At 44.4% G+C, this 72,089-nt stretch overlaps 2 protein-coding genes across 2 annotated transcripts in view; one reads left to right on the top strand and one right to left on the bottom strand.

The window, feature by feature from the left end:
• The window catches only part of LOC119162019 (uncharacterized), a 2,219-nt gene extending 1,894 nt beyond the window's left edge, over nucleotides 1-325 (bottom strand). Inside the window, exon 1 of the mRNA XM_037414504.2 lies at nucleotides 245-325. Coding sequence (XP_037270401.2) covers nucleotides 245-256 — 12 coding nt within the window. The 5' untranslated portion in view covers nucleotides 257-325. The remainder of the gene's footprint in view (nucleotides 1-244) is intronic.
• Nucleotides 326-49,783: 49,458 nt separating this feature from the next.
• Nucleotides 49,784-71,858, top strand: LOC142775432 (serine/threonine-protein kinase VRK1-like). Its single transcript, XM_075876825.1, has 3 exons — nucleotides 49,784-49,881; nucleotides 71,225-71,392; nucleotides 71,510-71,858. The coding sequence occupies exons 1-3, from the start codon at nucleotides 49,784-49,786 to the stop codon at nucleotides 71,856-71,858; spliced, it is 615 nt and encodes a 204-aa protein (XP_075732940.1).
• The last annotated feature ends 231 nt before the right edge of the window (nucleotides 71,859-72,089 follow it).

The raw sequence follows: 72,089 nt of genomic DNA, 5'->3' as shown, positions 1-72,089 counted from the left end.
TTGAGGCACGTCGAAAGAATGCCTTTTGGGATTCTTGCGTCGGCCCTCACGTTACATGGCCGAGGAGAGCTGGCCCCTCTAGACTTCAATAACGTTTTGACTCACTGACATTGTGCGAAACGTACGCAGGAGGAAGATACTTCCGGCTAGTATCGCCTAATCTGAGTGATACGAGACTTGTACTTTTATCGACAATAGCCAATAATCGTTTAAAACGATGCAAGCGCTGCACATGTGGACTCACCGTGGGCTTCATGTTTGGAGTTGCAGTGCTCCTGGTAACCGAAATGGAACTGTAGGCAAATGAGTGAACACAGAGCGTGTGTTGCACGAGCGTCGTTTTTATACATCCTGTAAGTTCCTGGGCGGGGCTTCCTGTCTTGGTGTCCGTAGTATGGCCCACGCAACGGGGTCGTTGGTGTTACGATTTCCAGCATTCCTTGGAAAGAGCAAACAGCTGCCTGCCTAATAACACTCCAGTTTTCCCGGAGTTTAGTGGGCTCAAGGAAGCGTGAAGGTTGCGCTTTTTTTTTTTCGAGGTTGACCCGTCGTTGAGGGAGGGGGGGGGGGAGCGAAAGTGATCGCTTTGTGGGCCCGGGTGCAAGCAGCCCGAAAGGCACTGGGGCCATGCGAGCCGTGTCTCTATTGCAGTGACAGCGCTTTTTTCTTTGTGCTCCTTGTGCGATTTCGCTTAATGGGCTGTAAGGCGAGTTTCCATTTGCGAAACAGAACACCCGTCATGGAGGGAGGTGACGACGTAACGGCAAGTTCGAGGTGGCTAAGTGAGGAATGCGGGCGCATATGCCATTGGGACGGTATGCGAGTTCTGTTCATGAATGCGAGCGAAAATGCGGCCCGATCGTTCATTTCGCGACCACTTTTCTTTAGATGTCACTTCCGTAGCCATCCGGACAACGTCCGTGTAGTACATTTATTGTATACAAGGAGCTTGTTGTGCGACAACAGCTACACCGTCTCAAACACTTTTCTATGTGTAACACAATTCATCTGAACAACCAAGCTTTTCTATATACTTAGAAATGCTCTTTGGTACTGCCAAGGTGACCTAGGGGTTGTTGTGCCCGACTGATGAACCAGAGGCTGCGGAATCAGATCCATACAGCGGTGGCTGCATTTCGATGGAGCTGAAATGCTATCGGTGCACTTTTAGGCGCACCTGATAGAACACCAGATGCTAAAAATTACTGGCACCTTCCACTACAGCTTCCCTCATCATATGGTGGTTTTGGAACGCAAAACGTTAGTCAATATTATAATACTAGAAGGGCTCTTTTTTAAATTCGATAATTTTGAAAATATCTTGACTCGTGCGTCATAAGGTCTTAGTAGGAAAACCATCGGTGTAACTTGTGACAAAATCAAGCACAACTTTATTCTTCTGACATTTCTACCTTCTTTTTTCGGCTCCATACTCGTACCGATTGTAGTCTGTGCGGAGGGATGGCATAAATAGCAATTGGTGGAATACGCAGCCGACAGTGACAAAAACTTGGACTGGGAGATGAGATGGAGAAATATACAAGCACTAAAAGAATTGAGTTCATGCAGGACTGCGTAAATTGGAGATCGTGGGGAGAAACCTTCGCCCTGCAGTGGACATGAAATAGGCTGATAATGATGAAGGAGACGTTCTCGGGGACGTGGACTGGCATGACATAGACCATTAAAAAAACAATGGTTTTGTTTTCTCCGTCCAGTCGCGCATTCTATATACAGTGAACACAATACCTACCTCGGCTTCGGCAACTATATTTCCGGGTTTATCCCGCAGGCAGGGGCACAACACGTACTGATTTTAGCCTCCTCGGCTGTTTATAGTCTTTTAGGTAGAAAAGCGATGTCATTTTTTTTTCCTTCACTACTAGCGAAATGCTACCTCCATGGGCAGGAATTCAACCCGTGCATTCGCGCTTAGTGACGTAATTGCATAGCTCGACTATACTGTATAAGTAGGGGAAATGCAAGGAATTTTTTCGAGGAATGTGTCTCCAGGTTATGTACGTTTCTTCGTGTGCTTGTACGTTCATATGCACATACATCCATGTAAACCATGAACGATTCGGGGGGGGGGGGGGGGGGGAGGAGCGGCGCAGGAGAAGGTGGGGGCGGGAGGAGGTGCAAGCTACGGGATTTTTCACTCGGTGTGGCACCTGCTTTTAGTTTCAAACTGCTCAGTTACGTTGTAACTAGCTTGTTTTCTCATTTAACACAATATATTCTGTTACATGCGCAACAACTCACAATGGTTAGGCACGTGCACAGAAGCTACTATGTTTATTGGTGCCAATAACAATTGGTGCTAGAAATTTCAAAAACAAAGCTCCATAAACAATGCGAACAATACCTTTAGAACTAGAAGCAAGAGTAGTGTACAAACGCATGTATCAGCCTTAACTCACGTTGCGTCTGAACAACCCTAATGTCACAATTTCTATAGAAAATTCTGCTGCAAACACTGCAAAAAGTGCGGCTAAAGCATACAATCTGTCTTGCTATTGTGAAAAGCACGAGAGGCCGTCTTTCATTTTGTTTTTGAAGGAAAGGAATTTTATTCGCATGATCGTCTTCACACAAAAAATAATCAATCCTAGTGAGAATGACCCCCAAATCTGAAATGCTCCATCCAGTCGACACTCCACCATGATTCAAGGATAGGGCTTCTAGCAACGCCGCTTGACATAAGAGATTGATCGCATTCACACTCCCCAGCTGTTATTTATAGAGGTTTATATTAATTTGGTCAGTTGAAAATGACTCAGAATCTGAATCGCTGAATTTTCGAAAGAGTATTAACTTTATTCAAGCTCTAAGAAATCGGCAAAGAAGCAGCGCTTCGTGGACACACATTGTTCGCCCGCCGATCGACACAGTGATGTCTCTCGTTGTACGACTCCGGCCTCGGAATCCACCTCTTAAAGTTTATGCCGTGCTTGTATAATGCCTGTGATGATCCCATCTCGCATTCTCGATAAGCGCATCACAGTGCACCTGTACCACAGACGGGAACGATGCAGCATGAGTTTGACTGCAAAGACACGAAAAAACCAAAAGAGCACATCGTCACGCTCTGCTGAATGGCTTCATAAAGCGAAGCGAGGGCAGCGTTCTGGGGGCCTTACCCTATCACGCATGACAGCAGTGTGTACGTACACTATTGTTCTGAGTACTTATCGGCGTACTAAGGACACACTTGGAGTGGGAGTAGGCCGTATAAACACACGCCTATCTGAAACACTCCACTTTAAGAAAAAACACATTGGGCGTCCTTGAATGAATTCCGCTTCCCTTTGCCAGGGTTATTCACGCTGGCTAGCTACATCCTTCGGGGCATGTATATGCGGTCTTCTCTTCTGCGTACTCGGGTCAGCGAGAAGTAAACAGCTGAAGATCTCGCCTTAGATGATTACTTTTAACAACAGAGTTCACAGTTTGCTATCAGGTGCAACGCTATAGAAGCTAATGCGATGCTTCTTACGGTAGAGGCGTTCACACTAAGAAATGTTTCGATACGTTTCTTACAGGCCTGATAAGATTTTGTTAGACTGGGTAATAAATTAACAGTTTGTGTGCCTTCCACAAAAGTAAGCCCCACTTCCACAGCATTTTACTTGATGTATGAGACAGTGTGCAAGGCACTCCTTCCCATTTAGAGCTGAGAATTGCTTCCATGAAGACAGTTTGCTCTTTGCATTTGAATAGCTGACAACACTCATTGCAATGACAGCGCTTGTGAAGACTCATTACAACACATCTGTGATTGTTCTATCTTCAAAGCACAAACATGATGACTCGCAATCACTCTAGCTCACCTTGATCACAGACCGATGTCGGCAGGGCCATCTTATATTGTCGTCCTAAGAATACATCACGGATGATGGCATGAATGCACAGTAAAAATTTTGAAGACAGACTTGCACTGGCAGTTTTAGATAAATAGTGGTATCGCAAAGCGCGCATGACTACTGGCGGACAGTGTCACTGTGTGTGTACTTCCTGTCTCTCTCTTTTTCTTCACACTTGAAACTTTCAAACACCTTCGTCTCTCTCCCCAGCGTTGGGTAGCAAGCCAGCTATTGTTAACTGATTGATAACCCCAACAGCGCTCTCCTGGTTTTTCCTTCCATCTACTTTCATGCACATAAGGCGGTGTGGCGAAGAAACTTTAGCATTGGCTAAATGCTAACTGGTTTGCCTGTAATTGCAGTGTTTCGAAGGGCGAAAAAGCACGCGCTGAAATATAAAGAGAAGCGTAGTGCCGTAATTAAATTCACTTTGCACAGACGTGTCCAAGACTTGTGACCAGCAACTATAGAGTGAAGCTATGGCCATATAGGCACTGAAATACAGTGACTTGTCTTGTGAAAAGACATTTTTTTATAATGTAAATGCAGTACGTATTTTATTGTGCACTGAGTTGACGAGTTTTCATTGAATATTTCAAATGGCATTGCAGATTTTATAAAGTAGGATAACTGCTGCTTCGTGAGACATATATCTTTATCCGACTGATCAATCAGCGGAGCTCATAATATACCGTTTACCGTAATCTCATTTCTCATTGATTAAATTTGAATGAAATGCTGGCGCACGTATGAGGCGCCGACTACTCTTTAAATTTTTATGATAAAACATATGACACAACAAATAAACAACCAATCGTAAAATATTTAAAACGATTACAAACACAAAATCGCATATGCCAAACGACACCTTCATAACGTGAAATAAAGTGCTGGAATTGCAACTAATAATGTTCCTAATAGTGTATCAGTTCGACATAAAGATCAATCTTCACACACGCGCATCCTGACTGTCAACTCGTCATAATAAGTAGGTTATATATATAGGGTCACCAATCATCCCAGAGTATGCGGGACTGTCCCGAATTTTCATTAACCGTCCCGAGTCCTGTGCCGTTCTTGACGAGATGGCTACATGTCCCAAATTCGTTCCAGACTATTCAGTGGGAAATTTTGTGATTCAAAGCGTGCCTAACAATGCACCTCACCCTAAGCCACACAATTTTTTTGTAAATCACACGCACAAAGCAATGTTGGGGCTAGCCGTGGCTACGAGAGGCTTTAGCCACTTCTGCGTGAAGAGCGACAACCTTTACGAGTACGTTATTCAGCAACAGGAAGTGCTGAAGGGCTTCATGATCCCGCACCTTTATGATTTTGGGCATAGTGGTACCACGAGGATGAAGACTTATCACCCGCTGTCCTTCTCCGTGCAGCTTGCTGTCGGCGCACTCCTTACCGGTGGGGGTGCATGAACTGTGCAGCTGCCGGAGATTATCAGCATTACGCATATGAACAGCACAGATTTCCACGCACCAGATGGTTTCCCCTATCTGCACTGGGACAACTGGCCACAAGGTGCAGCTACCGACACGTTCTGCTGGACGCTTGACAAGCATTGAGCGCCACCTATTCAACCGGCCATATATGGCGTTTCATCCCACCTCGGAAGAATGGTGGTACCACGAATAAGCAGATGTCTAACCCGCTGTCCTTCTTCGTGCAGATGAGAAGGCAACACGATAAGTGTTGTAGGTCTAGTAACCAATCCTTAACGGTGCTTCTATGCTCATGGCTTTTTGTGCCTATTGATGCTATTTTGTCTTTATGCAGGCTTCGTTAGGGGCTGATGGAGCAAAGAAAAATCCAGGCCCAGATTACAGCCAGATTGCTTAACAGCAAAAAGACATCATCACTGATAATAAAGAAATGAAAAAAAATGTCGGCTTCCTTAAATTGAAAAAAAAAAAGATAGACACCTTTTTAAAACGTGAAGAAAAAGCAGTCTGATGCGAAAATCACATATTGCGATTTATTAGGGACTTTAAGAGATTTGAAAATAGGGTTGAATATTTAGAAAATCACAGAAGATGGAGAAACCTTAATGTTTACAGATTTCTTGAGGTCGAGGGTGAAAATTACGAAACATCAAAACGTACCTTCAATCAAGCAATCATCAAGGATACACTTGGTTTAGACCCAGTTACGATAAAAAGAAGACATCGCCTAGGTAGGCCCACTAAGGAGAAAAAGGGGCCGGTCATACTAAAGCTACTGCACTCACGAAGCAAATCAGCAGTACAAAAAATGGCTACAGGCTAAAGAAAACTGACTACTCTGTAGGTGAAGATTTCAGTAGTACTATAGGGTGAGGGAAAAGAGAAGAAAACTATGAGAAAATGTGAGATCGAAACCGCGAAAAGGAAGAAAAAGGGTTATTGCTTTTTGACAAAGTACACATAAATGAGAGTATCTTTGTCTGGGACAACAAAAGAAATGAGAGAGCTGAACCCCCCCCCCCAAAAAAAAACAATACGGAAGCAAGTCGACCAGTAACTCGAAGCTACAGGAGTTCACAGAAGTGACATTATTAAACGTAAATGTGAGAAGTTCTGTAAATAAAGCATCGAAAAACGTGTTGCTCGAACATAGCCCGGATATAGTTGATATTCCTGAAATATAGCTTTCCGAACACGTATACAGCCAAGAAATAGCACCCCTTAACTACTCAATTATCCAAAAACATCGACCAACTAGAGGTAGTGAAGTAGCTCTGCTGATAAAGAAGCCTTCATGTTTTGTATTGATGCCTGACGTTCCAAATGCTGAAGCAATGTTCTGTAAGATTATTTATGGCGACATTTCAATACTTACCAACTGTTTCTACGGAAGCCATGTATGTGATCACGAAAGTGTTGTTGCTGCCTATGAATTTATGCAGAATCATGCTAGCAGTTATGTTATTCGTGTGCGAGACTTCAATTTGCCTGATAATGACTGGAATACAATTCATCACACTTCACAATCATCCATTGAAATCATTAATTGGATGCTGTATTTGAGGCTTCATCAAGTTGCAACTTCTCTCACGCGAACACAAGATTTATATGTGGGGATTAACGTCCCAAAACCATCATATAGTTCTGAGAGACGCCGTAGTGGAGGGCTCCAGCATGCGAACACAAATGACGAGTGCCAACGTTCTAGACCTGATACTCGTTAGTGACAACTTCCCCGTCGATGAAATAAACTTGCATATCGGGGATGGTATATTCGATGACAATATGCCAAAATGCCGGCCACCCCTCGGATGCACTGTTAACCGCAAATATAGTGAGGTTTCCATGCCCGATTTTCAGCCGTGCTAACCTTCTTGCAAAATGGAAAATAAATACGACGAATTTTTTAAAGGGACGACGATACTTCAGGGGCGCTATGCAGGATCACCTGAGTTTTGGCGAAACTCGGCATCTTCCCGAGCTCTGGTGACACCTCTTAAGAACGAGCCACCAGTACGAAAAAGTCCAATCCACCCCTCAGCACGCTGCGTTTCATTGGTTACGATAAAACCAGCCATCGCGTCAAGGACAGTCGACTAAGTTGGGCGGTGTTTTCAAGCCAGAGGCATCTTCTTTAATTTCTTAGTCGCTCCACTGACTGCACAAGTGCACCCATGCAATAAAAGTGTCAGACACAATTCAGGAGGATGTTTTCTTGAGGCACCGGGTGTTTAAATTGATTTTTGGAACTTTTAATTCCTGCAATAATTTTGTTTTTGAATAATTAGCACGGTGGCTCGTGAGATCAATACCGGCCGAGCATCTTATAACACCGCGACCACCGCTAAGTTCACAGTAAAAACTTTTACACCCAAAAGGGTGTAAAAAGGGTGCTTTTACGAGAAAGCACCATTTCCAACACCCTTTAGCACCCATAAATGGTCGATTGAAAAAAAAGCACCCATTTGTTTGGGTGCTTGCCTCGATAGCACCCTAAAATAGGCTCTAAGGGTGCTTTTGTGCCTGAGAAGGGTGTAGGTGACGATTCATCAGACGGAATATGCAGCATAAGAACAACACATAATTATAATATTTGGGATTTTACGTCTCTAAAACCTCGATATGATTATGAGGGTCGTCGTAGTGGAAAGCTCAAGAGATTTTGACCATTTGGTGTTTTTAATGGGCGCTGATGTAGCACAGTGCACAGGCTTCTACCTTTTCGCCTCCATCTGAATTCAACTGCCACGGCCGGCATCGAACCCGCGACCTTCGGATTGGCGGCCGAGCAGCGTAGCTACTGCACGAATATGTGGACCTTGCGTTAAATGACGGCCTAATTGACTTAGAATGTGTGAAGGTGCTCTCCAAATACAGCAGAATGCCAGCAGAAGCAAATCGCGTTTCATCTATAATGGCAATCAACTGCAATCCATGTTACGAAAGCTTTCCTTAGCGTTGGTTATAAGCTACATGTTTGCTATGGATTATATACACACACATAATGTTCGCGCGAGTATGGATGTGTGTGCGTGAGCCTGCGCATGTGCTCGTGTGTAAGCGCGGTTGTGTGTACACCCGTGCTTGTGTGCGTGCGCGTGTATGTGCGAGTCCGTGCTTGTGTTAAGCGTGCCTGTGCACATGTGTACGCCCATGCATGCATGCGTTTACGGTCGCGTATGTGTGTTGTCGTATGTGTGTATACGTGTATATGTGTGCGCCTGTGAATAAGTATGCGTGTGTATCATCAGCCCGTGCACCCTCAAATTTCGTGTGTGTGTGTGCGGGGGGGGGGGGCACTGCTTCTTAGTGTTTAAGGTCCCACACCCGTTCAGACTGGGAGTCTATATGGGAGGTGGCTTAAGAAATGGCGGTGGTCATCGCACTGTACACGGACTATTCAGTACATTGAAAACAGCTGCACTTTTTCGTACCTCATAATTGCTTACGAACTTGCTGTGGTAGCTGATTAGGTCCGCTGAGGCGCTTCTACGCTCGAAAACGTGGGTTATGACCAATTCACACGGGAAGCTGTCACTGCACTTATGCACAACCATCGTTTATATTAACAACGTTTAACAAGAACGTGCCCTGCCTTTGCTACAGGTGCTTAGCTAGCTCATTGGGCAACCATATGGAATTATGTGCTGATCATGTGGTCAGCAAAAAGTTTGTTATAACAACCTCGGCACGTTTTGTGGTGCGTGACAAGCCTTCTAAACATCCGCGACTGTGGATTAATTTGTTCCAGCTTCGACTACGCATTCAGTGTTTGCGGCACCATACGTGGAATTGCCAGACACAGACAATGCGAAAAGAAAGTCCTCTGGAAAAGGGTATAGCGATGCTCTCCCGCTAATGCCACCGAGGACGAAATAATTATTGTTTCTGGCCATTCCATGGTGCACTTTGTTTTCCGCAAGTTTTGCTTCACTATTTTTCGCCCACTGCAATCGCATTCCGTCAAAATACTCAAAGAACCCGAGGCTGGTAAATAACCTGCGTCGCTGTGCGACTGGCTGGAAGGAGAGTTGCCGTTTACAAGGAGTCATTCCGCGTCGTCGAACGGCCGTCCGCCGTATGCGCCATAGCGTTTGCCTTTCGGCGCCGTATCGGCGGGTTTCCAGCTCCCCCCCCCGTTCACCCCGGCCAGCGTTGCTCCCACAACGGCGGTGTAGATAAGCGAATAGTTGCGTCACCGAGCACCTGCGTCGACAGCTGCGGCGCCGGCCGCCGCCAGTGCCTCCTTTTTCTCTCTCTCAACGTTCCTCTCTCTGTCTCATCGTCTTTCAAATGCGTTGCGATGGTCTGGGGTCTTGGTCGCTGTGTGTGTTCTAGCGGACAGGCGCATATTCAATGGTGGTCACGCATGACACCGTGTTCGAAGTGACGCTCGGATTAAGGAATATTAGTGGAGTGGCGGACACGGACAACGTGGGCCTGTTAACGGTGAGTGTACTGTTTTCGTAGGTAGTAATCATACAGCGCTAGCTGGGCGCCTGCAGCAGCTCTGCCGAAGTAGGCTGCCAGCCATTTACAACAGCATGCGTTCGCGGGCCTGTTGCAGATGCCCGATTAAACGTGGGACTTAACGAGTTTACACAGCTATGCGCGATGTTGCGTAAGTGCCTGCATCACTCATACAGTGAGTGATGTGATCACTTAACAAGGGCGGGATGAGTTGCTGATCACACATTGTCTCTACACTGCACAAAGTGATTGATATTGTTTTAAGATGTGCTTTGGGCTACATCGTCATAACATTTCTATTAATACTAAAATGTGCAACGTGCTTCTGTAGGTGTAAGCGTAAAAAAAGAAAGAAAAAGAAAAAATTTTGTACAGAGGCGCACTGTACGAAATGGCTTTTTTTTTTTTGCTTAAAGACGGTATAGTTGGAGGTGCTGATATGCCGCGATGCTCCCAGCACGTGCGCCTCGGTCTTTTAAGCTATTTAGGACAAGTGTCACCAGCAACAGGGAAAGATCTAGCAGACTTCCAAAGGCGCGTTGTTGAGGCCATCGCCGTGCGTTGTTTTCCCTCCTTTCTGTTTGCTGTTTTCGTGCTTTGCCTTCATCTGCGATAACGTTCGGCGTTATAACAGAATCGAGATAGTATACGTGACTGTGGGAGCTATATGTGCGGTAGCTCTAGCATAAGCCATGGCTGCTACAACGTAGACGGCGTCCGCGCACGTTGGTGTCGTTCGAGCGCTCCTACTTACTTGATTTTGTTTAACTGAGTATTTAGGCACGGGTTACGTTTGTAAATCCCGTGGTCAATAATCGCTAATAGCGGGCCCCTGATTGCCATCAGACGATGGGCTTGGTTGTCGAAATATGCCAGACGCTTTTTCGGAAAGCAAGCTTTGAAAAAATCTTTTTAAAGAAATACTTTCATACGTGCTAGGCGGTGCCTATTGCAGGCCCGCAACTCTTTGAAAACTGGACGAGCTATCACATCTTTTATCAAATTACAATGAATTAAGATGATTGAATTATAGATGACGAATTTCTGTACTGAATTAGGTGCACGAAACACATGTTCGCAGCCCTACGACTAGAAAGCAGGCAAATAGAAAGCACAGCGTCAAATTTGGATTAGATTCCATTGACGGAGCGTCTTGTGAGGGTAGAAAGAACGAGAAAATTGTTCATTTTTGATGCCCTTATAGAGGCAGTCAGAATTGCACTGATTGGTGACTTGTATTAATTCCTCAGATTGTTAGAGGCGTGATTGAAGTCAGTAAATTTTTTACTTTTTTTTTTGCAGACCTCTTGGCTAGTGCCACGCCCAAAATCATTTGTTCTCATGTAAAAGAGAAAACAGAGATGTCTTCACTGTTTGTACATGAAGAGGTAAGTTTCTTGTGCGTTTTAATTATTGCTACATGTTCTGAACGTTGTACTTTAAGAATTGTTTTTCACACTGGCTCACTACCCAAGAAGGAATTTGATTCTTAAGTGAGTTCAGGCTCTCGTAAGTACCATTTTTGAGCTGTAGTCTTACACTTCACCTTATTTCGGGAATTTGCTGTATGCTGGAAAACTCTTATCTTTATCATACGAAATTATTGGAATGTATGGGTTGTATGCTTCGAGTTCAGTGGAATGTCAATTACACGCCGTTTCGAAGGATACACACTACACATTCTTTATATATGGTGCTGCTACAACAGCACGAACATCCTTTTATGAGAAGCCATATTCGCTCTTATTACAGGATGAGAGGGTGCCGCTGACGTCCTGCGTAGTCTACCCCGGCCTTAGCCTAGAGCAAGCCTACTTCCTCAACCTCCACATGGATAACCGAAAAATCTTCCGTGTCAGTAATGACGAAGAAGGAGTGGCAGCACTGATGAGTTGATTTTTTTTATTTTCAACATTGTCTACGGCCGCAAGGCCTTTAACAACCACCGTGATTGAGCGGCTTTTTCTCGGCGTGAGTTAGGAGTTTATCAGAGAAGTTGTTCAGGCAGTACGACGCTGAAAATTTTAGTGTCACAATGCCTGAACAACTTTTTCTAGTGTGGTCATGGTAGATGAACAAATATTGTTATTTGTGTAAGTTATTTTGCTTAAATATAGCTGGACCATTCCATGCCAAACGTCCCAGCCACTTTGGCGACCATCTGAATTGTATTTGAAAAAAAAAACTGTGCTGACTTACTGGGTTGAAAACAGTGAACTGCTAGAATATTTCAGCAAGAAAAAAAGTTTTGTTCATGTGGCTGGCTTATAACTTCCTGGCATAATGCCGTCTGTGTGCTGTTTGTGGAAAATTTCGTTTTAAAACTACCGCCTATTTTTTCTAAAGCAAATTCGGTCTACCTGTTAAGTAAATGTGCTTCTGTAAGGTATTTGAAGCTCAATAATAATAGTGCAATTTTTTTGCCACATTCGCTTTCAAGAATAAAGCCAAAATGTGTTATGTTTGCATTTTTATTGCATTATTGCACTTTTTATGAATATCTGAGCAGTGAATACTTACTCCACAGAAGATATATTTTGAGGCAAAAATATCTTTATACCTCTCAAGCTGCTGAAATATACGAGAAAATATCATGAATTTCACAAAATCGTGATTTTTGTCCGTATTAAGATGCAATTTGCTCCATGTTGTGATACAATCAAAACTCATCATTATACCTAAACTGTAAGACAATGAAATTCTTTCTGTAATAAAAATCTTATCGCAAAAAGGACAGGAAAGAGCGCTGTCCACTGAATTTTATTTAAGGTGCTACGAGCGTTTTTATACTGAGCATAAGACCAGGGCTCATCTGCAAAAACACATGTGTGACCACGACAAAATAATTTTAACCGAGAAAAGAATACTCTTTTTCTGAAAAGATAAGTGAAGGTGTACTAATGCATTGATCCTTGGCTTTCCTGATAAAGAGTTCTAAAATGTCTCATTTTTCTGCTTGCTTCTTTTTCAAAAACTGTGTTTTATAACACCTAGGACTACACTTACATTCTTTACGGTGTCCGGCCATGAGACTACTATAGCCCTTCTTAACATTTAAAGCATGCTGTCTTGCTTGAACTTTGAAGCATTGCCCAGTCTGTCCTATCTTTACTTTTCCACGTGTTAGCGGTGTCTCATACACATTAGATTGGCATTCAGTAAACCTATTCTAGTGACGAACGGTGCAAGATTGACTATTCCTGTTGCTGTAAGTACATGCACTTTTGAAAGCTTGCAAGGGGTGGAAAATAACAATGTCATATCTGCTGGCTCTTTTCCTAAAATAGTGAGACACCTTATGTACGTAGTACCGTGTGAAATGCAAAGGTGATTGGTCATTCTCTTTTTCTTTTGGTCCTGTTTCCTTTAACTTTACTTTCTGCAGGAGGGTTTCGCAAACAAGTGTAATGATGCTGTTGGGGTATTGGCTGGTGCTATCAGCCCAGGAGTGCTAAGAATGTTTTGCCTTTTGATAGTGGGCATTCAAAATTAGTAGAAGGAGGAATCGATAGCACATGTATTCAGGCCACCCTTCAGAAGTCATGTTAGCACAAGGGTGAGGTCAGGCTTAAAAACCAGATTAAAGGACTAAAAGATTCTGGGTATCCCAACAAAATTATCACACCCGTTTGCAAAACCCTCCTGCAGAAAGTAAAGTTAAAGAAGACAGGACCAACAAAAAACAATGACCAAAACCTTTGCATGTTACACCACGTCACGTGTCTTACAATTAAAAAAATGGCCAGCAGATATGATATTAGCGTGTTGTTTTCCACCCCTTGCAAGCTTTCAAAAGTGTGTGTACTAAACAGCAACAGGAATAGTCAATCTTGCCCTATTCGTCACGAGAATAGGTTTACTTAATGCCAATTTAACGTTTGTAGAAGCATTTTTTATCAGGTAAACCAATGATCAGTGCATCACTACACGTTCACTTATCCTTTTCGAGAGGGAGTATTCTTTTCACAGTTAAGATTATCTTGTAGTGCTCACACGTGTCGTCGCGCATGAACACGGTTCTTGTACTCCATATAAAAGCGCTCGTAGCACATTCATTAAATTCAATTGACAGTCGGTGCTCTTTCCTGACCTTTCTGTCTCTTTCTAAAGTTGTCACGCTGTAACTAGCACACAACCACGATGAATCAACTCTCCCAAATTAAGCTCTTGTTACGTAACACGTAGACCGAGTTTCGTATGGAAAGAAGGAGCGGTGCTTTTAAAATAAAATTTTTCACATACAACACCTAGACGGCATTCCAGGAAGTTCAGAAGGCAGCCACGTGACCAAATATTTTTCCTCTCCTAAATATTGCAAAAGTTGACTATTTTCAGCGCAGCACGAGTTTTTCGAATACATTTGAGGTGGGGGCCAAAATAGCTGGGACATTTGGCATAAAGTGACCCAGCTGTGTCATTAGCCATAATTATGCATTACCTCTTTTGTTATTTGTGTGTCCTGACTCAGTTTTGTGTTCGTTCTTAGCTTATTGTGTTTCTGATCATTGTATTGGTTTCTTAAGTATTCGCTAAAGATATATGTGCGAAAATCCATATATGTTTGCATGTACATCATTTCTCATAACCAATTGTTATACATCCAGGAATACAAAGCTTAAACCACTGTGATTGTGTACATTTGAAAACACTATCCATATATATTTTTGTGTGCATCACTTCTTGGGAACGATTGTGTACATGAAGGCGTATATAGTGATATCATGGTGATTGTATATATTCGAAAGAATCATAAGTATATATTTGCCTGTATTTCATTCCTATTAACCGATTGTGTACATGAAGGAGTATTAAACTGGAAACCACTGGGATTGTAGATACTTGAAAGAATTATAGGGATATAATAGCGTGTATTTCATTTGTAGTCTCAATGTACTTGAAGCAGTATACTAAACTGAAACCAGTGTAATTGTATGTTGCAAAGAATTGTCAATAAAATGAAACTGAAAAAATATAATAAACATTTGAGGTGTTGCATGTGTAGTGTACGTATACATGAACGTATATCTGGTACGAAGTGGTGTGGCAGAAGAAAAGTTTATGTTTTATTTGCCTATTAAATAAACGCAATATGTAAGGGCAGCAAGGCTTCATTTTCTGTAACGCGCATTATGCATATACTGTGAAGTATATATAGATCCAGCACAAGTTCATACACGATTGTACGCGTTTGTATTTTTGCCCACACGCAATGAATGGAGCTCGACAGGTGGCGCATCATCGATAATCAGGACCACTTTCTTCAAGTAGTGTGTAATCAGTGCATGCTGATATCTATTAATGCAGTCTGAAAGAATACTGCCACCCCTGCCATGGGCACTCAACACCCTTGTGCACCCTTCTCGCACCCTCCTCAGAGGGTGCTGAAAGAGTGATGGACATCGAAGGCACCCTTCCTTAAGGGTGTTTTTGTAACACCCTACAGTTTTTTTACACGTACACCCTATTCTAAGGGTGCATGGGAAAGCACCCTTTTTGGAAGGTGCTGAATTAACACCCTTAGGGTGTCGTCCACGGGACAAGCTCATTTACACCCTTCTGGGTGTAAAAATTTTTACTGTGTTGGAGGCCACTTGTTAATTATCATGGCAAGCCTGTACACTCTAGTGCGCTGCTCAGCCGCTTCGCGTTGTCTTTGTTGTCATCGCCTGCTAGCACCCGAGCCCATGTGGCCGGTTAATTAGCTATTAGTGGCGAAGCTCCTAAATCCCGTGACCTGTCTCTCCTAGCTCTTGGCAGGTGACCGCGTTGTTCGATGACTCACTCAGAAGGTGTGGACAGACAGACAGACAGACAGACAGACAGACAGACAGACAGAAAGACAGACAGACAGACAGACAGACAGACAGACAGACAGACAGACGATTCCCAGTTTATACCGATAAACCCTCCGAAGCTTCGCCCTGCTCATCATCATTCACTCCATGGATAAATGCTGTGATTTTTTGGCTGGACGGTATACTTGGCTACTTAGTTCAGGATATACTATGACCAAGCTAATTAACCAAGTCATGGTAAAGCCGAAGTAATTAAGCCTCAGCTTAAGAAGACCATGCTAATGAAGCAAGTAAAGCTATAACCGGGCTAACTAAAGCATGCTAGTGGATGAGCTAACTAAACTATGCTAATTCATATGAACGTTATTCCTGAACAGGCAATTTAAACCAGTCTAATTACCTTTTACTAGTATAATGACAGTTAGCATTCTGCTAATCAGGATTACGTTCAATTGCTCGATACTGATCACGGCCTCAATAATTATTATTTAGGCCGTAATATTAATAATTAATATTGAAGACAAGACAGCTCAGAAGCCGTAGCCAATTAGTACAATCAACATTAAGGCACAACTGATACGGTCTTCCCTTCGAAGCCGACCACGCACATAAGTAGACAACCAACTTAAAAAGCTGCAAAAACCTAGGTTATCAAAAACTCCTCTAAAGCTTCAGCCTTGCACAAACAGGATAAGCTCACCAAATTATTTTATATGCAAAGGAGCTGCCGCTTAGCGTTCGCTGTATCAAACGCTTAACAGACACATCGTTACCCTCACAGCCACGAGTTAAACTCGAACCTTCTCAGAATCAACAAGTGTGTATGCGAGCTCACACGTCCATCAGTTTGATTGAAAGGTGCCTACGGCAAATATCGGGTACGTCCACGACGTTTACTCTTGCCGAGGAACAGTACTCACTTCAAGCGGCACGATGAATCGATGAGCTTTATCACGCATATTATGCACATGCACGCAGAACTAAAAGTGATATCACCACGCGGCGATACGATGTCTCGCATTCAATTTCACCGCGCTCACGACGTATCCAATCACAGCCGCGTGGCCGACAAGATACGAGCGCCCTTGGTGACCACGTGTCTTTGTACTTATTTATATTGAATACTTGATAGAAGTGAAACGAGCAGCATGAAAGTGCTGCGTGTGCTACCCTTGCTGCCTTCGAGAGTGGAATTTCCCATGCTGCAGGTGGAACGAAAGAACCTGTGCGAAAGAGGACATACGCCCACGAACACGCCTGTGGGAGGCGCGTGTTGAGTTTGCAAAAGTACAGCACGACAATCACGCTGATTTCGCTGTACTGCTAAAATGTTGAGTGGGTGGCGGCGCTGACGTGCTCACACGTAATGTTTCTTTGATAACCGCCACAAATCTCCCACATGGGTTACCAACGCCAAGTGCGTTCGTGCAGCCGTTTTTATAAACGCTGCCATTACGCGCTCCGCACTGTCTTCATCTATACGGCCACCGCAAGCGAGTTCGGAGCAAGCTCGGCTGCCTGAGAAGCTTGGACCATCCTGCATTGCACCCCTGTTCACATAAATGAGCTCTGGCTTCAATTTAGGCACAAATTACCGCCCTGCATGTGTCATTATATCTTGACAAAAAGGAAAAAAAAGTTACTAACGAACAACCCTTGGATCACGCGAAATATTTTAGCGCCGAATAAAACGCTTGGGACGTAAAATGGAAATGAAATGCTCAAGCGCCGAAAAAAAAAACCGATTCTTGTCAGAAAACCGATTCTGCGTAATGAAAAATATTCCGGGCAGGTGAAACAGAAAATACGTAGAAATTTTATGCCATTTAAGAGACATTTTCGCAGTGTACGTTGCATTTTCTTTTCAACTGTGATATGGCTGAATTTGCATGTAGCTGATGTGTGACCACGGTTATAATTGGTCGCGCGGTAGTTAGTTTGGTTTAATTCACTTTCTGTTGTAAGCTTGAGGAGGCATGTCAGCCGTTGGCAGGCAGCATTGCTTTAATGACCCTCAGTCGAAGCGTGTCCGACCGCATTTGCCGTGAACGCACAGACCGTATATACGGCGCTAGCATGTCACCCCGCGTAGTTCTGCAGCGCCGGAGACTGCCGAGCGTTTCGAGTTCCAGTTAACTCAGGAAAAAGAAACCGGCCCTCACGAGTGCAACAATAGGGGTGCGATTGATAATTTCATTGTGACGGCGCTCTAAATGCCTCCCGGCACTTTCAGCATGCAGGCGTATCAACGGGCCTCTTCCGAGACCCAGCGTGGAGCAGCGAGTCCTCACGTTGGTTCGCGCTTGTCGTTTCAAGGCAGCGCGTGTCGGAAAAACGCAGAAGTAGCCGACAACCTTTTGCCATGGTGCGGCTTAGTTCTGGTAGCTGTCATAAGCGAGCGAGTTCACGACACCTGAGAGCATGGCTGATGTCGCAGCAATAGAGCGCCCGGTCGGCGATTTGGTACGTATTGTTGCAGTGGCATGTCTTCAATTGCTCCCGCGTTAATTCTTGCAAATGAGCTCGTAATGGAAGCACTGGTGGTCAGCGAGCAGTTCCTCTCACAGCGCACAGGGTCCTGGTGAATTATCGATCCGTCGTCAAAAAGTTGACGTGTTACAGGGAAGCTGTCCTATGGCCTCAATCTCCTATACGTGTAGCTCTGTCTAGATAATTATGCGCCGCGGAGCTTGCCCATGCCGCTATGACTTTTTGTAGTTTTGTTTTATTTACATTTTGGTTGTTGTGTTATATCAGGAGAGGGAATGAGCCATCATGTGTACGAAGGTGGCGTCCTTGTGGCGGGTTTTTGATCGACCAAGTGTTCTGTCCTATCAGAGGACAAAGAGGTGACGATTCGCCGAGAGTTCTGTAAGGGCGGAGCACCGAGGGAATGAGAAGTGCCTCCGAAGTTTTGCGAAGCGTTCTGAACTGGGCTTACGGTGTTAGGCACCATCGGCTCTGCCGAATCCAGTAGCATCGCCATACAGAAGACAGTTCATTTCCAAAGTGTTTCTATTTTTGTGTGTAACTTTGATGTACGTACTTACGTAACTTTTGTACAGTCTGTAAGTACAGTACAAGTTTTTTTTTTCAGCCTACAAGAACTTCTCTCGCGTTTCTGATTCATCTTCAAGCGACCAGCAAGTCAATCGCCACTATTGGAATAGCGGAAGCACGTTTTCTTTTCCCACTTTGCTATACCACCTCGGGTTTTGCGTCTCGGGCGCTGAGTGGTGAGAGTGTGTTTCTACAACATCGAAACAAACCTGAATTTTACTGCTGATCAGTTTCCTTTTATTATTCTTTAAAAGCACACTCATCTGTAAACGCTCTTGACTAACAGAAGCTAAGGTATGCGCTAGTCTCATGCTAGTTTGAATTATAATAATTATTGCTGGTGCTTTACGTTTAAAACAATGCTACGGTTAACGCAGTGGTGCGTGACTCCGCCTTAGTGTCGCCTCTTAGGCCATTTAACCTGCGCTTAAGAGTAAACGGGTGTTAGTAGACTTAGCCCCCATCACAACGTGGCCTCCGTGGACGGGTGTAGAACACACGTCCTCGATTTTAGCAGCGCGGCAGCATACCTGCTAACGTTGCCAAAGCGTGCCGACTTGCCTCACTACAAACAAAAGGTGAGGGGACTTGAAGCACAAAAACGTCCATCAACTGTGGCGATGGGGATTGCATCACTTGAGTCTTGGGTGAGAAAGAGCAAGGAGAGATGGCCGGCATGTGCGAGCAAACCTATTACTTTTATTGAGCGCCATTTGATTGAAATCGCTTTCTTAAGTACTACCGAGTTTGTTTTTTGCCTTCTGGTGATTTATAATTCGCTTTTTTTTGCAGCCCGTCGTAGTAGACGCTCTGATGACATAATCTCTTCCTTCGAAGTTTTCGTAAACAACTTTGAAGAGCTTACATATAGAAATAGTCCTGTGGTTTAAATCTATTCTGCCTGGTGACGCGATAATCCCTGGTGCCCACAATCTTTTCAAAAAGGCGATAATTTTTTTTATAAATTATTTGTCCTGGCAGGTATTTTGCCTTTGTTTTAAGTAAAGCTATGCTCACGTGTCATATGCATCAGACGTCACCGTTGACTTCAAGCACAACCGCCGATATCTATATTTAGGAATACTTTGCCTGTGTATCCAACAAAACAGGAAGTAAGTGCTTGGCCGAGAGTACATGAAAAAAAAAGGCAGATCCCACGTACAGTGGGAATAGATGATATGTGAAGCACGAATGAGGAAGGTAGATATGCCACTTTAAAATCATCACAACGTTATGAGGTGGACGTAAATTATGCCGTACATGACACGCACCTCATGAATATCATGTTTGCACCAGTCGTATATATTTGTCATCCATTTACGTCACCTAACACCAAATTTCGCGCATGTGAAGCTAGCGAAGCGACCGCGTGCGTTATGAGCGTAGTACGTAGTCTTGTTCTCACTCGACACGCATATTATGATTATCATGTTTGGACGTGTCACTTACCTTCGTCTTCCGTTTGCGACACGTAACATAAATTTAGTATATGTAAAGCTAGCGAAATGGCCGCCAGCTCATCATGAGCTTGGCATATAGTCCTGTTATTACATGACACGCATCACATAATTATTATGTTTGCCCCAGTCACATACATTCGTCATACATTCGCGTCCCGTAATACCAAATTTTGTGTATGTAAAGCAAACGAAACGGCCGCGAGTGCATTATGAGCGTGACATGTAGTCATGTTGTTACATAACACGCATCTCATGATTATTATATTTGCACCAGTCGCATACCTTCGCATTCACGTCACGTAATACAAAATTTGGTCTATGTCAACTATCGAAATGGCCGATAACGCATCATTAGTGCGGCATGTAGCTATGTTTTTACATGACAAGCATCGCATGATTATCATGTTTGCACCATTCATATACCCCCGTCATACATTCACGTCCCGTAAAACAAAATTTGGTACATGCGAAGCTAGCAAAACCACTGCGCGCGCACCATGAGCGTGGCGTGTATACACGACTTACATGACATTCATTTCATGATTTCCACGTTAGGGTCTAGTCCTTGCGTTCACCGTGCAGTCATGTCAGACCTTACCAGTTTTGCAACATGTCATGTGAACAAAACCACCGCAAGAACAGCAAGACCATGAAATCTAAATGATGACACTTATGACATACATATCATGATTTTCATGTTATGAATAATCACTTATGCTCGTGATACAGTCATGTTATGCTATACCGATTTTAGTACCGATACCAGTATCAAAACGGCCACAAGAGCTCAAGGTCGTAGGAGGATAGATAGATAGATAGATAGATAGATAGATAGATAGATAGATAGATAGATAGATAGATAGATAGATAGATAGATAGATAGATAGATAGATAGATAGATAGATAGATAGATAGATAGATAGATATGCTCAACGTTGCAGATGTTCGCATAGAAATGATTAGATTTGTGTAATCGAAGCTATTGCATTATTGCCGTACACTCAAAACTCAATCGCCGAATCGCCGTAACACGCATGCGTGTCTCCCGAGCGTTTCAGGAAAATGACAGAGAAAAATTGAAATCAATGGGTGATAGGATCTATCCAGTGATATTAGGTAATGCAGCTGTCATGCGTCGTTGTAGATTACTTGCCACGATATCATATCATCTCCTTTTTTTTTTTTTCGAGTAACATTTGAAATCAGTGTTCTTTTATATATGACTGAAGTAATCATCATCTCTTTCTGGCTACATTTGTTCGCTTATTGAAAACGAGCTAGACAACTACGGAATGAACTTTAGAAAAAAAAGAAAGAAAAGTGGGAACACGATACATTTTAGGGGCATCACCAAGCCTCAGCTGCCACTTTTGCAATGACTTTGACGGCTGCATAATGTACTGTCGTGAAAAGAAGAAAAACAACACAAATAAAATCTCATTCACTCTCCGCATTCAGCGTTCGGAAAGCTTCAACACTGCGTAACTGCGAGAGCCATCGTGCGGCTCTAGTGAACAACGCGACTAGCACGCTTTTTCCGGCCAGCGCTTGATGGCGCTGCACAAGTTTGGCTAACGACGATGAAACATTGAGCGCGAACTTTGAACGGTGCGTTGCACCATTCTAATGCATCCTCGTCTCCAAAGCCTTGAAGGGGGTGCAGAAATATTGCAGAATCCTCGAGATTGTGCGAATAGTTAACTTCGGAAGCGAATTAAATGCGAATACGACTCATATGCTATTCGTCCAGTCTTCTAATAGTAACGCAACCATTTTCGAATTAGCCCTAGAATTGTAATGCAACCATTTTAGAAGCAGCCCAAGAGTTCCACAACACCTTATTCCAAACAAATGTTCCCTATAATTAACAAAGTAACCCTTACGATAACTCTAAACCGACAAAAGAATATCTCAATAAAGTAAACTGAGGCAAACTCTAATATAACAGCGAATAGAGCCTTAGTAATATTATTCAACTGTAGGGTGGAATACAGCCGTAACATCAGTATTGAAAGTGGTAGTTTTTCAAAAGGTTGCAAATAAAACTGATATTGCAAAAAATATTAAACGTTACTTGTAAAGAAACATCGTCATAGATGTCTTAATGAAGATGTTGCATTGATAACTATGTCGCTTCAGCGACACTAGATTTCAAAACAGAAACTCCTTTATCCTCTCATCAAGACAGAGTAGGTAGTCCAGTAAAACCCAGGGCAGCTCGCATCTCAGTAATTTTATGAATAAAACAAGAAACGTAACCCCTTTCTGTTTCAACGTGTTGTTCCTTTGATGTTTCTATCCTCGCTGCCTGTTCTTCAAATGTATTCTAAAGCATTTGGTATTTATTTTTTTTATTTTTGTTACCCTCGCTGTGCAATTTCATTGCTTGCAAAAGGGGGTGGGTAGTTACAAGAAATAATTGAACAAAAAGAGGAGAATCGAGTAGAATCATACAAAGAAATCTTGTATGGTTCTATGTTAGCTAACACACTGTATTAGTAATGTGCACTGTTCGACATATCCTATTAAGAATCGAATAAAGCGCTATTCGATTTGCTACTGAAACTTTTAGGAAATTTTTACACTCATAAAGCTAGCGCATCTTTACTTGAAGTAATTTTTGTTATGCGGCACAATGAAACTCTGACATCATAATATCTACAATAATGCATTGTACTGAACTTCCGAAGTCCCACCGATGCCTACCACTGACCACTTGGTATGGTGAAGGTTGAGTTCATTTAATTTATCCGGAAATAGGCAGCATCGCTCCTTTAAGACTACCTAAAAAACCTCGGAAAATATGAATCACGAGCACAATATATATCTTCCACACGTAGCAACTTAAGTACACTTTGAGCGAGTATACGTTTATATGCTGAATAAGTGTCCATTTGGTGGTGCGCTGCCACACGAGAAAGCGAAGTGTACTTTGGAAATGATGGCAGTGGGGATTGGGGGACTTGCAGCACGACGCACATGTATTTGTTATTTTTGCGCCGTGTTTCAGTGTCGAACCACGTTGTGTTCGTTTAAGTAGCACCAGTAGCACGCGCCACTGCAAATGACTAGAGAATGACTCACCTACGCATGTACAATCGTGCAAGGAAGTTAACAACGTGACGGACGCAGCTATTGAGCGCAACGTGTTGCCACATCCCTCTAGCGGACGTGGCTACAAACTGCCCGAGGGCGAGAGTAGCGAGGGTTTTTGTTGTCCCATGACTTGTTTTCATATATGTGTTTATATAGCACGCACGAAAGAACTAGGACCCAGCCGGAATGGTGCCAACATGACTGGCACCATTCCGGCTGGGTCGTTTGTCGTTTTTTTTCTTTTCCTCCTTCATTCGTGCTTTGTGATATATATATATATATATATATATATATATATATATATATAGAGAGAGAGAGAGAGAGAGAGAGAGATAAGGGAAAGAAGTGTATACCTAATGGCTCGTTTTTCCGTGTTTTGACTGACAGTAATGCCAAGGAATGTACGAGGGAAGTTATCAAAACCAATGGAATGTAAATAACAAAAAAGAAAAGTGGGTGAAAAAATGACCAGCCGTGAGCAGGAATTGAACCTACGACCTTCGAATAACGCGTTCGATGCTTTAACCACTGAGCTATCACAGCGGCCTTCCCTCCGTCCACTTTTTTGGGTTTATATGTGAATTTGGAAGTCAGTCAGCGCGATGATCTATAAGCCAAGCGACGAGTGTGAAACACTCTTTTATGCGCATATGTGGCGTCACGTAGCACGTGAACTTATTACGAGCGGGCAGCTGATTATTAGTCCCTCGTATACAACCTAATGACATCAAGTCTGTCAGTACGAGACCCTCGTTAATGAATAAGGGAAAAAAGTGTATACCTAAGGGCTCGTTTTTCTGTGTTTTGACACAATATTAATGAGATCTAACAGACAGTAATGCCAAGGAATGTACAGGGGAAGTTATTAAAACCAATGGGATGTAAATAAGAAGAAAGAAAAGTGGGTGAAAAAATAACCAGCCGTGAGCAGGAAACGAACCTACGACCTTCGAATAGCGCGTTCGATGTTCTAACCACTGAGCTATCACAGCGGCCTTCCCTCCATTCACTTGTTTGGGTTTATATGTGAATTTAGAAGTAGGAGTGTCAGTCAGCGCCATCTATAAGCCAAGCGACGAGTGTGAAACACTCTTTTATGCGCATATGTGGCGTCACGTAGCACGTGAACGTATTACGAGCAGGCAGCTGATTAATAGTACCTCGTATGCAACCTAATGACACTAAGTCTGCCAGTACGATATACCTAAGGGCGCGTTTTTCCGTATATATATATATATAGCAACAACTAGCCCAAGAAGGCGATTTAGTCAATGATTTGTTTTAATAAATAGCAGTATTTCTAATAACGTGAACGATGCCCCGCCACTGTGGTCCAGTGGCTAAGGTACACGGCTGCTCAACCGCAGGTCGCGGGATCAAATCCCGGTTGTGGCAGCTGCATTTTCGATGGAGGCGAAAATGCTGGAGACCCGTGTGCTCAGAGTTGGGCGCACGTTAAAAAACCGCAGGTGGTCAAAATTCCCGGAGTCCTCCACTACGGCGTCTCTCATAATAATATGGTGGTTTTGGAACGTTAAACCCCACATGTCAATCATCAATAACGTGAACGACGGTTTAAAAATACTATAAGCGCTGCCTTAGACAAGAGCGTGTTTCTGTGCAAGTCACTGCTACTGAGGCTACGCACTTAGTCGCATGAAAGAGAGGTTGTAGTGCACACTTGTCGGCAAGTGTACTTTTCATCAAGCCACACTAAATTTTCTCGTTTGACAGCGTGCAAATAAAACTCGTGGCGAAGGGCACTCGCTGAAAGCGCACTTAAGTTGCCATGTGTGACTGGGGTAATATTTTCTCCCGGTCGTTCCCGTCTTTACGGCAAAATTCGTGCCACCTGCAGTTTGTTCTTCTGATGCCAGGATGAAATGAACTCTCGACAGGCCACTATGCGAAATTTGTACGAGATGTAACTGTTGGGAAATGTCGCCTATCGTGTTTTTACATGCCGTCGCATTCCCGTTCTGCATTGTGTCGCATCACTATCGCGTGAGATGAACTGATTTCTCTTTGTTTTCTGTGTCTGCGCCCATGTAGGGGAAGATAGCAGCGTGTAGGCGAAAAGCGAAAAAAAAAAATCACGGCATAACCACGGACTGAATGATGATGAGTGGGGCGAAGCATCAGTCCGTCCGTCCGTCGAACCGTGGGTCTATCTGTCCGTCCTTGCGTCTGTCCGTCTGTCTGTCTGTCCGTCCGTCTAGTGAACACTCCAAGCACTACCATATCACATATTTTCATCATATGCTTATTATCTACAAGGAGGTCCCGCCTGAGGTGGGAGGTCTATTGTCTATTGGAGGTCCTGCCTGCGGTTTACTACCTTGGGACCTCCTCCTGTCGAGAGTTCATTTCATCCTTGCATCAGAAGAACAAACTGCAGGTGGCACGAATTGTGCCGTAAAGACGGGAACTACCGAGAGAAAATATTACCCCAGTCACACGCGGCAACTAAAGTGCGCTTTCAGCGAGTGCATACTTACTCACAATGTACATTTCTGATGCTAAAAAAGAAACATTGATTGATTGAGTGAAGTACCACCATCTAGCGGCCATTCCAGGAACTAAACGAAAGGTGGCTATTCACTAAATACATCGAGGACCAACGACCCACGGCTTAAGGAGCTTCGCCCCTAAAAGTATATTCCCCGTGGCAGATATCCACTCCCTCGGGTATGTGCCACGCGTGGTTACAAATGAAAACGGGAGACGAACAGGTGACGCCGTAAGGAGCTTCACTCCTAAAATCCTCGACAGGTCAGCACTTGGGGTTGGCATTAGTTATGTTTTCTGAAAAAAAAATCGCAGCATATCCACGGACTGAATGATGATGAGTGGGACAAAGCGTCCATCAGCCTGTCCCTGCTACCATTCGTGGGTTCGTTCTTCCTTCCGTCTGTCCACGCGACCATCCATACGTCCATCCGTCTCTCTGTGCGTCCGTCCGTGAGTCTATCCATCAATCTGTCCATCCGTTCGTGCGTCCATCTGTCCGTACATCCGCGCGTCCATCCATCCGTCTGTCCGTCTTGTAGTCTGCCTGTCCGTCTGTCCGTACGTCCGTCCGTGCGTCCATCTAGTGAACACTTTAACTACCGCCATCTCCCATCACGCATCCTCTCTGGCACATACCCGCTCTAGAGCGGGTATCTGCCACCGGTGGCTACCTACTTCTACTACTACATTCATTCGAAGATGTACAGACCCACGCCTTAAGAAGCTTCGCCCCTAAATAGTGGCGAGGAGGCGATAGCACTTGTAGGAAGGGTAGTGAAGATGAGAAAGAAACTACTGTCTCACTTTAAACTTGGCGTGGTTAAGGAGCCATTTACTAAATGATCACGAGGCATACCAGTGTTTGCTTCCTTGAGTCGCTACAATTCTCGGGGGGATCGCCAGCTCGCCCCCCCTCCCGTTGTGAGTGACACGGCGGACTAATGGCAGCACTCGTCTTTGCGTGGTTTACCAAGTAAACAGATAAACTCTGCTACACCTCATTCTCGGACGTGTTAATGAAATGCAAGTAACGTTATAAGACACAGCCCATTCTTTCCCTCTCAGCCGTATTCCATGCGTACACCCATTATGGTGGTGTAGTGGCTAAGGGACTAAGCTGCTGATCCGCTGGTCGCGGGATCGAATCCCAGCCATTGTGACCGCAGTTTCGATATAGACGAAAATGCTTGAGGCCCATGTGCGTTGATTTAGGTGCACGTTAGAGAACCCGAGCTGGTCGAAGTTTCCGGAGCCCTCCACTATGGCGTCTACCCAATCGTATGCTAGATTTAGAATGTTAAACCCGAACAATTGTTATTGTATGCCCTGCGTACGTGCTTCGGTCACTTAAACTACATGCCATTCTAAATGCAAGCATCACGAACGCTTCGCCGAAGGCGTTGAGGCTACACAAGCGATCGTGACTATACAAGAGAGAATAATGGTTGGTTAAGTACTGCTGAAGTAGTTTTTCTTTCATTGTTGCCTTTTATTGTCATTTACTTCTTGATTGATTGATTTATGGGGTTTAACGTCCCAAAACCACCATATGATTAAGAGAGACGCCGTAGTGGAAGGCTCCGGAAATTTCGACCACCTGGGGTTCTTTAACGTGCCATTTACTTCTTTATTACGTTAAGATTGTAGAACAACGTGCGGCCTTGTCTCGCCACCTTCCCTTTTCTCATTTATGTATTTCTTTATCTCATTTAAAACATTTCGATCAGGTCAAATTTTTTTGTCAGTTTATGGCTTTGACGAAGGATTACGCAACCTATATTGCAAATAACGATAATTTTGCATATTCATATTTTTGTCCAGCAGCTGCTGAAAGGGGCATATCAGTTTCAGTTCTGTGCAAAATACGTTGGTTTCATATCAAAAAGTTTATGTATTGTCAGTTACTCTGTGGATACTATTGGTATTCTTATAAGCGTAGGGCAGTTCTTTTTAAGGAAAGTAAACTAATTGTAAAACAAACACAATTACTCAACCTGGCAAGGCTTAGGCTACTTTTCATTGGCGTTTTACCGCTCTTAAAGAGAAACCTATTTTTTACGTTGCGCTCATTGGGCCAGTTTAATTAAACATCTAAAAACACTGTGCACCTTTAACACAGCATTGAATGTGCAGGCACGCTCCTATTTTGAGTTGGGGCTTTCTCTCAATGAATACTTTTCTTCCAGCTAGAGGAGTCTTTTTGCAGTAGTATTAGTAAATAGTGGTAGTAGTGGTAGTAATAGTAGTTGTTGGTGGCGGTGGTGTCTTTATTGGTGCTTTTGTCCTAAATATCTATAACCTATCATTGCAGCACACTTATTTCCTAACTAGCATCCAGTTTTGTTAAGCCGTAACGGTAAATAACGATTCAAGTATAACAACAAAACGGCTACTTCGTAAGCATGCAATTAAGAAACGTGGAAATAAGGGGGTCGACATCATTACTAATAGCTCACTGCGACGTTGCGGATACTAAAACCACCAACCTAACGTAATCGTTCAGCGACTAACAAAGAACAACAAAAGCATCAAGTTAGGTTGCACCAAAGTTGCCGAAGTACGAGAGTGTAACGTTATGAGTACCTGATTCAGCACTGATGTGCTCGTTTTCATGTGTCTGCATGACTATTCAAATGCTATGTTTATTACTGTATTGTTCAACTAAATGTAAACAACTTCTTTAAAGTAACTTCTAATCTTTCTTTAGGGATGCGAACAAGCAATGCTAAGTTTTAAATGGACTGGAACATTGTTTGAATACCACTTATACAGGGTATATGCTGCTTTACCGCATATCGCTGTATCTGAAAAAATAAACAATCAATGCATCTACCCGAAGTGAATCATGACAAATAGGCAAAGCACTACGAATCCTTCTTACCACTAACCATGTCCTTACCGTAAATAGGTTTTAATCTTACAGTTCAAGTAGTTTGTACAGGCAATGCCGAGTTTCAGCTGGGGAATGCACGTTTCGTCTGTCCTAGCTGGTTAATCCTTGTGGCAAATAAAAACTATACGACGGGTATCATCTGCGCTGTGGTTCGTACTGGGGACTTGCGTCATACCATACTGTTCGCTACAGTTTCCGGGCAAATGCTGATACCAGATTCGCTGTGTCTTTACTTGTAAAATGTATGTCAGATGTGTGCGAGGTATGTGCGCCTCTGGCACTGGAGTCAGCTCGAACATGTCCTTGCATGTGCGGCAGTGCACTGGCTGGCTGTCTCCTGTACATCCTCCGATCATGCTACTATACCACTATATATATATTTATATATGGGGGAGTATGGTGCGTCTAGCCACTGTTGCTTGGTGTATGCGTGTGGCATAACACAATTTCACAGCGAGGGTGCACGTTAAAGAATCCCAGGTGGTCGAAATTTCTGGACCACTCTACTACGGTGTCAACCATAATTATATCGTTGTTCTGGAACGTTAAACCTCACATATAAATCAATCAATTTAACAACGAAGCTTTTAGTGACAGTGTTTCAGAGTTTTTCCGACCGTCAGATGATTTATGAGGTTTGACGTCCTATGTCGACGTAGGCTTCGAGAGACACCTAAATAAAAGAATCCGAAAATTTTCCTCCAGGTGAGGTTCTTTAATGGGCAGTGGCATCGCACAGTACGCTGGACTCCTGCACTACACATCTCATTCAAAAACCGGAGCATCGCGACCGGGATGGAACTTATGCCTTTCGGATGAGCGCAGTAACCACCGAGTCCCCGGCGACTTTGTCGAATCTCCATCGCCGTGTTTGCATGACAGTATATGAACTGGTCCATTAAACGACGTACACCTACCATGGTGACAAACGAAGCTGATCAGCATCCTGGCATTTACGCCTTCTGAATGTAGGGGCACAATTTACAGTTTCGAGTCCAATGAGGGCGCGTTTGATAGCAGCTGGTAGGTGTGGCGCGATATCTACGCATAGATGCGAGTCATACTTTAGCAGACAATAGACCCATACTCAGTATACTAGGACTTTACACATACAGGAGTAAACACAGGAGTACATAAACAAGGGCGAATGAAACGCGCACAACAAGAAAAGAGAAGACTACTTTTACATGCGTGGTGGAAGATTGGGAGGGGGGGGGGGGGGGGCATGCGAAATACAAGAACTACATGAGCTGTTATTCTTGTATAAGTCATTAGTTGTCGATTTTGCAAACAGTGCAATAACTCTCTGTTGTCCTAATCATAGGTTGTCGTTGTTACCATACGCGTACATTGAACACACTCCCCATACGTGCACCGTGCTAAGCGCACCTTGGATGACAAGGTTGCCGAGTGCGTGTGCCAAGTCATGCTAGGCCAAAAAAAAACAATACTGTGCGTCTAGACAAGACCCACTGGTTTAGGCAAAATAGCCCAATGCAAGGGCCGCCACCGCCAAGACCTCTGTGGCTAAGACTCTGGTACACTGATTTAATTTCGGGATATACGATAACTGACGCTTTTAAATAGTTTGGCTGACCAGTGATCTAGGAAGGATCCCTCACCCCCCCCCCCCCCCTTCCTATTTTCGAAGTTGTCTTTTTTTGCAAGAAATCATCCTATTCTCCCAAATTTGCGCTGCTGTACAAAAACATCAGAATCTCTAATCAGCAAATTATATGCGCTGATCTCGCGGGTCTACTGCTAAATGTAATAGCGGTTGTTAAACTCAATACACCAAAAAATTGTGGGGAGGAATAGCGTAGTTCAGCGCTGGCGTCAGCTTCCCTCAATTCGAATACTTCATGGAATGCGTTCGTACTAGCATGCCATTTTACAAGCAAGCTTCAAATGTAGGCAAAATATATATGACATCAATGTGTCCCTCTGAAGCGCAGTATACCGGCATTTGAATGAAGCCAAAAAGATATGTGGCCTCAAGCACACGCACTTTCACAAATTCTCGATACTTGAACGTCGTTTTAGGACTGCCTTGTTGGCGACTGCCGATTGCTTCCCTGCTTGTCCTTTTCTGAAACAAGCAAGGATAGATGACCATGATGATAATGATGATGATATGCGAGTTTAACGTCCTAAGAGCACCATATGATTATGAGAGACGCCGTAGGGGAGGGTTCTGAATATTTTGACCAATTGCGGTTCTTTAACGTGCACCCATATCTGAGCGCTCGGGCTTAAGAATTTTCGGCTCCATTAAAAATGCAGTCACCGCCGACGGGGTTCAATCCCATGACCTGCGGGTCAGCAGCCGAGTACCTTAGCCACTAGACCGCCGCGACCACCAACAAGCAAGGAAGCAATGTGTCAAACTGTTCGCAGCGTTAATGGTGACGACTAATTATCATGGAGCAAACACGCGGACGAAGTGAACGAACAGTCATCCCACTTCCACACTTCCTTACTCTCTATAGCGCACGTTTACCAATGCATCACCAAAGGTCACAGACGCTGGTCAGGGCCGATGCTGGACACGATCTTGGCTGCGTGGTACACGGCTTCTGCTCCCTGAAAATTTTACACCTACGAATATCAGCTCAAATTGCACAATGAGTTCGAGCAATGTGGCTGTACCAAGTATTATCAATTTATCGCTACACCGCGTCGGCCAGCAAGTGCAGCAGAGTTGAAAAAGAAATGAACTTGAAATAGAGAGGTGTAGCGCTCTACATTGGATTCCGTATTTCACCCCCGCACTTACACCGATTCAAGGCAAAGCGAAAAAAAATGAGCTCGAGGGTAGCGGTGACATTTGGGCATTCTATTAACGAGTGAACTGAAATGAAGAATCACTAAAGCAATAATCGTTCGCAAAGGTACCACGCAGGCTTTTAATCTACGTAACGTGGAAAACGATGACCGCGTGGCCATGCAAATCGCATTTATATGCATGCTGGTGCGGTGGCGGCCGGCAAATTACGTGGAAGATTACGGGGACATCTACGTCGGAGAATAACGAGAAATAAGCAAAGGAAGAACGTGAGAAGAACAAAAACAAGGCGGCATCATTCCGAATTAAGTATTCATAGAAAGGCTCCTCCTTAATTCAGTTTCATATCGGGATCCCAAGGTGCAGGTCTCTGCGGGACTCATAAACTCCGGAAAAGATAACTGCATTCGAATACGAGCTGGGCTCGGCCAGTGACTTAATTACGGTGAGTGTTTTCGGTGGGAAGCTCGTGAATAACTAGTTACTCTCTCTCTCTCTCCATTTCCGTTTTTCTCTCTTTTATTTATTAAAATTACCAGCGAAGAAATGGAAGTCCTCAGGTAGGTTTTGCTCCTGGTTCTTCGCCGTGGAAAAGCCAAGAGGTGATATAATATTCTCTCAACTTCCACTTTCTCTTGTGTCAGTAGGGACCTAACCGGGATGTTCCATTGCACGCCTCGCAGCTACTGCTGCGTCACTCTTCAGTGGGCCTCTGTGGAGTGTTTTCATTAGTTCTTTTTTGTGCTTTCCTCTTCTCTTTGCACGAAGTTGAAAGAAGACGGTAGTAACGAGGTGTACAATTGGTTTTCACATCCTATTTGTAAAATTACCTAGCTCTTAGCTTTGGTCGGTGTATAACATGTTTCATTTATATAGAGTATGCAGTGCTTTCTTTCTTCCTATGACTAAGTTTTGTTTGCATTGTAAATGTGTTTCGGAATTAGAGAATATGACGGTAGAATGTAAGGGAACTGCTCCTTCGCAGCTGCTCGAAAAGTTAAAGGTCACCCATTAGCCTGCCTACCCTGAAGCTTGTCGTGAATTGAGAGTGTGGTTGAATTGCAATCTCAAGAATGCTTTTTGACCATGTGTGTTTAACGAAAGTGTAGTTCTAATTGTTAGTGCCAAGTAGTCACAGAATACCGACAAAATAAACTGAGAGATAACGTTGACATTGTTTAAACCTTGATGCTTTGGATCTCAAATAAAAAATGTGACAAAGCAATATACAAGAAACATTTTAACAAAGTCGCAGCACACAGCAGTGACACCTCCGCATTCGTTTCACTTCATGAGGTGTCGTTAGGTAATTTTGCGCGTACGATAATTTTCAAACATTTACACGTATCTCAAACGCAAAATGACGTCTGCATTTTCAAGAGCACCTCTGTCACCTTGAGTTTTATCCGTCTACCAAGCTTTTATTCTTTGGAGGAACTTTACCAAGAAATGGCTTCTAAACAGCAAAAAGTAAATAATACGCGATGTTTATGCCTCAAAGGCTTCGTTTTCCACTGTGGTACGAAACGCGCCCATGCAAAGTATATGTCGAAACAAAGTCAAGAACCTAGAGTCTTGGAGCTTTCCCTTCTATGCCAAGAAACGTTGCTCGCGAGTACAGAACAAGTTGGCGAAGACTTCTTTTTATGGCAAGTGTGTCGGTCTCCCTGAAACTGCTGCAATTATAGTGGATACGATGTGTTTCGTCAAGTGTAGCTCATAATGCAGGGGGTAACAACCTCGGCTCCACTTTCAAAGGGAGAAGTGCGGACCTCACAGTGTTGTTGCCTCAAAAAAGATAACAACGGATGTAACTCCTTTTTTATTGACACCTACAATTTATGCCTAACCACACGGTTTTTAATCCCACAGCCAGCTTTACTGAGAAATTGATTTTTTTCATCTACCTAGTTTCAATCTGTGTTGCCTTGCACAATTTCAACATTTCCCTTTGCATTTCTTCTTTCTTCTTCTGTCTTGCAGCTCAGAACGTCGATCTAGACATAGAAGTGTCAGTGTGCCGCATGCTCTTCCTAATGGAGAGATGCACGAGACGAAGCTCACTAGTGGAGGTTCCAGCCGCATAAATAATTCAGGTCGAGGGCAGCCGGCGCATTGGTTGCTTTGCCGTTTGCTGATTGCCGAGCGCCTGCTTCGCTAGACGGTCCAGTCAGAGATTGATGACTCTTTTGCCCCAGAGATTCAAGAGCTGGTATCCGATGTACTGATGCTGCTGCTGCTGCTGCAGCTGTGAAGTCCCATGACCGGAATGCATCGAAACTCCTAAGCCCCCGCTCCCTTCCTCAATTTGTTTTCGTCAACAAACAAACAATAAGCGTTGAAGTGACTCGAATTTCCAATGTTCTCCGCGACACCATATGTTCCCTGAGTTCTGACAACAGGACTTTTTCAAGATGTGTTGTTATATGCATCCAAAGCCCCACTAATATTACGACACTTTTGCACAAAATTGTTCCCCATAAATAAAAGATCACCCACCAGTGTGGCCTAGTGGCTGTGGTGCTTGACTGCTGACTCGAATGTGGTGGGATCGAATCTCGGCCACGGTGTCTTCCTATTGTTAGAGGCAGAATGCTAAAAGCTTATTGTGGGCAAGTAAAAGAAAACTCTGAAGGGTCTAAATTTTTGGAGTCTTTCACCACGGTGTCTCTCATAATCGCATCGTAGTTGGGACGTAACATCCCAACAATTATGTTACTATTATCAATGAAACGAAGACCCACTTAATCCTTGTGCTGAGCATACCTTTAGTGAAAGCGCACGCCGTTGGCGGCGGGTAGTTATGCACATAACCAATCATGAATTCGAATTCTGCTACAGCGCTCACGCAGGACGTCTCTGTTGCGAACCTGTCTGTGGTGCTAAACGGTGTTCCAAACTGGTCTGAGTCCACAAAGGCAAGCTGTCCAGCAACACTTTGTGAACGTGTTTCATGAGACGGAAACAACATCGGAAGTTCCATTGATACTCCTTTTAGCAGGCTTTGCTAATTCAAAAGACCAGCACTTATATCATCGTCGCGCGATGGTGTTCATGCACCACTGCAGTGGTACTAAATACCATTTGCACTCTGTCCGGCACACCCTGTGGCGTGCCCGCACTGCTCACCCTCCTTTTTTTTCTCGCTTTCAACTCTTCCCTATGTCATAACTCCCTCGCTCAGGGTAGCAAACCAGATGCTAGTCTAGCTCATTCCTACTGCGTTCCTCTCTTACTTTATCTCCCCCTCTCACCAGTCCTTTGATACGAGAGAAGGACAAGCTACCTTAAAGTCCAGTATAAACCATCAATCAAAACTTCAAGGGGAGGAAGCAGAAACTATAGGAGGGGGAAAATCACACCATATCCACGGAGTGAATAATGATGAGTGAGGTGAATCGCAAGTCTGTTCAACCGTCCGTCCATCTGTCTGTCTCTCTGTCCGTGGATATGATGTGATGGCTACGCCGGAGGAATGGACTGCCCTAGACTATGAGGAGCTTCGCCCCTAAAACGGAAGAACAGTGAGGCTAGCCAGTTTTCATATTAGCTGGCTACCTGCCCTTCCGAGGGTTGTAAAAAAGAAAATGGAAACAGTTACGACGCTGCCTAAAGTTTGTCCCCAGCACTCTAACAAAGCTTTAAAAGCTTTTCGTGCTGAGGATGGTCTCGGCCAGTGCCCTGAGACCTGTTCCTGCTACGATGGGCGATTGTCAAGTCTATGTAACACTTTTGACAGTTTTTTTCTTCGTGCATTAAAGAGAGGACACTCACAGATAATGTGGACAATTGTCTCCTTACAGCTAGAGTTCTCCCACGCCAGGCTAGTGGACACTCCGATAATAAAGGAATAAGCATTCGTAAAGGCGACCAGAGCCACTGATGACAAAAAAGCGTCCTGAAATCTACTAATGATCGATGGAAAACAGAACTGTAGATTCTAGTCCAAGTTGTAGAGATGGGCTTTGGTACATTCCTTACAGTTGCACTGTACGAATGAAAATTCACGTCTAAGTGAACGAAGCCCTGTTACGGCGTTCGAGAGCATCATGAGCAGATCAGGCGGCTTCATCTGAATGATCATATCCGTAGGTACCGCAACGACCCGGTATCCGCTGATAAGCAATGTTGCATTACTTCTCTTCATACCATTAAGTAATGGTATGAATGGCATACCTTCGCTTCATACCATTACAGTAATGGTATGAAGCGGCCCAGTGTCTGCGAATAATTACTAACTTGGTCTATGGCGATATGAAAACGTAATACATTGTAGGGCTACTTTGAAGTCGTTGAAAACTGACCATGTCTGTGGTGATTCTACTACGAACTCTAGAGCACCACGTATGGTGGTGAGTTTCACGGCCGTCAATGAAGTCAAATACAATGTCTTGAAGTTGATAGTGACGGATTTCTCGGGAATGATCACTGGTGAGCTTGCAGATGAAGCGCAATTATCCGTGAAAGTGTAAAGGCATTCGTTATGTTATTCATGCAGGAGCAGTAGTGTGGCTTGCTGTAGGGCCAAATATGACAACTGTCTTTTTTATGCCGGAAATAGCTATCAAGGCTTCCAGTGGATTCAACCACCCCAACGGTAAAGTGGTGTTGCTGCGTGAGTGAACTTTGCGGTATTCATTATGCTCTCATGAGCAATAATACCGCTGGAAGCAAAATGTGGCCAAAAAGTTGTATGTGAGGGGAGTTGGTGGGATGGAATCTAGGCGGCATATCTTGAAGCATTGATGCGAATGTGGGTTGTTACTAGGTGTTCACGAGTGATGGCGACTGTCACTGCCGAAGACGCACACCTCGGAAGCTCTAGGCATATTCTCAGGGCTTGAGCTTTGATCGACTGTAAGACGCGTACGTTTATTCTTCTGGTTCTACCCAGCACAAGTAAGCTGTAGCGCATGAAGCCGATGAAACATACAGGATTTATTTGCAGCCTCACTCGTACAGGAATATCCCACAATTTTTCCGTAAAAAAGCCTTAGGACGTGTGGGATCATGGTGAGTTTATTTTTTCATGTAGGCGATGTCAGGGCTTCAGGACCAAAAACGACCTAATATTTCTCTCAAAAACGGTGGGTCTTCTCATAGGTTTCAGCGGACCTGTTGATTCATATGACTTGTGGGGTTAGCCCGCCCGCCATGGTGGTCTAATAATTATGGTGTTCGACTGCTGACCTTCAGTTAACGAGATCGAATCCCGGCCCTGGCCACAACATTTTCGGAGAATGTGAAAATTACTGATCGCTGTGGGTTTAGATTTAGGTCACAAAATTTGCAAAGCTCTCCACAACTGCGCCTCTCTTAACCATATCGTCGTTTTGGTACGCTGAATCCTAACAGTTATTAATACGTATGGGGTCACTATACTGCGCGTAAACGCAACCAGTTGGCATTTCAGGCGACTGCGTCAGTCCCCGTCCTTGGAGATTGTTTGACATCATTGCAGCCGCTCTCTGGAGTATGGCTCCAATGTGTAGACGCGTGATCCCTGGCGCCCAGATGTACATATTGTCTGCGTAGATTCACAGAGGCGCAGACCATGGAAGCACGTCAACGAGACCAGTAAGAGAAATTTTAAAGAGTACAGGGCTCAGGGCTCCACCTTAATTTATTCCACGACAAGTACATTGGTGCGTTGTTGAACCATCGTCTACATGAACAAAGAAGGTTCCAAACGCCAAATACCTTCAAACTCATTGCTAAACCCGTCTCTCTGTGTACTCTGTGGCGTTTTTATGATGGGCGTATAAATAGCGTACAGTGCATCTTTCTTAGAAATATTTTTTTACATATGTGTCATGACAGTGAGGCATCAGTCGCCTTCGCAGATGTAAAAGCGTAAATTTTGTGCTGGTTTTTAACTCTAGCTTTCTGATTTACAACGTGCGGCGGAATGCCATCTATGTAGAAAATCTCTGAAAAATATTAACCACATGATCCCGACACACCCATTTCTTTAAAAATTCGAACAAACAAAGAACACACACGTAATTTACGACATTCATGGTCGAATTTAAAAGCCCCGCGGGCAAGCTGGACCCTGTTAGGAATTTTGCTCTGTCGCGATGGTAGCGGTGGCGAAGAGCGGTGAGCCGTCGAGTGGACTTCGATGAAGCCTTAGCCCGAAGGTGAAACAGGGAGGCAATCCGTTTGGAAAACAGCAACAAAAGGAGCGTTTACTGTAGCAGGTTGTCGTTTTTACAGAGCCGGCCAGCACGACAACGTCGGCTGGGGCAAAATCTCCTAACATGGGGCCGGCTCGGCCTTAAATAACGTCTTTGGTCCATTCTCTCAGACCAGTTCTCGGGCTCGGAGGGGGAGACGTAGCCATACCCGGAACTGCAAAGTGGTCCGGCGGAGGAAGCGACGTTATCCCCGGAACTGCACGGTTCTTCTGCACGGAAGGCGGCGCTGGGAGGGGGAGGAGACAGTTCGTCGAAACAGGGCTCGATCCTGCGAGACGCGCTCCCGAACGAGGAACATGTCTGTGGCACAACAGCACCCCCGCCGCCAGACAATGCATCCGGAGTTTTGAGCCGTCAGCGCGGCTCGGAAGGAGGGATGCTGGTTGACCATCGGTAGCCGTTCCGCTCTCTCCGCCCGTTGAGGCTTCCATAGGCCTGCAGAGGTTCACTGGAACGACGGAGTCGAACACAAAGGCGAACCATTCCGGCCAAAGCAAGCACCCTCCAAATGCTGATCAAGTCGCCAGACCAGCAGACACCAAATGTTTCCTCGAGATTACGCTGGGCTAACAAATAGCATCACGAGCAACGAATCTCGGGAGGAATACATAATGCGGACACACCTTTAGCTAAGTGTCAGTGCATGACACCGCTAAACCAAACAGGTTTTTTTTTTATTTCAAGCGATTCTCAATCGTGATTTAGGCAGATTCTGGATGATCGAAGCTTCTGAGGATTGCTCAATTTAGCACCGAAACTACAATTTAGTACGCCGAGCAATCCTGAATCACGCACATTGGCGTCGCCTGCAAGCGTCATATTGTCAACTTAACAAAGTCCGTCCTCCTACAAGCTCTCTTTTCAATGCGCGCAGCCAATATGATCAAAACAAGATAAAACACGCTTGAAAAGTAAGACAATAAGAGTAAAAAATATGAAATAAGAATGAAATAAGAACGAAATAATGAAACTTGCGTGCGTTACACAAAACAAAGTGAAAGTTAACCTACACTGACCCGCTTACCAACACGTAATGCCAAACAAAGAACGCATTTTAAACAGGCCTTTTACTCAGCCTTCTCTGTTAAATTAAAACACACTGACTGTTACCTTTTTAAATTTTATGAAAACAAAATAATGAAACAAACATAGCAATGTCAGCTTTTTCGATGAGAAGGAAAGTAAAACTTACAAAAATTCAAACGCATTACTTCCTCATCGGTGGGCGACACAACTAGAAAAGGTATTCTCAAAACTAACCACACAAAAAAATACATTCTTGGTAATGTCAAGACGGCACCCTCTTAGACGAACTCTGGGGAGTCGCGCACTCCACAGTTTTCGAGGGATCCAGTCTTGACAAAGGCACAACGAACAAAGCTGTTCGCCGAACTCGGTAGCAGCAACTTTTGACTTGCATCCGCTTAACTCGAACAAGGGGGCATCTGCACTGCATCGTTTACGCCACCCGTTCGACCAGTAACCCCCTCGCCACGGTGGCGAACTACAGCCTTTGTTACAACTCAGAGGTACGCGATGTTTCCTCTCGTGGTTGCCTCTACGCGGCGTCAAAATTTGTAAGGCCAGGCCAAGATCTCGGCGTCAGAATTTTCCCGAAAGCCGGTTTTTCTGAACACGCTGTCCGCCAAATCTTGATGTGCGTGACAATCTGCGCTTCAGACATTTCATGGGATGCCCTTTCGTGCGCCTAGCCTTGAACCTGGCGTCTCGAATGAAGACGTCACGGCGCTTAACAGCGGCTCTAGCGCACGTGGCGCCCGTCGTCTTTACCACGTTACGCTTACGCAGATGCCTCCTTTTGACGGAATGGCTAGGAATGCCGGCTGTTTCGACACACCTAATTTCAAGTGCGCTACCTTTGACAGGCACTGCCAAAACTCTAGACTGGTTAGCTAGCCTTTCTTCGGGTCCGTTGCTAGCTGTCTTTGCTTGCGACAGAACGGGATTCCTGATCCCTTGAAAGCCAACCAACACGCCTAGAGAGCTTTTGATCTGTGGGGGTCTATCGCTGTCGTGGATAGCCCTAAATCTCTGGCCTTCGAAGTCGGCCTCATGCTCTCTTTGACGCGATTCATCCTGATCGCGTGCGCTGCGCAGCGGCTCCATCTCTAGCGCTTTACGATGCGCCTCTGCGTCCAGAGGTTTCCGATGGGCCTCCGCCCCTAACTCTTTGTGAGGCTCCTCAGTGCCCGGATCTCTCTGACGCACTTTGGTGTCTTGCACCTTGTGACGGGCCTCAACGTCAGATGCCTCGCGACTTTGCTCATCCTGAAGCACTGCGCGACGGGCCTTTATCGCTTTACTGCGCGCGTCGTCCTCCAGCGCTTTACGACGCGCCTCGTCCTCTCGCTCTTTTCGGCGGGCGTCTACCTTTAGCGCCTTACCACCTGCTTCAGCGCAGTTACTATCGCTCTGACTTCCAGCAGCACTTGAAATGAAAAAATATTTAATCAAAGCATATCTAGCCTGACTAAAATCTCCTGCTTCCTCGGAGGGCAAACAATTCAATACATGCGCGATCTTGCGCGGCAACAACGTGGCGAGCTTCTCCACCCAAAGGTCACGGCTAACACCAACATCACAGCAGACAACTTCAAAATCCTCAAGAAAATGGGCGATGTTCTCGCCTGCCTGAAAGTTGTGGAGCTGGTGTTTCACTCGCTCCCACTTAAGGGCTTGAATTTTAAGGTCAAGCTCTCTCATTTTGAGAGCATGCTCTGTCCTTCTTCTGCTCTCCTCGGCTTGCCACTTTTCGTGCCTTTGAGCTTCGAGCTCTTCGCGGCTTTGCTCGCAAACGAGCTCCCAAAACTCGTCAGCCTCATCGGCAGTCACATTTTCGGCCCGCATCACATCGAGAATCGCTTCCTTTGTTTTAGCGGACCCGGCGGAAATCCCCATGGCTTCACAAATTTCCAGGAGGTCCTGCACCAGGTACTGCTCCATCGCGATCTCTTTCCTCGTGATGCTCTGCTATTGATATTCACCGTACTCTAAAGCTAATCTCATGGTCTAGAGCACGTGAATAATAAATTACAACCAACAAAACCCAAAACGCTCTCCTAACATCTGCCTGTGCTAGAGAGGTCTGGCGAAATGAACAGTAAATGTTGGGCACTCACCCAACCAAAGTAGCCGACGATGGTCCAACTCTTGGCTGCCGTCGAACAGTATCAGGCCTTCCGGGATCCGGTCCAACTTGCCAATGTTGAGATTCGGGGTTGCTTGTCCCAGCTTGCCGAACGATGAGAACAGGGTAGCGTATCGCAGCGTAGCCAAACGCTATCACGGCGGTCGTCCTCGTGCTCGGAGATCCGATCCAACTTTTCAGCCGTTGAGATCGGGGTAGCGGGTCCCAGAGCAGCAAAACGTTGAGGACAGGGGTCTGATCCGGCGTGCCAAACGTAGGATATCGTATCCCGAAGCTGCCACCCACTGTTAGGAATTTTGCTCTGTCGCTATGGTAGCGGTGGCGAAAAGCGGCGAGCCGTCGAGCGGACTTCGATGAAGCCTTAGCCCGAAGGTGAAACAGGGAGGCAATCCGTTTGGAAAACAGCAACAAAAGGAGCGTTTACTGTAGCAGGTTGTCGTTTTTACAGAGCCGGCCAGCACGACAACGTCGGCTGGGGCAAAATCTCCTAACATGGGGCCGGCTCGGCCTTAAATAGCGTCTTTGGTCCATTCTCTCAGACCAGTTCTCGGGCTCGGAGGGGGAGACGTAGCCATACCCGGAACTGCAAAGTGGTCCGGTGGAGGAAGCGACGTTATCCCCGGAACTGCACGGTTCTTCTGCACGGAAGGCGGCGCTGGAGGGGGGGGGGAGACAGTTCGTCGAAACAGGGCTCCATTCTGCGAGACGCGCTCCCGAACGAGGAACATGTCTGTGGCACCACAACCCACAGGAAGAAATATGCTATAAGAAAGTGGAGAATTAATACTCGTCGCAACAATAACTTTTGAAAAAACAGCATGTCCCTTGAATGCAGCAAAGGCATGCGCCAATCAAGTACTTGACATACCATTAAACTGAGCTACAGACTACAGCCCTATACAGAGGCCATAATATCCGATCAGTAGTATTGTCCCGAAATGCACCACAAAGAAGAGGAACTGTCTTCTTCTGATTTCATAATATTACTTCCTAATTTTATTGACAGATTAACATAATGGCACAAGTTGCAGATCTGTAGCTCCTTCTTGAAGCGCGTATGATGGCGTTCGCTCGTTTCGAATTCGTCATGAATTGCATTCTGAAACAAAGAAAAGATGTTTCCCAAGAAAGCACCTCGCCTTAACTTTTCCAAGGTTATTGATCCACTCCGAGCAAAGGTCGCAATGCTTCAATGTCCTTCAGCCAAGCGCTAATCTCCGTTCATAGATTAACTGGCTTCCAACCTTTCTTGTACCCATTAGCTGTGGCTAATCATCAAAAGAGTATCAAGCTGGAAAATGCAGCACAGTCGCAAACGCACGTGCCCGCCACTACGAATTGCGCGCATGCCGTATCCAGCCATGTGGAGCGAGGTAATTCACTTAGCGCTAAGGCGGGAGTATGTACGCACGCATCGCGTGGTCCGCGCCCCATCCACGCGCAACTTTTCGCGCTCGAAATCGCTCGTGACAAGCAAGCGACGCGCGGTTTTGAATCCTCGCAAGACGGAGATTGGGTTTTTCACCCTGCGGCTAGGGCTGCGTCACCCGGGCAGCCAATTTGCTTCCCGTCCGGGCTCGACTTGACTCGGCTTCATCTCGTGCGTATACATACGCCCCCCCTTTCCCACTTTCATCCACCGCCATCACGGCCGGCGCCTGCGTCGCTCATGACCTGGAGCGCCTACCCACGACCACTTTGGTAAGTTAATAATTTCCGGCTCCGGCAATCAGCTCGCGTCGAAGACAGTGCCCCTAATGAAACAAAGGATGGCCATTCCCCTAATTGCAGTAGAAGGCCTTAATCAGTGTCGCTTCTGACTTTATTACCTTTCCATTATTTATTATTACTTTTTTTTTCGTTGTGCGCATTGCCCCATGTAGTCCGCTAATATGAAGGAGCCATCATATAGAAGATTCTACCGCGGAGACAGGTGAAAACTTTATGCTATCAAACGTGTTCTTTTGCACTTCTGACCGAAGGGGGCGGTACATTATACGCGCACAGAACTGGGGTTGGGCATAAAGTACGGCTGCGCTCGTAGGATTTCCTTGTTATGAGAGTGATTCTGAGGGAAAATAGCCGACGTAGTCATCCCGGTAAGAAGCAACCACTGCAAAATAACAAAAACGCCGACCAAGGTCAAACACACAAAATATAAAAAGACGTTTCGGCTTCCCACACGGGAGCCTTGTTCACAGTGACCGCAAATGGCGTAGACTACGCCATTTGCGGTCACTGTGAACAAGGCTCCCGTGTGGGGAGCCGAAACGTCTTTTTAAATTTTGTGTGTTTGACCTTGGTCGGCGTTTTTGTTATTTTTCACTATGTTTGTCCCCGACCAGACGGGATTCCGTCGGATTCTTGACTATATAAGCAACCACTGTCTTTAAGGGGCAGCTTTGATATATGCGCACGACTTGATTGAATCACCTTTTAACAACTGCGAATACCATACTTGAAACAAACATTGCCTACAATGCCCTTGTGTACTGTCAATTTCTTATTATTTTCTTTTTATTTTCATTCATAAATTTTATTTGTCTTTTTTTGCACAATCCAGCACATGCAATCACTTGTTGTCATAGGGACTAATCGTTAAAAGTATTACTTGATGGCTTGGGAAGATACAAGCTATCATTGCTGGTATCCTCGGCAATAGATATGCAGCGTCATTAATGAACAGAAAAAGAATAAAAAGAATGATAATCTCTTTGCTATTGTTATACACTGTGGTGTAACATAGAAAAGCACCAAAAAATACAGTTTGTATGTAGAGAAAAAAAAACATTCTATAGGATTATTATTTGTAATGCAAATTTATGAGAAGCAATGGTTTATTTTTCTGAAAAAAATTTTCATCATTTCTATTTCACTGTAAATTGCCCAGTGAGGAACTTTATTTATTTATTTATTTATTTATTTATATATTTGACTACCCTAAAGGCACGGAGCGCATTACATTGGGGGGGGGGGAGCTGGAGGATTCAAAAGGCATGAAATAAAATCATATTTAGGAATACAGCAACACAGAATACAGAATACAGCAAAAGGAAAACTAGAAATGCAATGCAGAAAAAATAACATTTCATAATTAACCACCACGTCGCGGGATCGAATCCCGGCTGCGGCGGCTGCCTTTCCGATAGAAGTGGAAATGTTGTAGGTCCGTGTGCTCAGATTTGGGTGCACGTTAAAGAACCCCTTGTGGTCAAAATTTCCGGTGCCCTCCACTACGGCGTATCTCATAATCATATGGTGGTTTTGGGACGTTAAACCCCACATATCTAATCTAAACGAGTTGAGCGCTAACTGAAAAGACTGATGATTGTTGATAGTGGCATGGATAGATGGCGGTTAACTCCATTGATCTATTGCTAGTAACTACAAATGGAAGAGTTGAATTCCAGTTTATTTCACTGTGAACAAAAATGGCTTTACTTTATAGGCGTGGACTAATCTGAATGAGATGTGGTGCGCGGGTATAATATGGGATCGCGAAAAAGACGTGGTGCTATGGTAGAGGGTGTGAAAGTAGGATAACCGGGTGAGTGTTTGACGCAATACGAGTTATAGCATATTAAGAGTGCATTTTAGACTTGTGACACTTTGAAATTGAGACAAATGATAGAAATAACCGGGCTGCTTTGCTTTGGACCGCTTCGAGGTGATTGGTTGATATGTGCGGTTCAACGTCCCGAAACCAATATATGATTATGAGAGACGCTGTAGTGGAGGCCTCCGGAAATTTCGACCACCTGGGGTCCTTTAATGTGCACCCAAATCTGAGCACACGAGCCTACAACATTTTCGCCTCCATCGGAAATGCTGCCGCCGCAGCCGGGATTTGATCCCGTGACCTGCGGGTCAGCAGCCGACTACCTTAGCCATCAGACCATCGCGGCCGGGTGGTTCGAGGTCATTGGACCAAGTGATACGGGGTGGATGCCAAATAATAAATGCGTATTCTAATGAAGGACGAATGAGTAAACTATGGGCTAATAATCTGGTGTCCCGGTTTGCAAGATGTATAAGTGTCATCTCAAGAGGCCGAGCTTCTTTAGGGCTTCAGATGTTGTGTACTCTATGTGGTTAGTTCAGGTCAAGCTCGAAATAAATATGCACCTAGGTATTAATATGTAGAAATTAGGCCAATGGTTATATAGTCTATTGTTTTTTGAGTTGGTCTGAAAATTTGCTGCCACACTAAACTTAATGTGCTTTGTTCTATCTGTATTGACGTGCATCTGCCATACGGAGCACCAATCTGTCAGTTTCTTGATGGCGGACTGTAAGGGAATGAGGTCGGTGGGAGACGATGTTTTCTTATATATTACGCAGTCATTTGCGAACAATCTGACTGATCCATTTATGTCGGTTGCTATGTTATTGATATATATCTAAAATAAGGTGGACCCAGCACTAACACCTGTGGTACACCTGATATTACGTGTTCGCTATTTGAAACATGGTTTTGAATTTCGACAAACTGTTTTCGGTTTGTAAGAAAATGTCCAATCCATTTTGTTGTTTTGTGGTCAAGCTGCAGATTGTGTACTTTAAAAGTCAAGCGGTTGTGAGGGACGCGAATCGAATGCCTTCGAAAATTCGATGAAGATTACGTCGACGTACAGTGATGAGTGCAGTGATTCATGAAGATCTGTCGCTAATTCAAAAAGTTTGGTTTGGCAAGACAGGTTTTAGTGAAATCCATGCTGGATTATGAGAAGTAACTTCATATGCACTATCGCTGCTTTAGGTGCATGGCTTCATGATTTCTCTCAGTGAGTTTGAAAATTCACTGAGAAAAAGTGTCTCGTTTCCTTTCTTACAGAGAAGCTGTATTCATGCAACAGTGTGGTCGTCAGAGCTCACATTGGATTACTATTTCAAACGTTGAAAAGAGTGCAGTACTCTATACACGCCGAAGATGTTAAATTTTCAATGACCTTTAAAATCCCATTTTTGTAACATAGGAAGATGTGCACATTTTATTCTTATTAGTGGTTACGTCCTAAAGTAAAATTTAGTTATTTACGCAATCAAACAGTGCATCATAAATATTTATTTTACTGACTCTCGAATAAGGTGGTGGATTTCACAAAGCTGTTACAAAACTGTGTTCCCATGCTATAAAAATTATCTTGTAGTCCCACTAAATAACTCAAAGGAAAACTGAATTAATTTTGGAATTCAATCGAACTTTGTGTTTAGGAAGGACATGCAGTATTGCTGACGATGCCATAATGTTTTTCGTGGTTGTGGCAACAGGAGTTTTAAAACAGGCGAAATGAAATCTTATTTTGCTCCACCTCCGCGAGCACGCTGAAAGTGTGAGCGTGGAAACATGCGTCATATTTGTTTCCTCTGGCCCGGAGCAAGTGTTCTGTCTCATTTTCGACCACGGCCTTCGTGACTAAAGCATGACGTGCCACTGCGAGAACTAATCGAAGACGCCATACTTCAGCAGTGCTGCTGTTGCAGATGATGCGGCATACCGAGAATAACGCCACCGTGTTCACTCGGCGTCTCGAAAAGCCCGCCGGCCAGAGCCACTGTTTTTTCACCAAAAAGTGTTATCGGCGTTGACTTTTGAGAACTCTCACATCGCTTTTCTAATTTAGCAGGGGTCAAACTGCCCTTACACGCTCGTAAGTAATTTTTTTTAGAAAAGTGCTTCAGCTTCCCTTTAACGCCGAGTACCCTCATGTTCTCTATATCGATCTTTAGGAACCTCAGCAGACGTTATTGTTCCACGGTTACTTCTTGGCCTCTAGCGTCAGCAATTAACGCGTGCCTTTCGCGTTAATAGTTCGGATATTCTTCATTTTATTGCTCAGCGTTTTTAGCCCTCTGCTTGCGAAGTTCATGAGACAGTAGAGGGGATAGAGGTAATCAAGAAGTTGGCCTCGCACGCCAATATAATAAACTGGACATCAGGCGTAGCATGGACTATACAAAAAAATTTAAAAAGGAGTCGTCCTAAAGTTAATTCTTGTGGAACACCTGGAATCATAGCACTTCCTTTGGAGTTTGGTTCATCGCTGATACAAACTGTACCGACACTTAACAAAGATGACGGCTTGCCCTGCAATGGTATTTCAGCGATATAAATAGTAGTCAGCGTTACTGTGCTGGTGCGTCACGTTTGATTTCGCGCAATCATAGCTGAACTAATCTGCTAATTATGACCTAATAATCAACACCATCACCTAATTATTGAAACAGTGAAGTAATTTTGGCCCCAACAAGTACAGCACTTGTTTGGTTCGTCCTGAATAAAAAGGTCTTGTTTTCTTTAGCCATGCCAAAGCTGAATGTCTGACACGTGGCGTCACCTTCAGGAAGTGGTGTTGACGTGATTATCCGTCTAAACTCCTTCGGCACAACAGTGCTTGCGTACGGGTAGAATTTATAAAAATAGAATGGAATTTTTTTCTATTGTTTCTTTCTATCATGGTGTAAAGGAAGGCCAGATGTGATGAATAGACCTCGCATTAGCATATTGCCCTTTAGGAGAAGGTAAATGGTATAGTGTCAATATCGACATGTTATTGAAAAAACACACACTGAACGCAGGAAAAAGCTTTTATCAGACAACAGGTAGATCGGATATGAATATTTTTTTCTTCATTTGAGTGAGAAGGTTAAATTGTAACAAGTGTACACAGCAGAATTTTATTTGGGCGCTACGAAAGTTAGGACAAAAATACCGAAGGGAATTACGAAGTAATAACAGACAAAGTGCACTAACTTTTCTTGTCGTAGTTCTATAAATTACGTCCTGTCCTCCTCGGTGATATAACGGTCAAGGAGTTCGGTTCCTGACCCAACAGTCGCGAGTTCAATCCCAGCTTCAGTAGTCGCATTTCTATTAAAGCGAAACCCTACATGTCGTGTTCAAAGCCAGTGCACGCTGAAGAACACCACATCATCTAAATTGCCGGAGCTCTCTACTTCAGCGTGCCTTTCGAACACATCATCGGTTTGTAACGCCATTGGTGTATTGTTTTAAATGTGGTGTTTAAGGTCTAAAAGCTTGAAACTGTCGTTTTCTTTTCACATACAGCAGTTTTCAGCATTGGTTATGAAACAAATACCACATATAACAACAAAGATCTGCTTCCTATGATGCCTACTTTATAGCCTAAATAAAACCAACGAAAGTTTCAAGTTTGTTTCGCATTTCTTTTTTACAAGAAAAAAAAAGAAAACGCAATGGCATGAAACAAAAAGCTGCGAAACCGCAGCTTGACTACGTTCCGGCCCCCCTTGGCTTGGCGACAAAACATACAGCACACACACACACACACGCATATATATATATATATAAATAAATAAATATATATATATATATATATATATATATATATATATATATATATATATATATATACAGATATATAGAGACAGAGAAAATACATATTCACACGCCTCTAGTCGACAATATCTATGTATATACAACATCTGAACACTTTCCAATTTATACATAATTACAAAATATTCACATCTATTCACATGCAACAGTTTTTATACATACATACAATTCATCATAGAAAAAAAGACACAAAAGAAAAAACATGAATTTGAAATCGGCAAATATATACATATATTTGTACCCTTATTTAATAGGGTTGATTTTAACGCCTTCTTCGTAAGAGTGCTCAACTCGGTTTTTGAGTAATACAACACATTTATTACCCAAGGCACTTGGTACTGCAATCGACATGAGCCGTAGTTTGTTCTTGAAAATGGCAAAACCCAATAATTTCGTTTTCTGAATTCATATAATGGTTCCTGTAATACAACTATAGGTTACACAAGTTGAAAAATATTGCATTGTTGCACCGAAAATACTTCTTTATTTTCAAAACAAGATTGTATTCGTAAAAGTGTTCAGTAGGCAGTACATTGAGAATGCGGAATATTTTGTTGGTATGTGCATCAAACGAAGCAATGACAATAAGCCAAATAGTTTTCTTTTGTAAAGTTTGTAAGCTATGAATGTTTGTTTTTGATGTTGTGCCCCACACTAGATTACAGTAACTGACATGCGATAGGAACAGACTGTTATACAACATAACTTTATTTTGGTAGGAAGCATGTATCGTAATCGGCAGATAACACCACACGCTCTGGCTAGTTTAGACGCAATACGTTAAACAAGTGCGTCCCAGTTTAAATGATTGTTAAAGATGACGCCTAATCTTTTTAAGTTGTCAACTAATTCTATCTTGTCTGCACCTAGGTAAACAGCACTGCTGCCGTTTACAAGTTTTTGTGGTGGTGTGAACAATACAGCCTTTGTTTTTTTTAGTATTAATTGGTAATGAATTGAAGTCACTCTACTTTAACAGTATGCTTAAGGATGTGTTTGCTACGTTTATGAGATCTACGATGTCATGAGATTGAAAAAAATACTGGTGTCATCCACGTAAACTACAAACTGATCAAGTTTTGTTATATTTGTTATGTCATTATTGTGAATATTGAATAAAACAGGTTCAAGTACGCTACCTTGGGGAACACCTTGTGTTAAGGATCTTGCTGATGAGAGTTTTATTTAAATAGCAAGGTACTGCTTTCTGTATTGAGGATATGATTTTGGAAGTTTGAGTGTATAGCTGAAGTGTAGCTGAAGTGTAGCTGAAGTGCTCGTCTGTAGCTACGCCGCACCGTACACGCCATTTTCGATTCATCTGCGCTGATGATCTTTTTTCTCTAGCCATTTCACCCTCTCTTTCGCCTTCCCACGTACATATCGCGCTTTGCGCGATTCATTACCGGGTATCTAGCAGTAATAGCTCGTCGCAATACTGTAGCGGAGGCGCAGGAGAAAGGCGTGTTGTGATTGTAAGTCAGCACATTGTGGTATATGAGATGGCATGCATCAGCTTTTCTCACTAGGACATACCAGTGTAGAGAAGTAACACCCAGTGGTAGACGTGACTCATTCTACGTTATTGTGGCAGCCTATGCGAGGGTACAGACTGCCACATTTACTGTGCCTAGACTGCTTTCACTATGCCACTTAACTGTGCACAGGCTGCCACATTAGTCGTGCTTACGACGCCTCCTAAGCACAACTTCCTCCATGAAGGGGGAGGGAGTGAAGATGCAAGGTGGGAGACATGGTGCAATGATAAAAAAAATCCAGCAGCAATAAAATTGCTTGCACGAGCATGGCACATGTGCGCGCAATTTTATTGCAGCGGCACTTTTTCTATATGTTCAGGTAAAAAAAACGAGCAAGCCGGTGCAGCCAGGAATTAAAGTTTCTCAACACTACAGACTGGTGCACACCGGCTCGCGCGACCATTTGCGACTGGTCGCGAACAGTCGCGAACGGTCGCAAACGGTCGAAAAGCGACTGCTTTGGCTAGTCACTTCAGACTGGTGCACACCGGCGGCTAGCAGCGGTCGCGCGACCATTCGTGACTGGCGACCACAAAGCGACTGATGTTCACACTGGCAGAGGCTGCATGCGAGCGACTGGAAGTCGCAAAACCGGATAGTCACGTCCGGATCTCGTTATCAGCGTGAACTCTGGAGACCGGCACCGATCAGCTGATTTCCGAGAGTCGTACGTATTCAGAAACGGTCCTTGAATTTAACTTGACTTGCCACAGCATACAATGCAGCACAAACACGCCTCGAACGTGGTGTCCTAAGTCGTTGCCAAGGCATGAAGCACAAACGCGTTCCAAACGCGCTGCATTGAAGGCGGTGACAAGTCAAGTTCAAGACAAAAAAACGTTTCTGAATACGGGGAAAAGATAGTGCACAACTTATTTTCTATTTACATTGATGCTGTTTAGCTCTTTGCAAATGCTGCAACGTAAATTCAACACTTTGCTCAAGCTGCTGCACACCGCCATCTCCATATGTATTCCGTGGTGGCCATGATACTTCAGACGCAGAGAACGAAGTGAGCACTTGAACAGGACTCGCTTGGATAAAGCTCAGCTTGCTTCTTCGTGGCGAAGTCAGCGGGTCATGCTCCCGCGGCGTGAAAGACGACTCTAAAACATCTCGGGCATTTTAATGTCATGACCTTATAACTTAAGTTTTTATTTATATTTGAGCTTGCTGCAAACCTTTGCACATGACAGTACATGGCTGCTACTGTTAGATACCACATCAAAATAACAAATATATTGTTTTTATATAACGCAGCACATTGATAGAGTACGCGGGTTTATGTCTGGAGAATAAGACTCAATTACCGCGAAGCATACATCGTACTAGGTATTGTCATGGACCTAACAAATGCATTTCGCAGTGACGAGGGCATTCTCGTCTTCTGTCGTCTGCTCCACGTCATAAACTTGGGTAACGAGCTTAATTCTTTTGTTAGATTCTCTTCTAGGAAGTGCTTGTCCAGCTCAGAGATCTTTATGAAGCCACACTGCAGGTCGTACATTGTGATGTGAATCAAACGCACACCCCGCTCTCTGCACGAGCACGTAGGCGAGCGGCAGCGCATTGGCGAGAAGGAAAAACGCGCGATATGCATCTCTGATTTCTACTTTTCTACCAAAGGTGGCGGTGCCTGTCCAGAGTCGCAGCGCCACCGTGCGTTGCTTTGGCTTCCTATACCATAAATTATTGTTTGCAGAGATACAGCGTGTGTAAAACCGATCACTAGAGCAGCACAAGACCGGGCGAGGAATTGACTCTTATAGGAGATGAAGATATGGTGTCACGCAGATTGTGCTCGTACATAAGCAGTCAGTTATGGATATAAGCCACCGACTCGTCCCGCCGCAAGCTTCTGTCGAGGCGCACGCCTGGTGGTGTGAGCACAAACAACCAGACTCCAGCGTCATTGACGGGAGGGGGGGGGGGGGTAAGCTCGAGAAACGCTGCAGTTGATGTGGACCATGTTTGCTGGCGGGGGGTGCACTCTGATCGGAGAGCCAACTCCACACACGTACGTATATATATCTCGACTGAGAGACTCGACACCGCGATAGAGGTGTTCCAGCGGCCAGGAGAGACGCAGTTGAAGAGCTTTGGATAGCCGGTCGCCGTGCGACACCGTTCCGGACGCTGCATTCGAAATCCATCTGGCGCTGTCAGTGTGCGCGCACAGCACACGGGTCGCATTTTGATGCAATTCGCCCGATGGCACCGCCCCTCTCAGGGCGCGCAACTTTTAGCACCGCCGTGCTACTACCACTACTGAGAAGGGGGAGACATGCCAGGCCGCACACTGTGCCTTATTGTGCAAGAGAACCACGTGCTTGAAACCGCGTCGAAAGCAACGCCGGGGCACCGGCGGGGAAGCAATGCAGGCTGCCAGCGGAGCACATAACAAGCGCGCTCGGCGATGTTTGGCGTCCGCCGCAGGTCGCCTCGATTGCGCAGTCAGAGCACGGCGCGACTTTTGATTCCGTTCGGCCGCTCACAGCTGATGTTCTGTGCGGATTAATCATGCGGTGTGCGCACGCCACCGTGGATCTGTAATTGCGACATGTGAAGCCCGTCCCCTCCCTTCCCTCCACGCCGAGACAAGCAAGGACCAACGTGACACTCGCGACACATCGCTGGCTACGGCCGTATTATGAACGCATCACAACCGTGCTGACAGGTGACCGCAGCAACGCTGTAACGGGTGCAGCACCTTTCATCCACTATAGATTATCACCTGCTATTAGTCCAGTGGCTAGCAAAAAGGCTTCAAGATTGCCTAATATTCTGTAGGACACATTCACTTCGCTGTGCGTTCACTTCGTCTTTGCCGCGTTTATGTACCTTAGAAAATAAAAACATCGGCATTCACGTGGTACGATATGCACAGTAAAATAGCCACATCGGGACTGTGTTTTCATTTTAGACAGCATCGTAGACAGACTACGCTGACACCATATTTTAGCATTTTAGGAACACCAAAGTGCAAGCAAGCAGCCGAAAGTTCGAACGACGAAACGCATTATATCACGAGTTTTTTTAAAGCCTTTTGCGAAGTGGAATGTGGGGGGAGGGGGGGGGGAAGCTGTTTACAAGTCGAAACAAATAAATTCCCTTTTCTGAAGATTTTGCAATTTTAATTATTACACTCACTCAATCACTCCGCTTATAATCCGGGAGTTATTCAGTCGTCTAGAGAGTCAGGTTAATTAGTCAGAGCCAAGTCGATCAGTCATTCAGTCAGTATAAGGCCCCCACTTTATTTGGCCACTCAAAGTTGTATTAGCCGCACAGCGATCTCTTGTCCCCCATTAGGAAACCCTGTCTCGTTAGCGCGGCGCATTGCTACCGTAACAGGAATCGTGAGCGAGGTATCTTCCGTTCTGACTGCCGCAGATACAGGTTGTCCTATGAAGCGGGGAGGAAACTGCGCTTATATCCTTGGGCGTTTCGCTCGCGCAGTTCTCGGGGGAGTCTCAGCGAGGATAGATGACAGAGAAAGACGTGCTCGGAATGTCGCCGACTTTTGGCCTGGCCGGGATGATTGGCAGCCGAGGCCGTGAGCCAGCGATGCACTACGGCGGTGGCTGCCGACTCTCATTCCGCATGCAGATTGGAGATGCAGCGATCGGGCGGCGCACGACAACTCTATTGGCGTCACTCTCTTGGCGCCTGCAGGCGGGCGTGTCTTGCGGGCCGAACGACGACGAAAACGGGCGCGTATGCAAGGCATACGTCTCTGTCATTGGCTGTGGCTGCGGCGAGGACGCCATCCTCGCGACTCCGAAGCCACGAGTAAACCAGAAGACACCCTACGTCTTGTCTCAATGGTTATGGTGTTTTTGGGCTATACTTTAAGGGGCCACGAACCACCCCTCAGGCTAGGTGAGAAAACCTGTCTTGCGGAAAGGAGACACCGCTATGAAACGCTCCGCAAAATCTTGTCGTCTTGCGAGGCAAGCAGAGTTTAGAAGAAGAGCGCCAAGTTGCCATTTTGTCAGGCAATGCTCTTTTCACACAGTGTTGATCTCCGTGCTCCCTCTGTTCGGAGCTGCTCGTGCCTGTTTCTTGACGTCGAACAGCTGAGAGCATGCTATTCAAGAATAGCCGACATAAATACAAAGCGTTCTTTGGATCGGAATCACTTCTTCCCACGAGGGCTGCCACGCGCCGCCACCACACTCCATAGCCCGCGAACATTTCACTGTAAAGAGGAAGAGGGGAACAAGAAAAATGTTGAGAAGAGGGAAAAAGGCAACTTGTGCAGCCCTAATTTCGCGGTGAGCCACACTCGCGCACAGGAATTACGGTGGGGGAGGGTGATCGCGTTTAATCCCACGCGCTCATGGTCAGGACAAGCACCGACGAAACTTCTTTCCTTAGTGCCGTCTCATTTATAGCACACTCTTCGAGGCGAGAAAACAAAAATATAGCTTGGAGCACGCTAATTTCTGTAACTACCCTCTTTCTTGAAGAATGTGAGTACCTGATTACTGAGGCAATTAACTCTGATGCCGAGGTTGTTTGATGGTTACTCGAAAAATGGTTCAAGACTAATGGGATCGACAAGTCGTGGACTTCATTTCCCACAGCGGTGGGTCGGGGATGGCGGTATTTTGATGATGGTAAAACAAGAAAACGAAGAAAACGCTGGTACACTGATACACTGCGACTTAAGTGCGCTGTGAAGGGGACTGACAGCCACCTAAATAGGTACGCCTTTTTCTTTATCAGCCAGTAGCTTACAATTAACAATAGTTTGAGGAGTCTTGCAACTCAAAATCTCGATACGAGTGTGAGGCACGGCGTGGTGGGGTGATCCGGGTCAAGTTTGGACACCAAGGTTCCTTAAACTCCTCGTAGGAAAATGTGCACAGGTGTCAAAGCCTCTAGACTCCTTCAACATGCAGCCGCCACGACCACGAATTTCAACACACGACCGTGACCTAAGCCTCCTAAGTTACGAACGAGGCTGTCGCAAGGATACCTGTCATCAGGTCGTCCGAGAAATATTTTCCCGCGAAATTATTCATGTGCTGTCAATACAATGTTTATGAATTCTTGAATTTTACGCGAACGTTAGTATGTGAATGCGACACCTATTCTATTGCAGCTATAATTGGACACAGGTAAGTGACAACATTAATGAATGAATGAATGAATGAATAGATGAAGATATGAATGAATGATTGAATCATTGAATTCGAATGAAGCTTATAAAAGAGCATGGTCTGATTTCTTTTGCAGATGGTACTTTGAATAACAATTGGATGCGAATCTCACACAAATTTTAGACTCAAGCCTTCTGCATTGCTGGCATACTCACCAAAGCATTCGCTCCCATGATGGAAATTATTGTTTTCTTTAATAAGCATACTCTGCTGTTTTTCCTCATGTCAACCTCGTTTCTATCCAAACAAACTAATTAACAGCCACATTCCAAGGTAATAAACTAATGTAGCTGTTTAAACAAAACCCTCCTACATTTAGCACACATTGTTGTTCATCTATTGTACTGTTCAGGTTCTTTCACATCGAGATGGCTTGATCGTGACAGAATTTCCAAAGACCAGGAACCGAGGCTACAAAGTTCGCACGGTATTTTGATGATTAACTAACAATTACCGTTGGTCATATTTATAGCGTCATGATTTATTAGTTTCTACACTTATTTAGTCATGACACCTTACAGAGCCTAATACGCATTTAGTGAGGATGGTAGGCACAAAGAAATGTAGGAGCAAAGTACATCAATAAATAAAGAGAAGCAAATGAAAATAAAAAGTGTACAGTGAAATTAATAAAAAAAGTGCATACATCATGGCAATTTTACACACACACACACACACACAAATATATATATATATATATATATATATATATATATATATATATATATATATATATATATATATATATATATATATATATATATATATATATATATATATATATATAGTCAAGTAGATCCTCCGTGAGCGGTCACAATGTATTTAGACGTTTCAGCCTAGAGTCTGGCCTTTATCAGGATATATATATATATATATATATGTACCGATGTTCAGACAGCGAAGCCGGATATCCTAATCCATATGAGCAATAAATTATCGTAAATCACACACACTAGCAGAAAGAATGAATGCAGAAAGATCTCGCGGATAAAGATTTTATGCTACTTCAAATAATGTTCATGCAACTGATCAAGAAATGCTTTATGGCAACTACTGATGCAATATTGTCGGGAATATCATTCTATAAAACAGTGGTCAGGGGAAGGTCTGATGAATTGAAAGCATTAGTTCGTTCTCTTATACGTTGATGCTGTACTTATTATGTAAGCACGGTGACGTGAGAGAGGGCACTCCAATGGTAAAGAGGATGGCATGATTACATGATTACATGGAGACATTTATGAAATAGAGATAAAGCAGCAATGGAAAGACGCACATGTTGCACAAAAACTCACAAAGACGCACAATATAATGGCACAAGCGGTATGTCATGTTTGATCTGCGTTGTGCTAGAGTTAGACGTAATGAGACAAGTGGTTTTATTTTTTTGTACCGACTCAAACTTGTTAGTTAGGTAAACTTGATGAGGAGACAATGGTGATGACGCATATTCTAAATTAGGACGCAGAATGGTTTCTTTAGCGAGTATATAGTCTTAGATTGCTAGGTGAGTTCGGCATGTTTCGGCACCGTATGTAAGTGACCTGATAGCCTTGGCAGCAATGATGTTGATATGCATGTCCTATAAAAACTTATGCTTGAGGTGAATGGTAAATATTTGTACGATTATGTCTTTGATATTACTATGGTATTTATCAAGTATGAGAAATTAGTATTGATTAGCTGTCAGCTAAAAGTAGTGATCTTGCATTTAGTAGAGTTAATTAGTTTAATCTGCTATCTTTCACATCACTTAGTAATTATTGCGAGTCAATATGAAGGTCGAAATTATCTTTAGGGAATTTATTTGAATAGTATATGATATAATCATCAGAGAAAAGACTGAGGTTTGAACATATGCCAGTAGTGAATCATTAGTGTTTAGTAGTAATAGCAAAGGGCCAAGAACACTGCCCTGAAGTGCACTGTATGTTATGCCAAAGAGGGAAAAGGTGACACTGTTTGTTAGTGTGAACTGTTAATGGAAAAAAAAAGTTACGAAGACATGATAATGGTAAAAAATCCAGGCACAGAGATGATTTCAACAGTACACGCGAGTGCGCAACACAATTAAGTGCTTTCGCAAAATTAAAGAAAAATACAGTTGGTTTGAAGATTATCGTTCATGCTAGAGTGTGTCAGTTGTGAATTCCAGTGGCTGCGTATCACATGACAATCCTTTTCTTAAACCGTGTCGCTAATAATTACAGCATATCTACAGAATGAATGATGAATAGTGGGGCGAGGCGTCTGTCCATCCATTCGTTCGTGTGTCCGTCCATTTGTGCATGCGTCCATGCGTCCGATTGCGTTAGAGAATGCAGACGGTGCGTGGGTGACACCGATGAGACCTGAGCCAAGAAAGCCGAGCGCAAGCGTCTTCAACACACCCGCCGCTGTGCTTCATCGATGCCCCACCAATGATCCACCACATACGGCGACTATCCAGCAGACTGAGAGAGGCACTCGTTTTCCGCGTACCCAGACACAGCCCGCGCAGCAACCAATTGAAGAGGAGCGGTACAGCGCCCTCTAAAATATACTCACTCAACTGCAGTTTGTATGTACTTCTAAGAGATAGCGCCGTATAATATACAGTTTGGGAGATACTGCCTTCTTTTTTTTCTCGTCTCTTCTCTCGGTTACGGGTGACGCATGACAATGTTAGATAAGAAAGAGCTTCGCCCCTAAAAAAGAAGTATTGTATTAAAGCTGAGCGTAAATACTAGAGGCGATTATGCGTAATGTGTTTACTGTGTTTACAGCAAATGCAAGTTAGCGATGGGGTCAGTAGTTTTGTGGAGAGTTTTTACTGCCATATTTTAAAACTGGAATGACGTTCGCCAACTTCAAACAGTACAAAGACCGACGATTTTTAGTGCAGAAAAAGATACCAAAGGAATTTAGGTGATATTATGACTCTGTTTTTTTATTATTTTAGAGTTAATGTTGTCCACTCCAGCACAGGTTGATATTTTGAGATTTCCTCAAACATTATCGACACCTTCATCGAAGACATCAAGTGCACTCATACACTAATAACCATGGCCAGGAAGAATAGATATATTATAAGGATCTGTTCATCACAAATATAGAAGAGAAATATCTGTTACAAGCATGCAGGCATTCCCTATCAATAAGTGGCTGTTGATGGTCATCATTCAATTAACTGTAAGTACTTTAGCCATTGGGAAACTTAACACACCAGAAATTCTTATGAAAAGGTTTGAAAAGAGAAGGAAAATTTTCAGAAAAGTGTTTTTTAAGTTCGAATAGAGCAACAGTACCATTTGAAGCATTCGCTTTACGTTCTTCTAGCATATGAAGTCAGTGCCAGCTTAGCTTTTCTATGCACAGGCTTTTTTTATGATCATGGTTAAGAGGTTCGTAAAACAACAGATTAACTGTATCAATGCAAACGAACACCGCGGAGACGTAAAGGTGCACTTAAATCGTTAGATTGTTTTTAAAAACAACCAGTTCTATTCAACTGTCCTATCAAAAAACAAAAGCAGAAATGTCTCAATGAAATAATCGTTAAGTGGATTATTGCTATTTCTATAATTAGCTCGGTTGTAATCGCTGATTTGAGTGGTAGTGTTACCCTGAAATGCGAGAGGAATGGTAAATTGTAATTAGAGAAATTTATGATCACTAGAACTGTCAATGTATAGAACATCCCCAATCGATTCGGGTAATATAGCAACAAACGAGATCTAGAATAATAGTAACATGACTTGGCTGAGTAAATAAAACAAAAAGTCAGAGAGGTTTTTGAGCTTTGTTACGTTCTGGCAGGAATATGGCAATCGATACCAATCTATTTGCGGAATGTTAACGTCACGAACCAGGAAAAGGATGTCGCTGGAATATTTTCGAATGGCCGAATTAATGGAACTTCGAAGTTGGTTGGTGAGGGCACTAGGTTGTGTTGAAATGCTGCGGACGGTAGCATGCACCAGCCAGTGTCTTCATTGTCACTGTAGTACAGGCGGCCCACTCTATATCAATGTAGGAGTCCGTATTCAGTTTAAACGCCACTCATCTATTTTTCGGATAGCTATAACAAGATCATTGCTTTATTAAGCGGTGTGGTAATTTTATATAGGCTATACTTATTCCTGGTGAAAATTTCATTTTTCATTACATTTGAAAGAATCCAGGTTTCCGTAAGCGCAACAATATTGCTATCAGCATCTTCCAAGAAGGAACGCAGATTATCACCTTTATGAAGAAGGCTACGAATAATAGTAAAAACATGAATATTGTAAGAATTCATTGTAACCGAGAACGATCACTGCAGCGAACGTATCGATGAGAAACCACTGCGTTTTTTCGCAGGTTCCGATTCCATACTGCTCCCGGCTCAGGAGCAACTCCTCACCATCACTTCTCCGAATATTGCCAATGGTGACGTGCTTATCACCCCTTCCAGCCACTGTCTAGCTTGTGGCGTTGTACTCCCCTCCAGTTTGGTGCGGTTCTAAGTCAGTGCTGCAATAATCCTTGGCCAGAACCTTACCCTGGATTCTGTCCCCTTACCCAAAGGTTCTGCAGTGTCGTGTTATGCGGATACCCAACCGGTATCTTTGGTCTCTCTTGACGCTTTGCCAGCTCAGCCACAACAGGGCCAGTCTGTTACTTCCTCCTCCTTTGCTCCCGGGATAAATCCTGACCTTTCTGCTCCTCAATGTGAGGCGTTACTAAATTTGCTAACGGAACACCAGGCCTTCTTCGACGCCAATGCTTCGGCGCTAGGACAAACCACAGGTGCGCATCATCACATCGACACTGAAGGTCAGACTCTTGTACGCCGTCGTCCCTACCCAGTCTCCTTGGCCGAGCGCAAAAACATCGAGGAGAACATGACCGATATGCTCAATAGAAACATCATACGACCCTCTGGTAGCTCTTGGTCATCACCCGTTGTGTTGGCACAAAAGAAGGATGGAATGGTACGATTTTTTGTTCATTACCGCGCGCTCAACAAGATTGCCAAAAAGGATGTATATCCGGTGCCCCGTATAGATGATGCACTTGACTTGTTGCAAGGTGCCCAATACTTCTCCACCCTTGACCTTCGGTCCGGATAATGGCGAATTCCAATGGACGAAGCAGACAAAGGAAAGACCGCCTTTTCTACGCCGGACGGTTTTTACGAGTTTAACGTATTGCCATTCAGCCTATGTAATGCCCCCGCCACATTTGAAAGGATGATCGACATTGTTCGTCGTGGCCTCAAGTGGAAAAAAAAAAGTGAAAAACTTCTCTTTGCTACCTTGATGATGTCGTCGTGTTTTTTCCCACTTTTGCTGATCATCTTCAACGCCCAGATGAAGTGCTCACATGCCTCTCCAACGCTGGACTTCAACTAAACACAAAGAAGTGCCATTTTGGTAACACAGCTATAAATGTTCTGGGACATCTCGTTAGCAAAGATACCATCCGGCCCGATCCGGACAAAATTTACGCAGTACTCAATTTTCCGCGCCCCTTTCATTCCTAAGAACTACGCAGTTTCCTTGGGCTCGCACCGTACTTTCACCGCTTCATTTGCAACCTTGCCACCAGTGCTGCTCCTCTCCACAAGCTCCTTGCTAGTACCGGTACCTTCGATTGGAATGATTAGTGCGAAGCCTCATTGCAAGAACTCAAGCGCGCACTGACATGCCCTCCGGTGCTTTGTTATTTCTATTACAAGGCACCATGTTATTACACACTGATGCTTGCGGACAAGGAATCGGCGCCGTACTCCTTCAGCGCGAATATGCGTTTCGCGAGAAAGTTGTCGCGTAGGCAAGCCGTACTCTGACCTCTGCAGAAAAGAGGTACTCAATAACCAAACAAGAGTGCTTGGCTGTTGTGTCGTCAAAAAAAAAATTTTGTCCGTATCTACATGGTCGACATTTTACTGTTGTGACAGACCACCATGCCCTTTGCTGGTTGTTGACAAATAAAAACTTATCGGGGTGACTTGGCCACTGCATTCTCCGGTTACAATCATAAGACTTCGACGTCATCTACAAGGCCAGAATACAACACCAAGATGACGACGCTTTGTCACGATGCCCTGCCGCAGTTTTTGGCGCACGTCACATCCCCTTGTCAAATTGGCTATGCGGAGAACACCTCGTCGATATCATCCATTTCGAATTCTCTACCTTCATCCACCCGTTCTTCCGTACTTACCACTCACCAGGGAGCCGATTCTTTTTGTACGGACCTCATCGGTTGGCTTACCGGTGCTTCGTCTTCCCAAAAGCTAGGCTCCGTAAACAACACCGACTATTCAAGTTGGAAGACTATGTGCTCTATCGATGATTTTCCACCCGGAAGGCCATCGATGGGTTCCCGTCGTACCACGCGCACTATGCACTGAAGTTCTGCGTGCTTCACATGACGACCCGACGTCAGTCCACTTTGGTTACTACAAAACCTACGAGAGCATGCGCAGTCGATTCTTCTGGCCAGGTCTTTCCGCGATGGTAGCTAAGTATATTACTTTGTGCGCACTTGCCAACACCGAAGCTAGCCAAGAAGATCGCAAACGTCGTTACGATGCCACTCACCGCATCGTTCTCTACCGCCCTGGTGACAATGCACTTCTGTGGACTCCTGCACGAACACCTGGCTTATTCGAGAAGCTTGAGTTACGCTATCTTGGCCCCTAAATATTTGTCGAACACAGCTCACCGGTGAACTACCGTGTCACACGTGTTCATGCCCCCACATGACCAACGCTGCCGCAGGACAGAGATTGTGCACGTTTCGCGTTTCAAGCCCTAGCGTATGCGTTCCACAGCGTAATTCGCGGCCATGCTGGCCGCTTTTATCAACGGGGGAAATCAGTGTAAGAATTCATTGGACTTAATCTTCCTCATCTGTAAAAACCATCATCAGTCTTCACGTCGTTCCTCTTCGTCCTCGGTGCCATCTTGCTGGTGCTTGAATAAAGCGTCAGCTGAACCGTGGTATTTCATTATACTGATCGACAACTAGAGTGGCTGGATCTAGGTATTGCCCTAGTTAATTTTTATTTCACTAGATATCTAGCAGATGCTATAACAGTGTCTGTCGGACTTTCATAAACACAGTTTTGTTTAGCAATCTGCAGTTTATCCAATACCAGCTGGCCATTTTTATTCTCAACCTTTGCAAGTTCAAGTAGCTTTCACCTTGCTAACCCGATATCCACAGAAAAGTCATCTCTAACAAAACAGGTCCAGCCTTTATGCTTGCGAGAATTTCCTGCTTGTCTTTGAAGAATGAATGTTCAGTACGATAAGTCTGTGGTCATTCACGGCAAACTTCCTTTGTTTATAAAGGCACTCAAACTGGTTCTCACTGAATGTAACGTCCATTTGTTAGCAGCAGAAGGTGATAATTTTCCGCTCAGAATCATCTTTTTTTTTTTAATTTCTCATCATCCTCAAGCACATAGAAAAGCAAGTTATGCCACCGGGATCTTTTCTCAGCGTCGTCACATCTTTCTGTAACCTCATTCAGTTTCGCTGCCAGATCACACAAGGAAGAATCAAGGCTACTGAGCTTATGTAAGTTATGTGACTCTACAGTGTTTGCCAGCATCGAAACACAGGCAGATATCTGCGTACTTGCCATAACTGTAAGATGTTTATTATTTTGATCCTCTTCAGCTCCTTAGGTCTGACCAGACTCGAGCATACGCATTGTATCTAATACCAATGAAATCACACCATCCTGCGTTGTCTGCAAAGAAGCTGGACCAGAATTTGTCCCTATTCATCACCGGCCATTAACAGCGGCAAAGACAAAGCAGCGGAACACCGTCACGACACTGACCAAACGAAGTGCCTCATCATAGCACATATTTGTTTGCGGTGGGCACGACTCCTAGGATAGGACCAGCAGCAATGTCTAGGTAACTAACCTGCGCCATCAGGATGAGTAAGTGTTGCATGTCTGTTGCGCTGTGGTGCTCAAATCGGCCGGTTGTACGGTAGCTTTTATATTCCAGGTCTGCTGCGACGAGGATTCTTGACGAAAAGCTTTGGTGCCTGACAGCAGCAATGATCCAACCAGTATGACGGTAGCCGGCAATGAAACACAGAAAGGCGGCAAGAGAAGCTCGTGACTATGCTAACGCTGGGCAGCCGTCCAGCGCAGCATGCCACAGAGGAGAGTAATCCGCACAATCATAACGGGTAAATGATGCATGTCTGATGCACCATGGGGCCCCATGTTCTCTCGTATACGGCGAACTCTAGAACTAAGACATCTATTTATTAGCGAATAGGAGGCCAGAATTTCTATTCGCGAAATTCTTTAATGCTGTAATTCTTCGTAAGTGAACGCTTCAGCCAATCGTGATGTTGAAGATATTACAAACGAAAGTGGTAAAAAATGACAAATAGTCATTAAGACCGAGATAACTTGTACACTCGGCTCAAGATGACGATAGGGAAAGCAGATATTGTAAGAGTCAAGATTTCCTGAACATAAAGAAGCTTTCATCGCAGCAAAAAGTATGACTATGTGTAACGTTTAAAATGACACATAGAGTATCACATGAAGCACGATTTCACAGCGATACGATACTGCTGTGCATGAGTGCAGTCACAGACTTTTATTTTATGTTTAATGGGCTTTCTAAACAACAGAAAAAAATTGCCACGCAACATGTACGTTGTCACATAAAAAAAGTCCTTTTGGAATGCACTCTACGACGGAGCCAAGCGCACTTGGCCCGATAGTGAACATTAAAAAATTATAATCGCACTTATTTAAATACCAAATTACGAACAATATAAAATATAGCTATACCAGCACCACATAACAGCAAACCATAAGTTGTGGTTTTCTGAACTTTCGATAAACTAATTATGTGACGCTCATCGAATTGCTACAAAAAATTCTGTGTTCTTGTACCGTGAAAAACTCTGTATATGGGCGTAGGTAGGTGTACCGATTGACGGTGGAAGCTTTCAACAAAAGATTGGCCATCGATAAACTGTGTACGCAGAGGTAAGAGCTTGCCGCGGCAGCTCACTAGAGAAAACACACCACCCCGACCGCTGTGGTGGAGAGTGCGCGACAATTGAACGAAAGAACAGGCTGGGCGTGTGAGCAAGAGAAGCAACTGCTATAGCAGTGTGGCAGGCGGCAGCGATTCAGAAGCAAGCGACAAAATCAATCCCCTCGAAGACTGTCCCTCGAGCCCCATTCTCTTGCCAGACAAGATCGAAGGGCTGAAACAACAAGACCTCAGGGTCGGCTCTGGCTCGTTCGATGGATCTCCGCGGCCAAGTGTTTGAGCGACCGCTCTGCGGTCACGGCAGTCTTCTTTGAAGAGCATCACCCCTCCTCCACTCTGTCCCGCCAGTGAGCACGCGCGCGCACGCTCAGGCCATTAGGCGACCTCGCGTGCGGCACGGCGCACGCACACACACACGGCGCGCCATCAAATCACTTGGGATAGCACGGCGCTTGCTAGAGCGCTTCAGGAGCGCCTAACGAGTCCTGACCACGGAAGCTGCTGTGGGGCACAACGCTAGCATGGCGGCGCAGTGGTAGGACGCTGTTGCCTTTCGTCAACACGGGCGGCAACAGAGAGCCCTAAGTGCCACGTCGTGTGCGAAGCGCGGGCGTCTGGGAGCTTTCCTCGCTTTGTGTCCGGGCGCTGCTTGCCAGCTTACGTTCGAGAGTTACGCGATCATTAGTTATGTGGATTCCTTGTTGCAGCTTTAGCGCAAGCAATGGTGGTTCCATGCAGCGCTGACGCTAAATGAAAAGCTACAGGAAAAGCCGCACACGTACGTGTCCCGCAAAAGGCATAGCCTCCTGAGGTGAAATGATTTTGCTAATTCTGCCGTTGAAAGGCCTGCTTGATGAATCGGTGAACTACGAGTGTACGCGAAACTCGCGAAGAATATGGATGCTGCATTAGCTAACGTTATAGTTTGATTTTGATTCTCTCCTCTATTTTTCATTTGTTGCACACTACCGCAATACGATCAAGGATTGAGCGGTTAAATATAAAGATTTTACATACTTCGCTCCGCTCTTTGTAAGAAACAACACAAATTAATGTCAGATATAACGATGAGAAAAGAAGGATCGACGCGAATAAGGGACTGCAACGGCAGTGTTGCTGCTCAACCATGATGTACTTGCCCAGACAAAAAAACGGGATGCTCCAGGGCTGCGTGGTGGTCCTCAAGGCACAACCAATAGCTTCATCTACCGCTCTTAATGATCTCTCTCTTTTTTTAAATCAAGGTGCTCTCTCCGCACTCTTTTGTGCGCAGGAAATTCCCTAATCAAAAACTTTTTTCCCCTGTACCTTCTCCACCTAATTCATTCGTTTACTTATCCTTCCGTCTCTTGCTAATTGTGGGGCTCTACTAGCGCAGGCTTAAATTACGTCATGTGTAAGTAACCCCAAAGCCTCTTTTCGTCTTTCGCCGACAACCAATAACTGGTGAGAAGCTCGCATTGGCAAACAACCTCGCGCATCTTATGACTCAACCAGGAGGACATCCTGCGCTGGTTTGAGGAGGTAGCAGTGTACTACATCGAATAGTCTCTCTTACTGGAACTTGAGTATAAAAAAACTTGCCTGATTTGGGGTAAGTCAATAGGTGACAGTTGTAATAAAAAAAAACACATGTAGTGCCTGAGCTCTTGCCATTGTTTCTTAGTCGGAAAATTGGACTCAATCAAAGCCATGGAAATCAGGCAGAAAGTGTAAATACTAGAACTCGTGCCACCTTGAGCCATAAAAGTACGTCTCAACGCGCCATAATTGTATGGTTGTTAACTATCAAGATTCACTGACGCTGTCATTGAGCAAGGTTTGGGTACTGGCTTGTTCTTGTTTCATTTCAAATGTGGCTATAGCACATGAAAGTCACCAGAAAGGCAGACCGACGAAGACGAGCGCTGACTTCCAACCAAAATTTTATTTTGACAAACAAGAATATTTCACAAAGTTACAGTACAGTAAAAAGCGCCTCAAAGCTCATGCTAGTTTTATGTCCTGGAAGGCGGTCCTTTTTATTACCACTCGACAGCAGTTCATTTTTGTTAGGGTGGCTATAATTGCAATGTGGGAAAACTGGCTGCTTCAAGCAGGACACCACACGCGATTCCGCTGTGGTGGCACTGTGGTTGGAGGTGCCGCCAGCTTGCTCTGTGGCAATGCGGTCATGTTGGGCATTGCTATAATTTCGGTAATGTTAGAACTTTATCAACATGCTCCTTAACCAGCAGTTTTAGAAATTATCAATACAGTCAAGTATCAATAAAGGATCGCAATATTAGAGCGGGGCTTTCCCCACTGTATAGTTAAAATAAACGAGACGCAATTCAAACCTCTATAATTCAACCATTCTTCGAGTAAGTGCTAATTTGTAGGTACCACCATTTGGTTCTTTCGTGAAGGCGGAATCATCTCCATCTTATTAAGATATCTCTGTTTGATTGATTCATATATGTGGGGTTTAACGTCCCAAAACCACCATATGATTATGAGAGACGCCGTAGAGGAGGGCTCCAGAAATTTCGACCACCTGGGGTTCTTTAACGTTCACACAAATCTGAGCACACGAGCCTAAACCATTTCCGCCTCCATCGCAAATGCAGTCGCCGCCGCCGGGATTTGGTCCCGCGACCTGCGGGTCAGCAGCTGAGTACCGCATAGGATATCTGTGTGCCTGCACGCATAAATCAGAGCAAAGTAGAAATGATTCTCAAGGGGTCACGTTCCTTGATGTTTTCTAACAACATACTCACGCCCCAAGATTTCATACATTGCAATCACTCGCACTTCTAATTGTACCTTGATAGTACGAGTTTGCTTGCCCGTTTGCTCTGGCAGCCCAATATGCTCCCGTTATCTTTTCGTCAGACTTTTAAGCTATACGGCAGTGTTTTCATACACATTATGTTGGCATTTTCGCAATACGTGCAGCCAAGTAGCACAATGCACTCAGTAGCTACATAGCTTCCAAGATAATACTCAAGGTGAGAACTTCTGGCTTGCTTTATATAGTCGATGACGTCAAATAATTAAAATAAAATAAACCAAGAGAATGAAACTTTAAACTCAATAAAGAAGTGTGATTTCAGGTGGCGATGACGCAATTTTTTAAAATATGAATGCGTTTGTCTAAAACCAGTTGCCTAGTTTTTAAAAGCACAACACACCTAATTGCTGTAGTTGTCCACGCTTGTCACATACGTACCAAGCCAAAGCCTATGCGCCACATGGACGGCTTCCGTACATACATTATTTAAATTATTGTGTTTACTGTAATTAAATTAATGTATGCCTGTAATCAAATTCTTGACATCTCGCCAAAATCTCTTGTAGAGTACTGTCGGCGCATGAGGTGACCCACTTCACAACTGCAGATACGTTTCTTTGTCGGCGTATATAATCGTTACACCTATTCGCGAATGCTCTGTACATCGAATGGCACACTGGGCACAAGAAACTGTCGCTGATTGTATGTTTTCCAGGCGTCTCTTCGCTCATGACCCTTAGCACAAGAAACTCAGAAAACCGCGTGAAAAGCCAACCAAGCTCACAAGCTTCCGCCTCAAGCAGCCCATAGTGCCGGCTCTCCCACACTATAGCAAGCAGCGCCTCCGACGGCCGCGCTATATCTCGGCCTATCGGATTGATTGATATGTGGGGTTTAACGTCCCAAAACCATTATATGATTATGAGAGACGCCGTAGTGGAGGGCTCCGGAAATTTAGACCACCTGGGGTTCTTTAACGTGCACCCAAATCTGAGCACACGGGCCTACAACATTTCCGCCTCCATCGGAAATGCAGCCGCCGCAGCCGGGATTCGAACCCGCGCCCTGCGGGTCAGCAGCCGAGTGCCTTAGCCACTAGACCACCGCGGCGGGGCTCGGCCTATCGGAGAGATCTAACTAGGGACACCTGTGGGCTAGGGGAACACGGCTGGCGTTTCACACCTCCACATTCTAGTCACCGTATTTTGTTAATGATACCTGCCCCCTCCCATCCTTACAATTGCTCTGATGTACTTCAGGCTAGTTTGTTGTGTCCGCACCTTTTTCTTATATTTGTCCACAACTTATTTAAACAGCATAGCTTCACATTTGCGAGCTTTCGCTGATGATGATAGAATTTACCAAGAGATTACGAAGGCTAATGAATTCTTAGTAGTTTGGAATGACCTTATCAGCAATTCGTAAAGCATGTGTCCAATAAGACTAAATTAAAAAAATATGTACATATTTGTGCCTTTCACTAAATTTTTTGTTACCTTAATAATAAGAAACCTGCGTCTACCATTCAATTTTTTCATACTTCTAAGTGTAACCATAAAGCCATACGTTTCTTGAAGGGCTCCTATAACCAACTAGATCACCGCACAGGACGGGTTTTCGGCCCGAGCTCGGCCTGGCACGACAACGCCATGCTCTGACCCGCTCGAGTCCGGCACTATTCCGGCCTGGTGTTTTCAAATATGGCCCGTATCCGGCATAGGCGCAAAAGGTTTGAGCCGAGCCCGGCCAGGAACATTTCAGCCAAATATGCCTTGAGCATACATGAGGCACGGCCCGATCTTAGATTACTGTAAAGATACCTGCCGCAAAGAAGATATTTTAAATAGAATATTTTGAGAACTTATTTCAGTGTCATGACTTCCACAGGTACTGTGTATATTTTTAGGTATTTTCCGCCCAACACAATTTTGCTAAATGAATGCATATCAATATAAACTATAACTGCAGTCACAGCTGGCTGGTTCACGTACTAAATTCTACGCATGCAGTCTTAGTTTTGCATTTCAAATATCGACTACAATATATAATACCCCTATGAAGTGGAAAAACTTTCTAATTTGAGTCTACAGAAATCGCGTGCGAGCTGTTGCTGTTGAGTAAAATTATCAAGTTCTTACGAAGTCGATTTATTGTTCAATCTAATGAAATAATAAATGTGCTCTAGGTGCTTCTGGGAGGAATACACCAGGCTGGACAGTGTTACATAAAGCTGTCGTGTCGTCTCCTCCGCTGGCACTGTCCCCAACGTACACTATGTTTTAATTTGCAAAACTGTTCTTTGACCCACCCTCTCTCTCTGAGTCACCGCCACCACAGTGCCATATATCTCTCAAAGTGAGCCAATAATTTGATTATTGGTATGTGCGTTTTGACGTCGCAAAACCACCATATTTTCGCCTCCATAGAAAATGCAGCTGCCACCGCCGGCGCCACCGCCGAGATTCGACCCCGCAAGCTGTGGGTCAGCAGCCGAGTACCTTAGCCACTAGACCACCGCGGCAAGGCCAAAGCCAGCCAAACACTTAGTGAACAAGCCGTCCTCGCGGTTCCCCGAGGATGCCTATCATGTCGTTTCGTGTAACAGCCTTCGATCTTTAAGAGTAATAAGGGCTTCGAAAACAGCTCTCTGTTAGATCGCGGAAGTGAGCGGCTTTAGCGATCTCCGTTGAACAGGGCATGTCGGGTGTCTGTAGCACGATCCCTCACAGGGACTGAAAACGCGAGAGTGTGTTGCCTAGTCATTGATGGCCGAAGGCCTCGGTGCAAGCATGTGAACGAAATCTGCATTTTTGGGGCTCGTGGTTGCGGTTGCAGGCTTGCCGATCACGGCAGCGACAATGAAAGAGAATGAGATGTGTGGCAGAAAAAAGAATTGGTGAATGTGGTAGGGAAATGAAGGTGAAAGGTAAAGAAGAAGCCAACTTTAAACAGCTGAACCCCCCCGAGCGGGTACGAGTAATATTTAAGGCGTCATCATCATCATCAACAACAGAGCGAGAGCATATTCTATAGCTTCAGTAGACTCATGAAGCATCAGCTTTTCCGTGGAAAAAATAAGTTGAATGATAGGTTCAAGCAATGAAGCCAAATAGCGTACACATGCCTTTATACTGATATATGTGACACCTGGGCCCAATATGGGACTTACTCAGGTCCGAGCCCGACACACGCCCGACGCTCACGGGCCCGGGCTCGGCCCAAGAATACCTTACTCGAGATTCAGCAATGCCTTGCCTGGCCCAGCCCATGCTTTTATGCTGGCTTGGGCCCGTGCAGTGCTTTATCTCTGAAATCTGCAGAAACACCTCCCAGTTCTTCATATATTTACATCCTAACTTGTGAAAGACAGCGACGGTTGTTGCACGTGCTTCAACCATAGTGTAAAATTTTTTGCCCTCTGCTCGAGTTACGTTCTAAAGATATGCTACTATAATTTCACCTATCCAACCAACATGCTGGAATCAAGCAAAAATTTAGCCATTAGCAGCACCTCACAAAATTACCATCGCAATGCGAACGTGAAAAATGTTGAGGATACCCCTTTTTTAGCAGCCGATGCGAGCTAGTGGTATTATTTTTGTTTAATCAGTGCACACATGGATCGGCACTAAGTGTTTGTATCCCGTAATGTAGATTACATGACCGATTTTTATTTGCGCGCATGCTTCCATGATAAAGCAGACATTTTAGCTTATATGCCGTTTCACGTGTCATCTCCTTACGAGCCACTTTTCTATGACATGGGAATGACACGAACGTAATAACAAACACTGCGTCGGCACCACCTAAATTCAAATTCCTTCAACGAATTATTGACTGACGTTTAGTTGTTGTACTTCTTACGCGTTCACTTTCAACCGTTGGTATTTTTCTGATGTGACGTTCAATACTGTGACCTCATAGCATAATAATTATAGCTATACTCGTATCAATATGCTGTACTAGCTATTACCAGATATCATTTCTTCGTTCTGTTATATTTCTAAATACTTTTCATTCTCTTCAGCACCGATAGTGTAACTGTATGCTGCGTTTTTTTTTTCGCCAAAATTTTCTGCTCTTCTTCGTGCTTCCACTCTTTGTTTTTATCTCTCTTTCTCTCTCTCTCTTTCTAACCCCCTGGCTATACGCCGGGCAAATCTGCGCAGGTGTTCATAGAGCGAATCCTAACGTGAAGGACAGGAAGAAGACGAAGAGAGCGAAGAGAGCATGTAGGTTATTTTTGATGATATTGTTCAGCCACACAGATATTTTACACCAAGCTGGAAAAGCTTCGCTGTTTTCGTAATTCAGCCTCCGACATTCAATCTATATTGCGGGTGTCTCTAACACTAACGCATGCCGCGAGAATATAAATGATGTTAACAGAAATCAATATGTTGATACATGATATAAGATGATTATAAAGAGATAAATATATTTGGATATTTTATAAAGGCAACCATGACTACCGTCAGCATTTATATATAACCTGCGTTTCGGAATAAGCGGCTGCCTTCAAGTGAATACACTGGAAGAAGAAGAAGATATGCTCTTGTGGACGCAGTTTGGCTTTCTTCCATGCCACGTTTCAGAAGCTCTGGACCCCATGAGCACGACGGGGTCAAGTACCGGTTCATGGTGATGGATACGACTGGAGAAGGCCTTCTGAAGGTTCTTGACCGGCAGGGCAAGAAGATTTGCTTGGAGACTCCCTTAGGCCTCGGCATCCTTGTGATCGATGTCTCGGAGGACGCCCACAGGTATGATTGGATGTAGTCTTATGGGAAGATGTCTAGCTTGCTACCTGGTTATGTGAAAGGCAATGAAGTCAAAGTGTATCTAATGGATTTTGTTTTGGATTGCCATTTAATGCAAAGCGGCCAACAAAAAGAGTACAAGGAAGAGCTCACGAACGCTCACAATAACACCATTCAGTTCAGGCGTCAGGCCACCCATGTAGGTGAACAGTCACAAAGGTGCAGCATGGAACTCCTAAACGAGACCTTGGTCCAGTGGCTTTTTTGCCGACTTCCATGGGAATACAACCTCAAGTACCCCGAGTGTGTCACTCATCAGGAGAGCCCAGTCTTGGAAGATACTCCGCTGATGTTGAGCAAGAACTTCCCCCATCAGGACATTCCTTGTGGCATAACAAATTTTCTGAAGTACGTTGCCTCCATCAAATTGGAGAACGCGCCAGACTACAAGCGGCTAAAGAGGATCTGAGAAAAGGGCGTCCATCTGTGTGATTTTAGGCGAGAGAGCAGGATGCCTTTCAATACACCAAAAACGCCGCGTTGCGACGCGTTCTCGCCGAAGAAGCCCGTGCTTCAAGAAATCCTAGCCAAGGACAGCATTTCTGAGACGGGATACGAGAACGTCGTGGAGGAGCCACCACCAGCCAAGGTCAGCAGCGACCACATGATGACCCTTCGAAAAAACGGCCATCGGTCACTT

Source organism: Rhipicephalus microplus, chromosome X (genome assembly GCF_043290135.1).
Source record: "Rhipicephalus microplus isolate Deutch F79 chromosome X, USDA_Rmic, whole genome shotgun sequence".
Lineage (NCBI taxonomy): Eukaryota > Metazoa > Arthropoda > Arachnida > Ixodida > Ixodidae > Rhipicephalus > Rhipicephalus microplus.
This window is presented reverse-complemented; position numbering and strand designations above follow the sequence as displayed.

Excerpts from the sequence above, each read along its gene's own strand:
- LOC142775432 (XM_075876825.1), top strand. The coding sequence starts at position 49,784 with ATGCCACTTAACTGTGCACAGGCTGCCACATTAGTCGTGCTTACGACG. Across the intron at positions 49,882-71,224 it reads GGAGGGAGTGAAGATGCAAG|AAGCTCTGGACCCCATGAGC; the intron begins GTGGGAGACATG and ends GCCACGTTTCAG. Across the intron at positions 71,393-71,509 it reads GTCTCGGAGGACGCCCACAG|CGGCCAACAAAAAGAGTACA; the intron begins GTATGATTGGAT and ends TTTAATGCAAAG.